At 46.3% G+C, this 72,089-nt stretch overlaps 1 protein-coding gene across 4 annotated transcripts; it reads right to left on the reverse strand.

Moving 5' to 3' along the window:
* Positions 1-2,311: 2,311 nt before the first annotated feature.
* Positions 2,312-57,190, reverse strand: LOC147109409 (trafficking protein particle complex subunit 6B). Of its 4 annotated transcripts, none has more exons than XM_086003314.1 (6): positions 56,991-57,188; positions 45,108-45,175; positions 38,265-38,382; positions 35,709-35,792; positions 3,139-3,232; positions 2,312-2,602 (listed from the first exon to the last, which is right to left on the reverse strand). In XM_086003314.1, the coding sequence occupies exons 1-6, from the start codon at positions 57,084-57,086 to the stop codon at positions 2,571-2,573; spliced, it is 492 nt and encodes a 163-aa protein (XP_085859440.1). In that variant the 5' UTR covers positions 57,087-57,188; the 3' UTR covers positions 2,312-2,570. The 4 variants fall into 4 exon arrangements, 2 of the variants coding, with proteins under 2 accessions (XP_085859440.1, XP_085859441.1); XR_015080267.1 differs by lacking the exon at positions 2,312-2,602 and adding an exon at positions 31,502-31,624 and having other exon boundaries at positions 3,149-3,232; positions 56,991-57,190; XR_015080268.1 differs by lacking the exons at positions 2,312-2,602; positions 3,139-3,232 and adding exons at positions 30,121-30,511; positions 31,502-31,624 and having other exon boundaries at positions 56,991-57,190.
* Between the last annotated feature and the right edge of the window lie 14,899 nt (positions 57,191-72,089).

The raw sequence follows: 72,089 nt of genomic DNA on the forward strand, positions 1-72,089 counted from the left end.
ATCGGAGGGTTGGAGGACGTTAGAGATTGGGAGGGGCGAGACCACGGAGGGATTTGAAAATGAGAATGATAATTTTAAGAGGTGTTGCTTAACTGGGAGCCAATGTAGGTCTTGAACACCTTTCTTAAAACCTCTCACCCATCCTAATATCATCTCCTTTGGCTTGGTGTCAATTTTTGTCCGATTACACTATTACTTTGTATGGCTGATGTAGATTTTGATTTTAAAATTCTTATGTTCAAATCCCACCATGGCCTCACCCCCTCCCTATCTCCGACTTCCTCCAAGAACTGTGTTCCTCCAACTCTGGCCTCTTGCGCATTCACCCTATAATTTTACATTTAGCTGGTTAAGCCAGATAATTGTGTCATGAGTAGCAGAGTGTGTTGTGATATCTCCTTCATATGTATGAATCGGGCATTGAGTCGTTATATGTTCCATAGTCTATTCTAGGTGATTACAGTCACACACTGGAGAGTTTTTAATTCTCCATTTGTGCATCAAGTATCCACATCTGCCATGGTTTGTGCGGATGCGGTTTAGGGTTGCCCACAAGCTTCACGGAAGACATTAAATGCACTATAGCTGCAAGTTGTTCTTGAAACAAATTTCTCTCCACAGCTGCTACCCGACCTGTGCATTTCCAGTTTTGTATATTGTGGAGTTAGAAGTTAGTTTCAAAACAAAATGTCACTTCAGTCAAACTTCTTGACCACATGTCCATCATAAAGTGTAGGTCTATATACATGTAGTTGGTACAGGTACAACCACTCAGTCTGAATAGAATTATTTAAATTTCTTTAACAATGCAGTTCCTCTTTCCTCGCAAGCATTTTTTTCCCCCTCTTAGAAGAGCTTGTAAGTACAAGTTAGAGAGTTTGGGACATGGGCTTAATATCAGGTGTACTGGACTAGAACCAGAGTAGTTTAATATTTGTATGTTGGAAAAACAGTACTATATTTTCATTATTGGTTCTTTTGGTTTATTAGACCCAGTCAAAATATTACAATAAATCTGACAAGTTATAGAATCTACCAGTCAGCAGAGGTTGGTATGGTGTATACATAAATTATATAAACTAAACATGCTAGTTACTGAATGAAGAAAAATTAGAAACAGGTTACATTTTAAATCACAATCCTGTATATCAAATCTATTTGCACAATGCTGGTCCAAGGAACAATTACAATGGATTGCAGTGTCACTTTTTTTTATAAACTGCCCAATAGATCTCAATTTTTCGTGGAATCACTTGTTCTGGTCAATTTCAATCTTTTCTTTGACAAACATACATACACACTTCAATCATACAAACATTCTATTCCTGTTAGATTTCAGTGCTTGATATGCTCTCGCTAAATGAAAAATACAATGACAGTTACTGGCATAACACACCATTTAGTCAAGAGAGAACATTAAACTGGAACCACAATGTCACTTGCTCACACCAATGGTCACTTTAGCTGACAAAGTGGGGAAAAATCCAGTTGGTTTGGTTGGGCAAATGAGCCTGACTCGAGAATAAAAAGTATACAACTCTAACCTTCAATTTAGTTTTCAAACATGGTTTTATATGTTAACTATCAATTTTTTTAAATATAATAGTGTCCGTTACCCCACTCCAAGACTAGTTTCAAATGGTTACATCTGCAGATTTTGCCTATGTAGAGCCTGAGTTGCTTCCTTCCAGCATTAATGGGCTGGGTCCACACAGTAAAACTTGTCATATTTCTCTTCCCATTCCAGGAAAAAGAATATTTGAAGAGTTCTAGAAGAGATAAATCCTGTGGCTTAAATTTTACAGGCTGAAGCTGCATATAGGAAAAAAAATATTCAAGTCCAACCCTTAGTTTTCTTTATGCATAATCAGAAGTCACAATCTTTTCTTACCTACACAGCTCTTAAAATTAGGTGAACACAAAAAACAAGCCCACCTTCTACTTTTTTGTTTAAGTACATAGGCTTTCTTACTTTGTCTTCACTGTTAGAATTTGAATAAACAAATGTGCAAGAGTTGTTACATCAACAGGCTATCCCTCCATGTCTTAAGTCACAAAAATAAAAAATATTTTGAATATATGCAACAAATTCATTTAATTGACTAAGGGTCTTCCCCTGAAACAACTTGTCCCCCTTTGGGATGCTGGCAGATCAGTTTCCAGCATTTTATTCTAATTATGAATTTCAGCACTTGTAGATTTTTTTTTTACCTCCAATGGATAAAGTTGTTTGAAATCATAAGGAAAAAAAGTTAAATAAGTCAGTTGAACAGAAATGAGCTCAACTTAAAAACACTTACAATACACAACCAGGAGTTCAAAATTCTATTTATTAACTAAAGTGAATTTTAATTCTGCCAGATGGCATTATAATCATTGCAGTGGTAGAAGTGCATCATGAAAGTCACATTTTAAAATTAATTCCAAAATTTAAACAGCTAAAAAAAACAAATACTTATGTAAACAAAATACATTATAATGCTGTTTTACAGAATATAATGAAATAACACTTTTAGTTTTAAATAATTAAATTTTTCAAAGATAATACGGCGTGCTTCTGAAGATATCTTCTACATCTTTTGTATCATTACTTGGAATTTGCCTGCAAAAAGAAAAACAGTAAGATAACTACTTCCTTTGGGATATAAAAGCACCTGCAATTATTTGCATATATTTTTTTAATAGTTTGATCGCTACATATGAATTTAACTCATGCAGTTGTACTGAATTTGAACATTGTATTGGGTCAAACAGCAGTTTTCTTAAACATGTTGTTCATTAGCTTTTAAAAGGAATAAATACAAGGCAGTTTGGTCGCTGCAGAAGCAACAGTAGACTTTCAGCCCTCAGCATTGCAAGTAGATACCCAGTTCTCATTGTATACATTTTGCCAGAATTCTGCTTGACCACAGGGAAGGAATAAGACTACAACACAGTACTTTAACTGGGAGGTGATGAAAGAGGGAAGAGAGAAAATCTGATATAATTAACCGCATAGAAAATGTTCTTGACAACTGATGTGGCAAAATCCCTTAGCTCCAAACAGCCTGCTACAGAAAACAGCAACATTGGAACCATAAAAACTTAAATCCAGCATTTAATGCTACCGAAACACTTCAAAAACACCACACAACTTACATGCAGGCATTGCAGTAACTTCTACTGTCACAATACTTTTAATTCCCAAGTTCGATAAGGCACCTCTAACTAGTCCACAAGTAAATGCCAAATACTGAAATAAAAGAAAAGGATTTTGTTAACCTTCTGCCATATTTAAAGAGCATTGTAACTTAAACCCATAATAAATATGGTTTGCCAAATAAGTTTCCACTTTACACTAAATCCACATCCAAGTTCTGCAAGAGCTCAAATCAAGGATGATTGAGAAGGCAAGATGTAAATGAGAAATAAAGCTGTTGCATTTAATGTCATTTTCAAACATCAGGCAGTTGTTACATAACTTTAGCTTAGCTTGGCTGGTAGCACTCTCACCTGAGTCAGAAGGATGCGGATGAAAGTCCCACTTCAGAACTTGAGCTCATAATTTGGGCTATCAGTACAGTAGTGAGGGGCCACTGCATTGTTGGAGGTGCTGCCCTTCAGATAAGACAAAGGCCCAGAAATTCGGGTCGGAGGCTTCCTGCGGGTGCAAGCCTCCGACCTGCACTTACCTAGCGCGCCAGCCGTTGTGCTGTGGGCCCATGTGGGATTCCGATCCTGGGCCTCCTCCAACTGCCGGCGCGCAGTGCTTGCGTATCCCAGGGGCGCAGTTAGTTCGAAGCGTCCCCTGGGATCACGTGGGCCATGGAGAGCCAATGGTAGCAGGGAATCTGTATTCATAGATTTGACAGGAAGACCTGTCAAAACTATGAAGACAATTCACCCCCAAAACACAACAAACTTCAAATAATTTTTTTTTATTTTTAAAATAACTATAAATTACATAAAATAACCTTTAAACAATTTAAATTTGAAAAAATTAATTAGTTTCTAATGGGGCTAAAAATAAGCTTACCTTTCTTTAAAGTATTTAAAAATAATAAACTTGTGGAAAAAATATGTTTTAATTTTACTTAATTCACCACTTACCTTGTTAAAAGCAGGCGTTGTGACTGCTTTTTAAAAGTAACTCCTGGAGACTTACCCTCCTGGAGAAAGTTGCAAAAAAAACGGATGTTCCAGGCGAACGCGCTGCCTCTCCGGCGCACGCGTTCGACCTGTGAACCCCTTCCTTTAAGGGAACGGAAGTTCCGGTTTCCCGCGCATGCGCAGTGCATGCACAAAACCGGCACTTTCGTTGGGCCTACGCGTGAGTACCCAGCGCGTACTCACCTGTGGGGACCCGAAGTTCTGGCCCAATAAGCCAATGTTATGTTTGCCTGTTCCAAGACCTTACAGATCTCATGGCATTCTTCAAAGAAGTGCTCGGAGTTCTCGCAGTCTCCCAACAACAACCCCACCGACACCAAAAGAGTAGTCATTCAGTTCAATGTTTGTGGACATTTGCTGCGTACAAAATGGCTGTCATGTCCGTTTACCGCAACAGTACTTCAAGGTAATTAATTGTACGTGAAGTGTTTTGGGAGAATGCAGAGAAGCGATAAATGCAATTTAAGTTTTTCAATGCATCAGCAAAATGTTCAATTCCTCACCACAGATCTAGTACGTTACAATCATACATCACAGTAACTTACCAAGGTGATTACAAAGATCCGTTTTTTCTCAATAGATATTTTTTAACTCCATCAACCCTGGATTATCATAGAATCATAAAATGATACAGCACCGAAAGAGGCCATTTAGCCCATCTGCCTGCTCTTTGGTAAAGCTATCTAACTAGTCTCACTGCCCCGCTCTTTCCCCATAGCCCTGGAAACTTTTTCCCTTCAAGTATTTATCGAATTCCGTTTTGAAAGTTATTACTGAATCGGTTTCCATCACCTTTCAGGCAGTACATTCCAGATCATAACTTGCTGCGTAAAAAAAAAGTTCCCTCCCGTCGCCTCTGGTACTTTAGCCAATCACCTTAAATCTGTGTCCTCTGGTTACCAACCCATACGCCAGTGGAAACAATTTCTCCTTATTTCCTCTATCTAAACCCTTCATGATTTTGAACACCTCTACCAAATCTCTTAACCTTCTCTGCTCCAAGGAGAACAATCCTAGCTTCTCTAGTCTCTCCACGTAACTGAAGTCCCGCATCTCTGGTACCATTCTAGTAAATCTCTGCATCCCCTTTGCCTTAACATCCTTCCTAAAGTGTGGTGCGCAGAATTGAACACAATATTCCAGTTGAGGCCTAACCAGTGTTTTATAAAGGTTTAGCATAAATTCATTGCTTCTGTACTCTATGCCTCTATTAATAAAGCCAAGGATCCCATATCTTTTATCAGCCTTCTCAACTTGTCCTGCCACCTTCAAAGATTGGTGTACATACACCCTGCCAAGGTCTCTCGCTTCCTGCACACACTTTACAAATGTGTCATTTCGTTTATATAAAAGCAAAATACTGCAGATGCTGGAAATCTGAAATAAAGAGAAAATATTGGAAATACTCAGCAGGTCGGGCAGCATCTGTTGAGAGAAACAAGAGTTAATGTTTCAGGTCGATGACCTTTCATCAGAACTGGAAAAGGTTAGGGTGTCGCAGAGGGAATGGTCGTTTCGGAATGCTGAAAGAGAAGGGGAGGGGAAGATGTGTTTGGTGGTGGCATTGCGCTGGAGGTGGCGGAAATGGCGGAGGATGACTTGTTGAAATGTTGAGGCCGGTGGGATGGAAGGTGAGGACAAGGGGAACGCTATCGTGGTTCTGGGAAGGTGGGGGAAGGGATGAGGGCATAAATACAGGAAATGGGACGGACACGGTTGAGAGCCTCGGTGGAGGGGAATGCTTGGTTGAGGAAAAAGGAAGACATATCGGAAGCACTGGTATGGGAGGTGGCATCGTCAGAACAAATGCGACAGACAGAAACTGGGAGAATGGAATAGAGTCCTTACAGGAATCAGGGTGAAAGGAAGTGTAATCAAGATAGCTGTGGGAGTCAGTGGGCTTATAGTAGATATTGGTCGATAGTCTATCTCCAGAAATGGAGATAGAGAAGTCGAGGAAGAAAAAGAGTCTGAGATAGACCATGTGAAGGCAAGGGAGGGGTGGAAATTGGAAGCAAAGTTGATAAACATTTAGTTCATATTGCCTCTCCTCATTCTTCCTATCAAAATATATCACTTCACACTTCTCTGCATTACATTTCATCTGCCGTGTGTCTGCCCATTTCACCAATCTGTCTATGTCCTCCTGAAGTCTGTTACTATCCTCCTCATTGTTTACTAGATTTGAGGGGTTTGGGTCATCTGGAAACTTTTGAAATGATGCCCGGTATACCAAAGTCCAGGCCATTAATATATATCAAAAAAGAGCAGTGGTCCTTAAACTGAGCCCTGGGGACCACCACTGCATTATTCCCTCCAGTCTGAACAACAGTTCACCACTACTCTCTGCTTTCTGTCCCTTAGCCAACTTCGTATCCACACTGCCACTGTCCTTTTAATCCCATGGGCTTTAATTTTGCTAACAAGTCTATTATGTGGTACTTTGTCAAACGCCTTTTGAAAATCCATATACACATTAACCACACTACCTACATCAACCCTCTCCATTAAAGAACTCATTAGGCAAACATGATTTGCCTTAAAAAAATTGTGCTGACTTAGCCCATAGTTTTCCAAATGCCAATTAATTCTGTCCTGAATTATTGTCTGTAAAATTTCCCCACCACAGGTGTTAAGCTGACTGGCCTGTAGTTGCTGGGTTTATCCCTCTTCCCCCTTTTTAAACAGGGGTGTTATATTTGCAATCCTCCAGTCCTGTGGTACCACTCCCATATGCAAGGAGGATTGAAAGATTGTGGCCACAATTTCATCTCTTACTTCCCTCCAATAACCTAAGATGCATCCCATCTGGACTGGGTGACTTTTCTACTTTGAGGACTGCCAACCTTTTAAGTACCTCCTCTTTATCTATTTTTATCCTATCCAATATCGCCACTACCTCCTCATTTACTGCTACATTGGCAAAATTCTCTTCTATAGTGAAGACAAATGCAAAGTACTCATTTAGTACCTCAGCCTTGCCCTCTACCTCCACAAAAATCTCTCTTTTTGGTCCCACCCTTCCTTTGATTATTTATACATTTACAAAAGACTTTTGGGTTCCCTTTTGTTAGCTGCTAATCTATTCTCATACTCTCTCTTTGCCCCTTTTTAGATCTCCTCTGCACTCTCTGTATTCAGTTTGGTTCTGTATTAATGAACCTTACATTTGTCATAAGCCTTTTTCTGTCACTTTTTAATCTCTATACCTTTTGTCATCCAGGGAGATCTAGCTTTGGATGCCTTTCCTTTCCCCCTTGTGGGAATGTGTCTATTCTGTTCCCAAACCATCTCCTCTTTGAAGGCCTTTGTTCAATTACTGTTTTACCTACCAATTCATTGAAGTTAGCTGGAAGTATTTTTATGCTGTACTGTTCCTTGTCCTTTTCCATAACTATTCTAATTCTGATGGTATTATGATCACTGTTCCCTAAATGAAACATGCTCCACTTCAGTCCCCAGAACTAGATCCAGCAGTGCTTCCTTCCTCATTGGGCTGGAAACACACTGAACAAGAGAGTTCTCTTGTACACATTTCAGGAATCCCGCCCCCCCCTTTGTCCAATACACTGTTACTATCACAGTCTATATTAGGATAATTGAAGTCCCCCATTATCACTACTCTGTAGTTCTTGTATCTTTCTGTAACTTTGTTCCTCTATCTCCTTCCCACTATTGGGTGGCCTACAGTATACACCCAGTCAAGTAATAGCTTCTCTATTGTTCCTTAATTCCAACCAAATAGGTTCTGTCTTTGACCTCTCAATTATATCATCCCTCTCCAGTGCTATAATAGTTTCTTCAATTAACACTGCCACCCACCCCCCTCCTTTTTTTCCCTTCCCCATCTTCTCTGAATACCTTGTAGCCAGGAATATTAAGTTCCAAATCCTCCCTTTCTTTGACAGGTCTCTGTTATTGCCGCTATATCATAGTAGTCCCATTGTGCCTGCAGCTCGCCAACCTTATTTACCACGCTACTTGCATTTGCACACATGCACGCCAAACCCATCTTAGACTGCCTCACATTTGCCCTCCGTCTGATCCCTCCTTTACTCTAGTGCTATTTGTCTCTCCCAGTCCTCTGTGCACCTTGTTTCTCCTCTCTAATGTTTCATACTGGTGTCCACACCCCTGCCAAATTAGTTTAAACCCTCCCCCACAGCATCAGTTAACCTTTCCATGAGGAGATTGGTCCCAGCTCTGTTGAGGTGCAACCCCTCCACCATGAACAGGTCTAATGCCCCAGAACTAGTCCCAATGCCCCAGGAATCTGAAGTCCTCCCTCCTGCACCATTTCTCCAGCCACACGTTAACCTACCTTACTGTTCCTATACTAACTCACATGTTGCACAGGGAGTAATCCAGAGAATACTACCCTCGAGCTCCTGCTCTTTAATTTCCTCCTGAGCTCCTGAAACTCTGACTGCAGGACGTCAACCCTTTTCCTTCCTAGGTCATTGGTTCCCACATGGACCACGACTTCTGGTTGTGCCCCTTCCTCCCACAAAATGTTCTGCGCCCTCTGTGATATCCTTTACCCTGGCACCAGGGAGGCAGCACACCATGCAGAACACAAGTCGGCAGTTGCAGAAACGCCCGTCTATCCTCCTGACTATCAAATTTCTTATGACCACTGTATTTCTACACTTCGCTGTGCCCCATGGTGCCATAGATGTGCTCTGAACTGCACTCCCTGCCTCCCACGTGCACTGCGATGACTCTAGCCGCTCAGAAAACCGGAGCTGGAGTTCGAGCAACTGGAGGCACTTCCTGCACATGTGGTTATCCAGGACATATGAAGCGTCCTGGAGTTCCCACATGGCACAGGAACTGCAGGCAACGGGTCTCCTCTCAGCTGTCCCATCATTTTACTTAAAAGTCTATCTACTTAGGTTATACATACGTTTTTAAGTTTAGTATCACCTTACTCCTATTTATTATTCAATTATTTATGTATACCAGATTTTTTATTGAATGCAATTCGGATCCCTTTAATGTTGGCATCCTCTACTTAGTTCATTTTAATTTTATCTCTTAGCACCTCCTTCTCCCTCTGCACCAAATTCCTATCGCCACCACCACCGTTCAACAAGCCACTCTGTTTAGCAGATTCACCTAACTCTGTGCATCAGCAGATATCCCTGAAATGTATACCTTTTAGAAACACACTAGTTACAACTAGTCAGTCAACTGCCAGCCACAATAATGAACACCTAGTCATTGACTCGCTTACAGCTGATTGGCTGTTAATTGCCACTGACTTACAGTTTTCAAGCAAGAGAACAAGGTTACATTTCAGATCAATAACACACTAATCAATAATACTTATCAGTGAATTCCCAATCTCACCAAATTCCGTCGCCACTCTGTTTAGCAAGCTGCTCCGTTTAGCAGAGTCACCCAGCTCTGTGTGCACAGCTCAAATTGTAAGTAACATGTGGGTCATCAACTTACAAATAACCATGCTATAATTATTAAATTCTTCACGGTTCAATTGGTCCTATGCTTCTGTACCAGTACTGTAGTGTATGTACCTTTAAGAGAGAACTACTTTTACAGCTCCTGTATACTGTAGTACCGGCAGTGACCACACCTGTATATAAGCCTTGAGCATGCCTCTGTACCCCAGTCTTGAGACTACCCTACTCCAGTAAACACCTGTTGATTGTTAAGTTACAGCATCCGTGTAGTTATTGAAAAACATCATACTCTCAGAATCATGGATCTAACAGTGGCGACGAGTGTCGATTCGAATCTACCTGCAACTCTGCATTTCCCTTCGAGGATTCGCTCCGGGAGGGCGGTGGAAGAGTCGAGGCTAGAAGCACGGGCGTTGACCAGAAGCAACCGCCCAGTCGTCCGGCAGAGAGTGAACATCGCAGGGGAGGCTGTGGAGAGCCGGGCTTGGTTCCGCAGCCAAGACGATCAGCAACAGACTGACGACAGGTACAGCGCAGACCCTTCCTGGACAGCGGCGGCTGGAGCCGACCGACGGCAGAGAAAAAGCCAAGCAGCGTCGACGGGGTAAGATAGAGGGTGAAGCGCACAGGGCGCAGCCAGGGGTTGAAAACCGAGCGGCGTCGAGGAAAAACAAAATGGAGAGAGGGTAAAGCAGCAGCCGGGTTCAGGACCGAGCGGCGGAAACGGGAAAGGCACACAGAAAAAAAAAAACGCGCAGAGCACAAGGGCTGAACAGTGTCCGCGGGGAGAAGGGAGAGCGCGGGAGACGCCATTGAGCCGCAGAGAAGGAAGAGCGCGGGAGACGCCATTTTTAGAAGCCGCAGCGGAGAAGGGCGGCGAGCGCGGGAAGAAAGGAAAGCGCGGGAGACGCCATTTTGTGCCAGCGGAGAAGAAGGGAGAGCGCGGGAGACGCCATTTTTGACAGTTAAATCACACCCAGGGATGCCGAAGAGTGGCAGTATCTCTACGTTCGACAATGAAGTCGAAGATTGGGCGACATATGTGGAACGTATTGAGGTGTACTGCAGGGCGAATGAAGTGCCAGATGCTAGGAAAGCACTGGTTTTGTTAAATTCCATGGGTGCAAAAACTTATGGGTTACTGCGAAACCTAATAACCCCAGAGAAGCCCGTGAATAAGAATTTCGAAAGCATAGTAGAAATCCTACAGGACCACTTAAACCCCACACCGCTGCTGATAGCAGAACGATTTAAGTTCCATAAAAGGAACCAACACAAAGACGAAAGCAATGCGGAGTACTTAACGGAACTGCGCAAGCTATCGAAACACTGCCAGTTTGGAGTGGGACTAGCAGATACGTTAAGGGACAAGGTTGTGTGTGGGCTGCAAGTGAAGGAACCCAGAAACAGCTTCTATCACAAAAGGATCTTACGCTGGACAAGGCTTTCAGTATGGCAGTATCACACGAAGCAGCCACAAGGGGCGCTGCAGAGATACAACGGAGACCGCAAGAATATGGCACCAATGAAATGTCCTATGGAGCAGGGAAGTGTTATCGCTGCGGCAGAACAACACACGACCAGGAGGATTGTTGGTTCAAGGACCAAGTGTGCAGACAGTGTGGAAAAGCAGGACACATAGCAAGAGTCTGCAGGTCTGGGAAGAAAACCAACAGCAAGAAATCTCCACAGGAGAAGTACAAAAAGGTACAGAAGGTGATGGACAGTAGTTCAGATGAACAGAAAAGTGATACAGACTCCGGAAGCAAGGAGCTGGGTTGTCTGAAACTACATAAAGTAGCCAAAATGGAGGATCACCAGACTATCTGGGTTACACTCAAGATAGCAGGAGTCCAAGTGAAAATGGAATTGGACACAGGATCAGCCCTAACAGTCATAAACCAAAGGGACTACAAGCGGCTATTTTCACATATACCCTTGAAAGCTACAGAGATTGTCTTGAAGACGTACACGGGGCAAAAAGTCTACCCCAAAGGAAAATTAAGGGTGAAAGTGATATACAAAGGCCAGGAAATACCTAAAATGGACTTATATGTATTGCCAGATGGAGGACCACCACTGCTAGGACGTGAATGGATCCGGAAGATACAATTAGATTGGCATTCCATACAGACACTGAAGGTTGAGGCCAAAAAGGATGACGACATCACACCTGGACAACTGTCAAAAATGCTAACTGACGCAAAAGAAGTGTTCCAGGAGGGACTCGGAACACAAAGGCATAACAGCAATGATTAAAATAGAGGAAAATGCAAGCCCAAAGTTTCTTACGGCCAGACCGGTGCCTTATGCGATCAGACCAGCCGTCGAAGCAGAGCTGGAAGGGTTGGAACGTTCAGGAGTACGGTCCAAAGTAGACTGGAGCGAGTGGGCTACACCCATCATTCCTGTAATGAAGAGGTCATTAAGTAATACGTGTGGTAAACCACTGTTTGTATTCCACTGTGTACATGTCTGTACATGCCTCGGCTGACTCCTCCCACGAGTCCAGGTATAAAGGTGACTGCTCCACAGTCCCTCTGTATTCTGGACTGGTCGACCACTCGAGGCACACCTTCATTCTCTTGTTAATAAAAGCCTGTTAGTTACTCGCTTAACCTCAGTCTTTTGAGTAATTGGTAGCGCATCAATTTTATTAACAAGATTTTTTATAATGGAGAAGATCCTCACACCAGCATGCCTGGACTTAGACCATCGGGAGGCGGACGCATCCACCAAGTTTGCTCACTGGCTTAAGTGCTTTGAAAAATTCCTGATCGCCTCCGCTGCAACGGTCAAATCGGATGAGGACAAACTGGATGTCCTGATCTCCAAAGTGAACCACCGAGCGTACTCGGTCATCCAGGACGCGACCTCGTACACGGCTGCTCTCAAGCTCCTCAAGGACCAGTACACGCGCCCAGTGAACAAGGTGTACGCCAGGCACCTCCTGGGGAGTCGTAAACAACAACCTGGGGAATCGACCGAGGAATACCTTCAGGCACTGTCTGTGCTTGGCCGGGCCTGTGGTTGTAAGGATGTAAAGGCCGCCGTGTACACAGAGGAACTTATCCGGGACGCTTTTGTGGCGGGCCACAGGTCCAATTACACCCGACAGCGACTGTTGGAGCAGAGTGACCTCGACCTCAACAAGGCCTCTGAACTCGCACTATCATTGGATGCAGCCTACCGGGGCATGGATGCCTACTCCTCTGCACCGTGGACGCCGCGGGGAATGACAGCCTGGGACACGGTAGGACCGTCTCATAGCGCCGTGCCACCCCAGCAACGGCCCAACTACCGCAGCAGTGTCCCAAGGCCAGAAATGCTACTTCTGTGGCCAGGCCAAACGCCCCAGAGCGCGCTGCCCGGCGAAAAATGCGATCTGCTCGGGCTGCGGGAAGAAGGGACACTACGCCAGCGTCTGCAGGGCCAAAGCCACCCCGAACCCCAGCAGCGCCGCGTGTGGGCCGTGCGGGCCGCCATCTTGGGCCTCCCCAGCCATGTGCGAACCACCAGAACAGCAGCCATTTTGGACGCCTCCAGCCACATGGGGATCATGGACGCCGCCATCTTGGCCCCCAACACCGCCTCATCTGATACCCGCAACGACACACCGACCCCTACGCTGGCCTCCGTTACGCTGGACCAAGCGAAACCGCACCAACTGGCCCAGTCCACAATGGACATTAAGGTAAATGGTCACGAAACAATCTGCCTTTTTGACTCTGGGAGCACGGAGAGCTTCATCCACCCCGACACGGTGCGGCGTTGCTCTCTCCCAGTCCTGCCTGCGCACCAGCGGATTTCTATGGCCTCCGAGTCCCAGTCGGTGGACATTGGCGGCTACTGCGTGGTGACACTCTTAGTAGACGGGACTGTGTACGATAATTTTAAACTTCTGGTCCTGCCCCACCTCTGCGCTGCCATCCTACTGGGGTTAGATTTTCAGTGCCACCTTAAAAAAGTGTTACGATGGCGTACGGTGGACCCCTCCCCCCACTCACAGTCCGCAGCCAGCAGCTTCCAAATTGCCCGCCGCGCACCAGGTGCAACCTCTCCACACTCAGAGTCACACCCCCCCAGTTTGCTAACCTCACCCCCGACTGTAAGCCCATCGCCACAAAGAGCAGGCGATACAGTGCCGGGGACAGGGTTTTCATTAAAACCGAAGTGGAGCGGCTCCTGAAGGAGGGGATTATTGAGGGCAGCACCAGCCCCTGGTGAGCCCAGGTTGTGGTTGTTAAGACCGGCGAGAAGCAGCGCCTGGTCATCGACTACAGCCAGACAATAAATCACTACACCCTGCTGGACGCTTACCCACTCCCCCGCATAGCTGATATGGTCAACCAGATCGCGCAGTACCGCGTCTTCTCGACCATTGACCTGAAATCAGCGTACCACCAGCTCCCTATCCGCCCTGAGGACCGCCAGTATACTGCCTTTGAGGCAAACGGCCGCCTCTATCACCTCCTTAGGGTTCCCTTTGGCGTCACCAACAGGGTCTCTGTCTTCCAAAGGGAGATGGACCGGATGGTCGATCAAAATGCGTTGCAGGCCACTTTCCCATATCTGGACAATGTGACCATCTGCGGCCATGACTTGCAGGACCATGACGGAAACCTCGAAAAATTCCTCTGCACCGCCCAACTCCTGAACCTGACGTATAACAAGGAGAAGTGCATATTCCGCACAACCCGCCTCGCCATCCTTGGCTGTGTTGTGGAACACGGAGTCATCGGTCCCGACCCCGACCGGCTGCGTCCCCTTATGGAACTCCCACTGCCCCACTGTCTCAAGGCCCTGAAGAGGTGCCTAGGGTTTTTCTCCTATTACGCCCAGTGGGTCCCCTACTATGCGGACAAGGCCCGTCCGCTGATCAAGTCCACCTCTTTTCCCTTGACGGCAGAGGCCCGCTTAGCCTTCCACCGTATCAAGGAAGACATTGCCAAAGCCACCATGCACGCAGTGGACGAATCCATCCCCTTCCAGGTGGAAAGCGACACGTCCGACTTTGCCCTGGCCGCTACCCTTAATCAGGCAGGGAGACCCGTGGCCTTCTTTTCACGAACCCTCCAGGGCCCGGAGACCAGACACTCCGCTGTTGAGAAGGAGGCCCAGGCTATTGTGGAGGCTGTGCGTTATTGGAGGCACTACCTGGCCGGAAAATGATTTACCCTGCTCACTGACCAGCGTTCAGTTGCTTTTATGTTTAACAACAAGCAGAGGGGCAAAATCAAAAACGACAAGATCTTGAGGTGGAGAATCGAACTTTCCACCTACAATTACGAGATCTTGCACCAGCCCGGGAAGCTCAATGAACCCCCGGATGCTCTATCGCGTGGCACCTGCGCCAGCGCGCAGATCGATAGACTGCGGGCCCTCCACAATGACCTCTGCCACCCGGGGGTCACCAGGTTCTTCCACTTCATCAAGGCCCGCAACCTGCCTTACTCCATTGAGGTCAGGACCATGACCAGGAACTGCCAAGTCTGCGCTGAGTGCAAACCGCACTTTTATAGACCAGACAGGGCTCACCTGATAAAAGCCACTCGCCCCTTCGAGCGCCTGAGTGTTGATTTTAAAGGGCCTCTCCCCTCCTCCGACCGTAATGTGTACTTCCTCAACATTATTGATGAGTACTCCCGTTTCCCGTTCGCCATCCCCTGCCCGGACATGACCAGTGCCACGGTCATTAAATGTCTAAACGGCCTCTTCACCCTGTTCGGTTTCCCCAGCTATATCCATAGCGACCGGGGCTCATCGTTTATGAGCGACGAACTCCGCCAGTACCTGCTCGCTAGGGGTATTGCCACAAGCAGGACCACTAGTTACAACCCCCGGGGGAACGGACAGGTGGAAAGAGAGAATGCGACAGTTTGGAAGGCCGCCCTGCTAGCCTTAAAGTCTAAGGGCCTTCCGACCTCCCGCTGGCAGGATGTGCTACCCGATGCGCTCCACTCTATTCGGTCACTGCTCTGCACTGCCACTAACGCCACCCCTCATGAGAAAATCTTTGTCTTCCCAAGGAAGTCCACATCGGGGACATCGCTACCGCCATGGCTGACGTCCCCAGGGCCGGTCCTACTGAGAAGACACGCGAGGACCCATAAAACGGACCCCCTGGTCGAGAGGGTCGACCTCCTCCACGCCAACCCCCAGTACGCTTATATTGCGTACCCGGACGGGCGGGAGGACACAATCTCCATACGAGACCTTGCACCCGCGGGGGCCCCAGTAACCCACTACCACCCCCCCCCCCCCACGATGCAATATCCAACCCCAGCAGACGGCACGCCTGGGCCCCGCGACCCGCTCGACACCCACGAGGACTACACACCAGTGCCCCAGCCTACGCGGGACTCGACGCCGGAAGCTTCACTACCCCTGCCGTCACCACGTCGATCACAGCGGCAGACAAGACCTCCGGAGAGACTCCAATACACAAACTTTTAATACACTTCACCCTGCCGGACTCATTTTTAAACAAGGGGTGAATGTGGTAAACCACTGCTTGTATTCCACTGTGTACATGTCTGTACATGCCTCGGCTGACTCCTCCCACGAGTCCAGGTATAAAAAGGTGACTGCTCCACAGTCCCTCTGTATTCTGGACTGGTCGACCACTCGAGGCACACCTTCATTCTCTTGTTAATAAAAGCCTGTTAGTTACTCGCTTAACCTCCGTCTTTTGAGTAATTGATAGCGCATCAATACGCCTGGGGAACCAAAGAAGGTCCGCATCTGTGGGGATTTTAAGGTGACAGTGAACCCAGTCCTTCACACGGTACAATATCCGCTTCCACGAATTGAGGATATTTTCGCCTCGCTATCTGGAGGTAAACGCTTCACCAAAATTGATCTAGCCCAGGCGTACTTGCAAATGGAGGTAGAAGAAGCTTCGAAACAATACCTCACGATCAACACTCATAAAGGTCTCTACCAATACAACCGGCTGGTGTTCAGGGTAGTATCGGCTCCGGCTATTTGGCAAAGGGTGAGGGATCAAGTCCTGCAAGGGATTCCAGGGACCCAGTGTTATTTGGACGACATCCTGGTCACGGGCGAAAATGACAGTGATCACCTCGCCAACTTGGAGAAGGTGCTCACCACATTAAAGGAATATGGGCTACGAGCTAATCGCCACAAGTGCGAGTTTTTCCAGAAGCAGATCTCGTATTGTGGCCACGTTATCGATGAAGAGGGGTTACATAAGTCCCCTGAAAAGATTGAGGCAGTAGTCAAGGCTCCAGCACCGGAAAATGTGTCACAACTGAGGTTGTTCCTCGGGCTGGTAAACTACTACCATAAGTTCTTACCAAATTTGTCTACGGTATTACACCCACTGAACACCCTACTGCAAACAGGGGTACCATGGAAGTGGAATGATGAACGTAAACGAGCTTTCCAGAAGTGCAAAGAATTGATCACATCAAAAGAGGTATTGGCCCATTTCAGCACTACCAATTCGTTTGGTATGTGATGCATCACCCTATGGTATTGGAGCGGTGCTGTCGCACAAATTCCCAGACGGGTTGGAGAGGCCAGTAGCCTTTGCGTCTCGGTCACTAACCTCAGCCGAGCGCAACTATGCCCAGACAGGGAGGCCCTCAGCCTAGTATGGGGAGTAAAAAAATGCAACCACTATCTGCATGGGCAGAAGTTCACCTTGCTGACTGACCACCAACCACTTGTCTCCATCTTTAATCCTAAGAAGGGCGTTCCAGTGATGACTGCACAACGGTTACAAAGATGGTCCCTGTTTCTAGGGGCGAATCAATATGAAATAGAACATAAAGGCACGAAACAGCATGGAAACGCTGATGGGCTATCACGCCTGCCACTGCCTACTGTGGAGGAAGCACCAGCAGTGGACCCTATCGAGATATTTTATTCGTCAATAATTGAACGATTGCCAGTAACGAACGCGGATATAGAGGAGACCCGCAATGATCCGACGCTGTCTCGGGTATATGATTTGACGGTGAGGGGATGGCCAACACATGGCGACTCACTGTTGCCAGCATTCTCATCCAGAAGAGAACAGCTGTCAGTATGCCAGGGGACAGTAATGTGTGGATCCAGAGTGGTGATTCCACCCAAGTTAAGGGAGAGAGTGCTAAATGAGCTTCATGAAGGTCATCTGGGAGGAGTGAAAATGAAAAGTCTTGCTAGGGCTTGTGTGTGGTGGCCGGGAATCGATCAACAAAGCGAGAACCTAACCAAGAGCTGCTCAGGATGCCAGAAGGTCCAAAATGCACCACCACATGCCCCTCTACACCCATGGGAGTGGCCCTCCTCTCCATGGCAACGGGTGCATATTGATTTTGCTGGTCCATTCATGGACTCAATGTTCTTAATAGCAGTGGATGCTCATTCGAAATGGCCTGAGGTGATAAAAATGTCCTCAACCGCTACAGAGAAAACGATTGCAGTCCTACGGACCATATTTGCCAGGAACGGCTTGCCAGAACAGATTTGCTCTGATAATGGACCAGTTTGTGTCCGAAGAGTTTCGGAAATTTATGAGAAGGAATGGGGTAAGGCATTACACATCCGCCCCGTATCATCCAGCCACAAATGGATTGGCTGAGAGGTTCGTACAAACCTTTAAGAAGGCGATAAAGGCCATGTGAGATGATGAAATTCCACTACAGCATAAGGTAGACAATTTCTTATTAGCCTACAGAAATGCGACACATGCAGTTACCAACCAGACCCCGGCCATGATGTTCTTTAACCGAAGGTTGAGATCTTGTCTGGATTTGCTCAGACCAAATGTGTGAAGAAATGTTGAGGATAAACAATTCCAGCACATCAATGAGAAGCCAACAAGGAGCTTCAACGTAGGACAACCAGTCTTGGCCCGTGACTACCGAACAGAGAAATGGCAACCCGGAATGATCTGCACAAGGCAGGGGCCATTAATGTACACAGTGGATGTCGGGGAGAACATTGTGAGACGCCACGTCAATCAGATCTTAGCATCGCAGGAACGAGTCAACCCCATGTCTCGCGTACCTGGGGATGAACCCGACATACTGGTAGCCTCTACCTCAACCAGTAGCAGTGGAAACCGATGAACTAACCGACGAAAAGGGGCCAGAATCGCCTCCGCACCAAGAACAAGAACCTCAGGAAAGGCGCTATCCCGAAAGGATCAGGAAGCCGCCCCAAAGACTTAAATCTATAAATGGACTATTGTTGTTTAATGTACATGTTAAAGTGTTAATTGTTATTTGAATATTATGGGTACTGCTAATCTAAAAGGGGAGGAATTGTAGTGTATGTACCTTTAAGAGAGAACTACTTTTACAGCTCCTGTATACTGTAGTACCGGCAATGACCACACCTGTATATAAGCCTTGAGCATGCCTCTGTACCCCAGTCTTGAGACTACCCTTCTCCAGTAAACACCTGTTGATTGTTAAGTTACAGCATCCGTGTAGTTATTGAAAAACATCATACTCTCAGAATCACGGATCTAACAAGTACCACTCAATTTATTGTTGCAGTTGGGGAAAATATATGAAGCAGCTTTGAAGTGTTGTTGCAGTAACTCGGGAATCAAACTTGGTGTACGTTTTTTGCAGAGGAAATTAGCTATACTACTGCAATTAATTATTTTATACTCTAAAGCAGCTGCAACTAAAATGTTATAGATTTTTGTATATTTAGAAAAAGAACACAATCTTTATTGCCTATTTAACAGTGTGTTTTCATTGGATTGGCTCCGTAGCAAGAACTTTAACAAAGATAAACTACTGTAGCATCCAAGATTGCATACATTGCAAATATCATTGATTTGCATTCATGTGAAGTGTTCTAGGCACTGTAGAAAATCATAAAGTAAGAATGAAAGTCATTCAAAACTTCAACCCACTCCAAGGTTTGCGAAGTTTGTTTTCAGTTATTTTCTATCTCGGTACAAAGTCTGCATCCCTCGACTCCCTATAGAATTAGGAACGGACTGCTTCAGCAGGTCTGCATTAAATGCCAGACTATTTTTGAAGTTAACCAATTCTGTTGTAGTTGGACTTGAAATTATGTTTAACTCAACATTGAGTTCTTCACCATTTCTCTTCTGATTCTGAACAAATTTTTCAAACATTACTCTTTTTGATTGTGTTAAGTCTTTTCATAAACAAACTTATAATACTTCAAATGTGGTTGTTAAAAATAGAGCAAAACCCTAAAATGTATAAGTTCAGCATCACCAATCACTCCCATCCCTTACAATCCAGAGAGCACTTTTATAGGGGATAAAACTGGGATTATAAAATAGAACCCTTTTTGTTGCATATCCCAGCTACTGTAATCTCATGTGCTCTTCTTTCATTACAGAAGGCAGACTGAAAAGCACACTAGTGAGACAAGACTGGACTGCAAACTAAAACTGGTTTACTTTACACAAAATACATGAAAGAAGAGAATACATCATTCCCCTATGCTCCACATGCCATAAAAAAATACAACTCTAATGGCACTATAGGTGAATGCTTGCTTGGTTCTATTCTACTGGTTACAAGTTGCACAGGCTCATTCTACCATTCTAATGTCTTTGAGAGAAAGGTAGAGGGACCAGTCCCTTCAGAGTGAGAGGTCAGACAGGCAGGTGGTTGGCTCACTCAGCCATGGATCAGTTACCACTCGGATTTAAATGCCTCCTCTTTGATGTGGGAGCCCAAGATGCCCAATTGCCTGTTTAGTTAAGCTGGGCACAATGAATGAACCAATGCCTGGCTGCCAAGGTATCTTAAAGAAACCATTTCATCATAATGGTGTGAAATGCTTGAGTTTATAATGCAATGTGACAAAATGTGGCATTGCATCAGGAGTTAACTACTTATAATATGAATCAAATCATTATAGGAAACTTTCTTTTATCCGGCACGGACGGGACCGATGTGGTGCCAGTTCATCAAAAATTCCGGATAACCGAACACTATAGTAAAAGATACGGAGCTGAGAGCTCCGTATAAAGCAACAAAGCCTGTTGCAGCTTCAGAACAATCGGCACAAGTTGCAAGCAACAAATGGAGTAAAAAAGTAATAAAAGTTACCTGAACCTACTCCTGCATTTTGCCGGTTAACTGACATTTCCAGTTATTTAGGGGCCGGTTAATTGAAAGTTTCCTGTACAACATTATAAAGAACCCAGCACAAGCAGTACAGGTAAAATCCAAAACACTACAGTGGTTTTATTAATGCTCTAGTCAGTATTGCTTCTTTACACTTGTAGACAATTAATCTATTAATATATCCCAACATTTGCCTTGACACAATTGCTGAGACAATGGGATTCTTTCAAAGCTTACTCCGTTAACCCACGAAGATCTTATTCCTACTGTACCTTGTGTAATATTTCTAGTGACAACTTCATATTTAGTCACTATCTATTGTTTGTCTGCAGTTAGATCTAGCATCCTTTCCCAGAGTTAGTACCCCATTTTCCCACATCTTTGTGTCATCCATAAACTTAAACAAAATGTATTTTCAATTCTTAATTGATTAACTTCATATCAGAACTCAGGTGCTTCTATTTCACCTATTAAGCTTCTGCAAAGGACTTCGTTAAGTGCTTTCTGAAATTGAAGACATTTAAAATCCATCACCTAAACTTTATCCTTTAGCTTGGTTACATCCTCAAAGAATGGTATTAGTGTGATCCGTCTTTCATGCACCCACATTAGTTTGGATCGGTTGCTTTCACTCTCACTAGAGTTTTCTTTATAATGTAGCCAAGAATTTTCTCCATTATAGGCAAAGCAAAGGCACAGCAACACATCAGGGGAAGGACAGAGGTGATGAATGATGCTTGGAAATCTGGATTTACTGGAGCTTGTGAAGAGTGGGCAAGGGGAGCTCAGTGAGGGGAATGTCCAAGAAATCAATTCTAAAAAGTGAAGACGACGTGGATTAGGATTTCAGCAACAGAGTGAGGGGCTGCAGAAGTGCAGTCCTGACAACCAAGCAGATGTGGCATAGAAAGGTTAGTTTAGGGTCTACCAAAATGCCATGATTGTTTACTATCTGATTCAGGCTGAGCCAGAGAGGTTTACAGACCTGAAGCCAGAGGCATACGTCAGTGTTGACGGGAACAAAAGAAGATGGCATCAGTTTTATTAACATTATTAAACTGAAGGAAATTTTTTCTCATCCAAAATCTGATATCTGACAGCTGTTGGATATTATGGTAGTAGCCTAAGCTTGAGTCCACGGTGGCAGTGGTGAGATAAAGGTGATAGTCAGAACATGAGAGAGCTGACCCCATGCTTGCAAATGATGTTATTGAAGGTTTGCAATTAGATGTAGTTGAACCCATCATATTTTTCTATGTACAGTTCTATTCCTAAATATTGAAGTTGAATTACAACAACAAATGAAGCTAGAACATTTGTTTATTCATTCCATATTGTATTTTTTTTGTACGGAGTCAGAAATGCTGCAGTCCATATTAAGATAGCAATTACAATTTTATTAGTCTTTAAATTTAAGTAGCTTGCTATAAATCTGCACCATCTGTAGTGCTGAGGGTCATTGCAAGTTTGTTAAAACATTGAATACTGACCCCTGCAGGCCAGACTGATCTCCAACATACCACTGCATTGCAGTAATAATCTAGGGCTTGGTTGAATTTATCAATCATTTGGATGTTTGAATTTTAAAAACTTCTAGTATCATGCAAGTATTTGATTGTTATGTGCACTTTGTGGTTGTATTACAAGGACACACACTGAACTTGGTGTACAGAAAAATTTGAATAAATTAAACAGAATTTTTTTTTCTTCCCCTTACAAAAATGGATTTCGGAAGCAAGTTATACATTTTTAAACATTTTATTACTGTAAACAAACATTTTGGCTATGGGGATAAGGGGGGAGGGGATGAGGATTTTAAATAGAGTATTGAGAGTTCTTTTTCTCCTCATAAAAATACAGGGTTCATAGAAGTTACAACACGGAAACAGGACATTCGGTCCAGCCCAATCAATCTGTCGGTATTTACCCTCTGTGCGAGCAAATAGTCTAAATCACTTATATCCACCATATTCCCACATCCCATTATCCCCTTTTCCTTCATCTACCTATGCATTCTAATCTTGAATCTTAGAAGTGAATTCCACATTCTCACAACTGTACAGGTTGCTCTCTATTCTAAATCTCATACATTTTATCAACGGCTCCTCATTATAGACCCTTCAACTACTCAAAACAACCTGCTTCTATCTACCCTATCCTATTCTTTCATAATTTTAAACTTGTCACATAATCTGCATTGTTCTAATAAAAAAGCCTCACTTTTCCAAGTCTTTTTGTATTTGGATTTCCTCATACCAGGTAGCATCCAAGTGAAGCTGCATTGTACCCACTCTACTGCCAATACCCTTCCCATGTTGTATAGCCCAACACTGCACGCAGGACTCAAAGTGAGGGGTTATTAAGCTTTTACATAGGCCCATTCCGGTCTTATAAATATCCCTTTGCAGCTTCCTCTCATCTTCTGAGGAATTAACTACACCTCCTATTTTGGCATCTTCTGTAGACACCACTCCCACTAGGCCTATATCCAAATCATTGATATGCACAATGAACAGAACCACTCAAAAGAAACTCCCCTTAACACCTACTCTCTGCTTCCTCCCTTCTAACTAATTTTTAAATCTAGTTTGCTATTCTGACCCCAATTCCTCTCAAAATGCAGACTTTATGGGTATGGTTCAGTGGGTGCCAGCAGCCCTACTATACCTCTCAATTGCACTCCTCAGTTATGAGCCTAAATAACAAACACCGATAAGCTATTGAACTGTGGAGGGCAACAGAACGAGCCTGATTATGTTGTCACCTGGCAGGCACAAAGGCATACTTTACAGCAGGGGTAATTGGCTACTGATCAACAGTGGATACCCCAGAATTTTTCATCTAGCCCAGGGGTGCGGAGGCCAACTGTACTACCCAAATAGCTGCTCTCCCTGGCGGAGGTCAGCTAAAATCAGCACAGATCGAAGATCAAACACAAGACCTTGCAGTCTATATGGCTTAATACTGTGTCATGGATATCAGCAAATAGTTCATTTTTTAAAACTCACTATTATTCCCTTAAATCCATAAAGCTGCCAACTACAAAATGCACACACACCATTCCTTACCCATCAGTACAGCAGATGGTCTGGGTGGAAGTCAACTCTGTACCATGACTGGTCCACACATCTAGGGTGGAATATAGCCAGGTTAATTTATTTCTCTCATTTATTTTCCCCTTCAGATTAAGGTGCTTCATCGCCATGCAGCTGTCCATCTAAGGCAGCCAGGCTGATAGCTGCAGAAAATTCCCCAACTGAGGAATATCAGTCAAAACTGGGATTCAAGCAAGGGATCTTTAAATGAGGCAAATGAGCCATTTGTAAATAAAAGTCAAATGACTAAAAGGGGACCCCAACCAGACACATATAACTCAGTTTTGTTACTTTAGGTAAGTATAAAAGTAAATTAAAGGACATTGGGTTGAGTTACAACTAACAGTAGCTCTGTAAAATATCAGTTATAGTAGTGGTAATTGTATATCAAGTTATATTAAAATAATGGTTGTAATCTGGGTCTGCAAAAGGGGCAAACTGGGAACAATCCATATCTGTTGGTAAAAAGTCACTCATTTTTATGCTCATAATCCTGATGTGTATTGCCAAACTTAGTTGTGTTATGGAGAGGTGTCCAGCAGAGATCAGTCGACTCCACAGAGAGGAAAAGATCTTAAGCAGTCATCCATGGATGGATCTTTTGCACTTCCTCACAACTGATTTTACAGCAACATCCAGAAATGGGTAAAAATAAAGAAGAACTTGCATTTATATAGCATCTTTCACAACTTCAGGGCATCCCAAAGCACTTCACAGCCAATTAAGTATTTTGAGGTGTAGTTACTGTTGTAGCATAGGGAAACACAGCTACCAATGTGCACACAGCAAAGTCCTACAAACAACGGAGAGATAAATGACCAGCTATTCTGTTTTTCAGTGATGTTAGTTGAGGGATAAATAGAAGTCAGGACACCGAAAGAGCACCTTGCTCTTCTTCGAATAGTGCCATGGGATCCACTATATATAGGGCGGACGGGGCCTCGGTTTAACATATCAGAAAGAGGGCACCTCGACAGGACAACATTCTCCCAGTACTGCACTGAAGTGTCAGCCAAGATTATGTGCTCAAGTCTCTGGAGCAGAGCTTTAATCCATGACCTTCTGGCTCAGAGGAGAGAGAGAGAGAGAGAGAGAGAGCGAGAGAGAGCGCTACCACTGAGCCCAGGGAGAGAGAAATTATGAACTATCCTGAAGCAAAATAAAAATGCATGCAAATTTGCTGAAGGCTTCTCATTAAAGCCTTGAATTACTGAAGTGACACTTTAGGTTGCATACAGTGTTTCCTCCATGCACAATGAACTGACAGGTGACAAAAGCAATTACTCACATTTGGGAAAAACCAGCAGAACACTTAATTTACTTCACTAGAAAATTGAAACCCCCAAAAAGTGTTTACAATCACAATTGCAAGCACAGAAAGTTTGTTTATATTCTAAAGTACTCCCAAATCTGGGGTAGAGTTTCTGCTTTGGACGCAATCGGCGCTCAAAAAATGCACTCGTTTTCTGAATTGAAATTTTTGCTCAAGTTTCTGCTCAAACTCATTAGCATATTGAACACAAAATCTTCCATGAACTAGCGCAATCGGGCAGAGTTTTAGAACATTATCTTTTTTATTTTGCGTTAAAAGAATATTCCTCGATATATTTAAGAATGGGAACCTGGTGCAGTTTTATTAGTACAGCTGAAAATGGGTCTATCACAAAAAGAATCATTTTTATTCAGTGTCTAGTCCACCACCTGTGAGCAACCCAGATAAATAACTGGAAAATTATTCTTAAAAACGATGCAGAACCATTTACTAGTTTCATTGGTGTAGTCAGTTTCTCAGTAAATTAAAAACAATTCTAAAAAAGGTGTCCATTAGTGCCCTCGTGCCTAAAAAATCCCAGCTTAATTTTAAAAGCCTCCTCGAAGGCCCGCAAACAGGTGCAATTAGTGGACGCTTGCCATGGTAATTAATTCAATCTGGGGGGTGGCCCCCTAAACTAGTGCAAAAGATCGCGGAAGCTTGATGTGCGCTGGACGTAATTTGCGCTTGAAATACCTTAATCTTTTGCACTGGTTTGGCTTATTTTGGGCGCATTACGCTGGAAATAGTGCAACCCAGTGGAAACTCCACCCCCCAATACGGTTGGCAAAACATTCATTTTAACAGTTCAAATTTATTGAAGTGGAAACCCTGCATTTCCAATACGCAGACGAATCCAGTACACCAAAGTTGGAAAGAAAGACTGCAGAAAATCTTTAATATCGTTAGTCGTCAAATAAAGTTTGTGATGAAATATTCCATTCATCACTGCCTGTGACTGTGGTTGGTTTCAGGTTTCTCCTCACCATTGTATATCATCACTGCCTGTGACTGTGGTTGGTTTCAGGTTTCTCCTCACCATTGTACTGTATATTGGAATGTATGGAATGTGTTGTGTGTAGGGCTCCGCCCATACCTGGCCTCTATGTAAGCCAGCTCAGTCTGGCCTCATATCCAGTACTGCAGAGCTCCAGATGGAAGATACCTCTCTCCACTGCGTGTTATCTTCTAAGTTAATAAAAGCCTTGTTTTGTTCCGCTAACATCGAGTCTCGGGATTATTGAGGCACATCAATTTTATTAACAAATTTTTCAACACAATGGATCAACTCCTGAAACCCGAACGTTTGGATTTGGATCAGTATGCTCCGGACGCATCAGCACGCTTCGGACACTGGTTTATGTGTATGGAATTCTTCCTGGACAATTCCGCAGCCGTCAAAGACGCTACGGACGCTGCGAGTATGAAACTCGGAATTCTGCGGAATTGGGTAAGCCACCGGGTTTACCCCCTCATCCAAGACGCCGACACGTACCTGGCCGCCTGCGACATCTTAAAGGCGCATTACCAGCAGCCTACGAATGAGGTGTATGCTAGGCATCTGCTTGCCACTCGCGCACAGCGACCCGGGGAATCGGTGGAGGAGTTCCTAGGCACCCTGAAAATGCTTGGCAAAGACTGCAAGTGCCGAGATGTAAAAGCTGCAGTGTACACCGACGAGCTTGTTCGCGATGCCTTTATCACAGGCCTCAGCTCCACTTACATCCGGCAGAGACTGCTGGAAAAAACGGGATTGGACCTGAAACAGGCTGCGGACACAGCACGATCCCTGGATGTGGCCCAGAGAAACTCGGATGCCTACTCTTCAGCCCGCGCCGTCCACGCTGCCACGTGTGCACCAAGGGCGCCGCCATCTTGGAAGGCATCTTCCCCGCCCGGCAGCCCGACACCGTCGGGGCCCCGCTCTCCCCCCAGAAGCCCTACGACAGCCGCGACGCGTCGGGGACCCAACTGCTACTTCTGCGGGCAGCCAAAGCACACCAGAAACCTGTGCCCGGCGAAAGGCACCACCTGCTTTAAGTGCGGTAAGAAGGGGCACTTCGGGAAGGTGTGCAGAGGGAACCCCGCCGGAAAACCAAAACCCGCCACCGCCGCGTGTGCGCCGTGGGAGCGGCCATCTTGGACGCCATCTTGCCCGACCTCGTGGGGTCCACCATCTTGTGAGCAGACAGCGTGGACGCCATCTTGTCTCAATCAGGGCCCTACAGTGGCATCGGTCACAGTGGACCAGACCAGGCCCCACCCGCTATCCAAATCAATGGTGGACATCGAGGTAAACGGGTGCGGGGTTAAATGTTTAATTGACAGTGGAAGCACGGAGAGTTTTATCCACCCTGAACTGGCACAACAACTCTCCCTAAAGGTGGTCCCTACTCGGGGTACCATCTCTATGGCTGATAAACCCCAGACATCGACCATTCTGGGTTACTGCACGGTACAATTGTCCGTTAACGGGACTGTATACGATAATTTTAAAGTATTAATCATGAAGAATCTATGCGCGAGCGTGATCTTGGGCCTGGATTTCCAGTGCAACCACCAAAGCATCACGCTCAAGTACGGTGGGTCCCAGCCGCCCCTCACAGTGTGCGGCCTGGCTACCCTGAAGGTAAAGCCGCCTTTGCTATTCGCGAACCTTACCCCTAACTGCCGGCCAATAGCGACCAAAAGCAGGAGGTACAGCTGGGAGGACAGGCGGTTTATCGCGACCGAGGTAGACAGGCTCCTGAAAGAGCGCATTATTGAATGTAGCAATAGCCCGTGGCGCGCCCAAGTGGTGGTGGTAAGGGGTAGCGAGAAGAAACGGATGGTGATCGACTATAGCCAAACGATCAACAGGTACACCCAACTAGACGCCTACCCGCTACCCCACATATCAGAAATGGTGAACCAAATCGCTCAATACCGGGTGTTCTCCACCATCGACCTCAAGTCAGCGTACCACCAGCTCCCTATCAGACCAGAGGACCGCCCATACACCGCCTTCGAGGCGAACGGACGCCTCTACCAATTCCTCAGAGTCCCCTTTGGGGTGACGAATGGGGTCTCGGTCTTCCAGAGGGAGATGGATCGCATGGTCGATGACCACCACTTGCAGGCAACCTTCCCCTACCTCGACAACGTCACCATCTGCGGTCACAACCAGCAGGATCACGACTCGAACCTCGAGAGGTTCCTTAAAACCGCACAAAAACTCAACCTCACCTACAACGAGGACAAGTGCGTTTTCAACACCACGCGCCTCTGCATACTAGGCAGCGTGGTGGAGAATGGGGAAATCGGACCAGACCCCGACCGATTGCGCCCCCTACGGGAGCTGCCCCTGCCCAACACTCCCAAAGCCCTGAAAAGGTGCCTGGGGTTATTTTCTTATTATTCCCAATGGGTCCCCAATTACTCCGACAAAGCCCGCCCCCTCTTGAAAGCATCCTCTTTTCCGCTCTCTGCTGAGGCCCACGCCGCCTTCAAAAGCATTAAGCAGGATATTGAGCGGGCCACGCTACAGGCAGTGGACGAGAACACTCCATTTCAAGTGGAAAAGTGATGCGTCTGACTTTGCCTTGGCGGCCACCCTCAACCAGGCGGGGCGGCCCATAGCTTTCTTCTCGAGGACCCTCCAAGGGCCCGAGATCAGACACTCCTCCGTGGAAAAGGAGGCCCAAGCCATCGTGGAGGCAGTGCGCCACTGGCGCCACTACCTAGCCGGCAAACGCTTCACCCTACTTACCGACCAGCGGTCGGTAGCGTTTATGTTCAATAATAAACAGAGGGGGAAGATCAAAAATGATAAGATTCTTAGGTGGCGGATTGAGCTCGCCAACTTCGAGTATGACATCATCTACCGGCCAGGGGCCCTTAACGAATCCCCAGATGCCCTCTCACGAGGGATGTGTGCCAGCGCCACCGGGGATCGGCTACAGACCCTCCACAACGACCTCTGCCACCCAGGGGTCACGCGGCTGTTCCACTTCATAAAGTCCCACAACTTACCCTACTCGATTGAGGAAGTTCGGTCTCTGACCAGGAACTGCCGCACTTGCGCTGAGTGCAAGCCTCGGTTCTACCACCCTGATAGAGCCCACTTAATCAAAGCTACACGGCCCTTTGAGCGGCTCAGCTTACATTTCAAGGGCCCCCTCCCGTCCGTCGACCGCAATGTTTACTTCCTGAACATTGTGGACGAATACTCCCGGTTCCCATTCGCCTTCCCCTGCCCAGACATGACCAGCGCCACGGTCATTAAATGCCTCAACAGCCTGTTCTGCCTGTTCGGTATGCCGAGCTACATCCACACGGATAGGGGGGCGTCCTTCATGAGTGAAGAGCTACGCCAGTACATGCTGTCCAGGGGTATCGCCACGAGCCGTACCACCAGCTACAACCCCCGGGGTAACGGTCAAGTGGAGCGAGAGAATGGGACAGTATGGAAAGCAGTCACTCTAGCTCTAAGGACCAAGGGCCTCCCTATCTCCCGCTGGCAGGAAGTCCTCTCAGATGTGCTCCATTCGATACGGTCGCTATTGTGTACTGCCACGCCTCATGAACGAATGTTTAGCTTTCCCCGGAAATCCACCTCAGGCGTATCCATGCCGTCATGGCTCTCCACCCCAGGTCCGGTATTCGTGCGAAGGCATGTGAGGGGCCATAAGACGGACCCTCTCGTGGAGCCAGTGCACCTACTCCACGCCAACCCCCAATACGCGTATGTCCGGCACGCCGACGGAAGGGAGGACACCATGTCAATAAAAGACGTCGCCCCAGCCGGTAACGACAACAACCACGGCAATAGCAGCAACAACGACCACAGCAACTCTTACCCACCCACTACTCTTTCATCACCCCCGGAAGAACATCGACCAACGGCACCCCCACCAACTACCCCTTCAACAACCCTGGCGGCACCCCCGGCAGAGACCCAGGAGGCCACCGGGGGCACCCAGCCGACACCCGCGACACCACAACAGCCACGTCGGTCGCAGAGGACTACCAAACCCCCGAACAGACTAAATCTATAGAAGGGGTGAATGTGATGAAATATTCCATTCATCACTGCCTGTGACTGTGGTTGGTTTCAGGTTTCTCCTCACCATTGTATTGTATATCATCACTGCCTGTGACTGTGGTTGGTTTCAGGTTTCTCCTCACCATTGTATTGTATATTGGAATGTATGGAATGTGTTGTGTGTAGGGCTCCGCCCATACCTGGCCTCTATGTAAGCCAGCTCAGTCTGGCCTCATATCCAGTACTGCCAAGCTCCAGATGGAAGATACCTCTCTCCACTGCGTGTTATCTTCTAAGTTAATAAAAGCCTTGTTTTGTTCCGCTAACATCGAGTCTCGGGATTATTGAGGCACATCAAAGTTGTTTTACATTAGGTATCTAGTTGACGGGCAAACAGCAAGTCCTCCTTATATTTTAAGCAGGATGTTCTGGTTATGAAACAGATATAAAAGATAAAATTTATCAACACATTTGCCCAAATTGCTGCTACCATTGGCAAAATATTTACTTTGAAGACAAATTAATGTTACAAATAACATGGTCAGGTTAAATATCTAGATAGTCCAATACAGAATAATTTGCTCTTGGAACTTCTTAGTTATATCATTCAATAAGTCATTGTTGGAAGAACATGAATGTGGAACAAGAGAGAGACCTCTCAAGGCAATCTGATTGGGATACAGATTAAAATATGTAGGGGTACACAGCTTTAAATCCAAGCATTGTATTTAATTAGTCTATCAGCGTGCTGCTCACATCAATTCATTGCATTGGACTGGTTTTCAATCGCACCACTTTAACCCCCCCCCCCGCCCCCGCGCCCCCCCCTAAAGTGTGACAGCATCTAGAATCAGAAAAGAAAAACTTTTCCAAAATGTACACTATTCAGCTTAAGTAGACCTTTATAAATACAAAAAGGCTTATAATAATATGTTTGTATTCAAAGGAATACTGATAAACCCAGAATATTACTTCAAAAGTAAGCCAGGGAAACAACAAATTTAAATTATTAAAAAGTAATTTTAAAACAAATACTATCAGGAACAATTTATTTATTCAAGAAAACGATAACTGCTTGAAGCTGGCATTGTCCTCTTTAAAATATGTAGATTGGATTCCAATGATGTCATCCAGGCCTGATCTGCCATTTTAACCTGAGGCTTGAGCAGGCTTCACTGCTAGGCAAAACTTGCCAGGAACAGCAGTCAAGGCCGGAAGAGGTCCAGCAAAGCAGGTTTTTTTTTTTTTTTAATTCTTTTATTTATTTATTTATTTTTTATAAAGTTTCCTTGTGGGCCAAGAGTAGCAAGAGTGCTCCTCTGGGCCCCACAGGAAAATTTTTGGGCTCATTTGCCCCGGGCTCCCTCCGCCCCCCACCCCCCCCCCCCCGACTGGGATACCCCTCCCACAGCACTTACCTTGTGCTGGGGACCATACCCGATTCCCCAGCGGCAGCCTCCTGCTTCCTGATTTTAACGGCTGGGCAGCCAATTCCCGCCGATTTCCCAGGCATTTTGGTCTAGAAGTCGGCAAGCTGCATGCTAATGAAGCACAACTGTTACAATTGGCAGAGCTGGCCTGCTGCTGCTCCCGAATGGGCACACCCCTCACTTTGCCACTTCCCAGCCTGGAGTTAAAATCAAGCCTATTATCTAATTTCAATATCTTGTACAAGGGGTTTGTGCTGTGAAAATTCTTACAAATATCAACATGCTCTGCCTAAAATTTTCCCTACTAAAGAGGATTTTAGGATGTTTTACGGTTCTAGTATTTTCAAAGTGGTCCATGGAACCAGAGAGGTTTACAGCATAGGAGGCAGCCATTCACCCATCATGTCTGTGCTGGCTTTTTTCTATAGCAATCAAAACTCATCCCATTGCCCCAATCTCTTTCTATTGCTCTGTATATTACTCTTCTTCAACTATTCATCCATTTTCCCTTAAAAAGGTGCAGTAATCTCTGCCATAGAGTTATACAGCACGGATAGAGGCCCTTCGGCCCATCGTGTCCGTGCCAGCCATCAAGCCCTGTCTAATCTAATCCCATTTTCCAGCATTTGGTCCGTAGCCTTGTATGTTATGGCATTTCAAGTGCTCATCCAAATGCTTCTTAAATGTTGTGAGGGTTCCAGCCTCCACAACCCTTTCAGGCAGTGAGTTCCAGACCCCAACCACCCTCTGGGTGAAAAAGTTCTTTCTCAAATCCCCTCTAAACCTCCCGCCCTTTACCTTGAATCTATGCCCCCTAGTTATTGACCCTTCTACTAAGGGAAAAAGCTCCTCAGTATCCATCCTATCTATGCCCCTCATAATTTTGTACACCTCAATCATGTCCCCCCTCAGCCTCCTCTGCTCCAAGGAAAACAAACCCAATCTGCCCAGTCTTTCTTCATAGCTGAAGCGCTCCAGCCCTGGTAACATCCTGGTGAATCTCCTCTGCACCCTCTCCAAAGCAATCACATCCTTCCTGTAGTGTGGCGACCAGAACTGCACACAGTATTCCAGCTGTGGCCTAACCAGTGTTTTATACAGCTCCATCATAACCTCCTTGCTCTTATATTCTATGCCTCGGCTAATGAAGGCAAGTATTCCATATGCCTTTTTTACCACCTTATCCACCTGTTCCACCGCCTTCAGGGATCTGTGTACTTGCACACCCAGATCCCTCTGACCCTCCGTCTTGCCTAGGGTCTTACCATTCATTGTGTATTCCCTTGCCTTGTTAGTCCCCCCCAAAGTGCATCACCTCGCACTTTTCCGGGTTAAATTCCATTTGCCACTGTTCCGCCCATCTGACCAACCCATCTATATCGTCCTGCAGACTGAGGCTACCCTCCTCGCTATTTACCACCCTACCAATTTTTGTATCATCCGCGAACTTACTGATCATACCTTTTACATTCATATCCAAGTCATTAATGTAGACCACAAACAGCAAGGGACCCAGCACCGATCCCTGTGGCACCCCACTGGCCACAGGCTTCCAGTCACAAAAACAACCTTCGACCATCACCCTCTGCCTTCTGCCACTAAGCCAGTTTTGTATCCAATGTGCCAAGGCACCCTGGATTCCATGGGCTCTTACCTTCTTGACCAGTCTCCTGTGCGGGACTTTATCGAAGGCCTTACTGAAATCCATGTATACCACATCCACTGCGTTACCCTCATCCACACACCTAGTCACCCCCTCAAAAAATTCAATCAAATTAGTCAGACATGATCTTCCCTTGACAAAGCCATGTTGACTATCCCTGATTAATCCTTGTCTCTCCAAGTGGAGACTAATTTTGTCCCTCAGAATTTTTTCCAATAATTTTCCTACCACTAATGTTAGGCTCACTGGCCTGTAGTTCCCCGGTTTTTCCCTACTTCCCTTCTTGAATAATGGTACTACATTAGCGGTTCTCCAGTCCTCTGGCACATCCCGTGGCCAGAGAGGTCCTGAATATATGTGTTAGAGCCCCCGCAATCTCTTCCTTTGCCTCACACAGCAGCCTGGGATACATTTCATCCGGGCCTGGGGATTTATCCATTTTTAGGCCTGCTAAAACCGCCAATACCTCCTCCCTCTCGATGTTAATATGTTCGAGCATATCACAGTCCCCCCGCCCTATTTCTATCTCTACATCGTCCTCCTCCATAGTGAAAACAGATGCAAAAAATTCATTTAGAACCCCTCCTACATCTTCCGGCTCCACACACAGATTGCCACTTTTGTCCCTAATGGGCCCTATTTTTTCCCTAGTTATCCTCTTACCCTTAATATACTTATAAAACATCTTAGGATTTTCCTTTATTTTGCTCGCCAGTGTTATTTCATGGCCCCTCCTTGATCTCCTAATTTCTTTTTTAAGTATCCCCCTGCACTTTTTGTACTCCTCTAGGGCTTCCTCCGTCTTTAGCCTTTTGTATCTACCAAAAGCCCTCCTTTTTTTCCTAATCCATTCTCGTATATCCCCTGACATCCAAGGTTCCCTGTGGTTTTTGGAACCACCCTTGACCTTTACGGGAACATGTTGCCATTGTATGATCTCAATCTCCCTTCTGAAAGCCTCCCATTGTTCCGATGCGGATTTTCCTACAAGTAGCTGGTCCCAGTCCATTTTGGCCAGATCCTGCCTTATCCTATTAAAATCGGCCTTCCCCCAATTTAGAACCTTTATTTCCGGCCCATCCCTGTCCTTTTCCATGACCACCTTAAATCTCACCATATTATGGTCACTGTCACCAAAGTGCTCACCTACTAGCACTTCTTCCACTTGGCCGGCCACATTCCCTAGAATTAGGTCCAGTACCGCCCCCTCTCTTGTAGAAAGTCCTACATGCTGGCTCAAAAAGCTCTCCTGGATGCACTTTAAGAATTCTGCACCCTCTAAGCCTTTCACACTCTGACTATCCCAGTTAATATTGGGGAAGTTGAAATCCCCCATTATTTGCACATTTCTCTGAGATTTGCCTACATATCTGTTCCTCTATCTCCCCCTGACTGTTTGGTGGCCTATAGTACACTCCCAGCAAAGTGCTTGCCCCCTTTTTGTTTTTAAGCTCCACCCATATGGCCTCATTAGAGGAACCTGCTAATATATCATCCCTCCTTACTGCAGTAATTGACTCCTTAATTAATATTGTGACACCCCCTCCTCTTTTACCTCCCCCTCTGTCTCGCCTGAAGATTCTGTACCCCGGAATATTGAGCTGCCAGTCTTGCCCCTCCCTCAACCATGTCTCCGTGATAGCAACAATATCATACTCCCATGTGTTTATCAACACCTTCAGTTCATCCACCTTATTTGCAAGACTCCTTGCATTAAAATAGATGCCATCCAGCCTTGCCCTTATATATTTGCCCTGTCTACCAAGCTGACTTGTTTTTTTCTCTATAATTGGCAGCACATCACCCCCTATTTCAGCTCCCCTCTGTATCCCATCCCCCTGCCAAGTTAGTTTAAACCCCCCCCAACAGTGCTAGCAAACCTCCCCGCAAGGATATTTGTCCCGCTCTGGTTCAGGTGCAACCCATCCGACTTGTACAAGTCCCACCTTTCCCAGAAGCAGGCCCAGTGATCCAGGAAACTAAAACCCTCCCTCCTACACCAACTCTTTAGCCACGCATTCATCTGCACTATCTTCCTATTCCTATACTCACTAGCACGTGGCACTGGGAGTAATCCAGAGATTACAACCTTTGAGGTCCTGCCCTTTAATCTGTTACCTAGCTCCCTAAATTCTTGATGCAGGACCTCATCCCCCTTCCTACCTATGTCGTTGGTCCCAATGTAGACCACGACCTCTGCCTGCTCACCCTCCCCCTTAAGAATGCAAATATGGCAAATCATTCCATGCTCCAACAATTCTGCATAAAGAAACTCCTCCTAAATGCTCCCTTCACTCTCAAGAGTTTTAAACTGACCAATCTTCGCCGCCGACTCCTGAACCCAAGAAAATAGTTTTTCCCTATTCACTCTACTATAATTTTAAAAAACCTGTAACATTTCCAACTGATGAGCCCAGATTCAAACTTGTGCTGTGCGATTAAGTACATTATTAAATAGCATTACTCTTTCCAGATTATCAATATGCGTCTCTATAGATCCATTTACTCACTCAAGATAATCAAAATATATACCTTGGGTGCATGTTCCAAGTATTGTTTCCCTGCAGACATCTGAGTCAAGAGGCGGAACTTGTTGTCTTGGAGCACATAAATACCCTGCAAAGTTAATGTGAAGACAGCTGCTCAACAAGTTAAATGGATAATGGCAAGTGACTCGATATGCATATTTCAGTCTAATGTTACTTTCCTATCATAAACTCCAGGACTTAACATTAAACTAGACTGACTCTCCAGAAGAGTACCGAGAGTGCTGCATTGCCAGAAGTGCCATCCTATCGATGAGACATTGAACAGAGACCCTGGTCTTCCTATTCCTATAATTCAGGTAGATACTACAAATTCCACTGGCATTACTCAAAGGAAAGCAGGAAGGTTTCTGTGTCCTAACCAACATTCTTCCTTCGACCACCAAAAACAAAATTAATTGGTCAGTCACCTCATTGTTTGTGATGTCACTGAGCTCAGTGCATGTATAAATTGTTTGTGATCTAGCCGATGATTTTGGCTACACAATAGTTACTGCATTTCAAAGTAATTCAGTAAAGCAGATATATTTGAGAGAAGTGATAAGGTACCATATAAATGCAAGTCTTTCCTTTAAACTCAAACAAATTTACAAAAAGGGCACACATTTTAGATTAATACACAGAACAACTATCCATGAAAAGACATTAGGAACTTCAGTTGAATGATTACCAGTTGCATCTTTAGCACATATTCCATTGCTAAAAGCATGCAACACATTTCTCACTTTGGTGTCCTGGTGCAAAGTGGCTTTGATAGCAACCAAGTTCAATTTGGTCCTTATCAGGTTATACCAAGGGTTCAACATTTAGACTCACTGTGACTCAAATTAGTGAGGAGTTCTTCATTTTTTTTTTTTTTTTTAAACTACAATTAAAAGGCTAGAAGTACAAGAATACCTGCACTATTAATATATGGCATATCGGGTGGGGGGGGGGGAAATCGATTATATTAAAACTCTTACATTTGTGTGCACTTCCGGTCATCTTTTCCCCCACCCTCATTTTAAATTCTTATATCCACATCTATAACTGAAACTGCTGCTATTAATTTATCATGTTGTAATTACATCATCTTACCAGTGGAAATACAGCACTGCCACCACTAGCAAGAAGGTGTAAATACAGCATGACAAATTTATATAGGCAGTTTCCTGTCAAAATATGGACAAATTCCACTAACTTATCGGATTGCAGCCAGAGCATCTCCAGCAATAGCTTCTTTTCCTGTCCCTACACTGTTACCTTCAGAGTACCCCAAGGATCTGTCCTTGGCCCCCTCCTCTTCCTCCTTGGCCCCCTTCCTCCTCATCTGCACGGTGCCCCTTGGCGACAACATCCACAGATAAGGAGTCAGCTGACGACACCCAGTTCTGCATCTCCATTACCTCACATGAAACCTCCACTGCCTCCAAGTGGTCAAGACACATGCCACAGATTCCATCTCTGTCTCAACTGAACTAGCATAAACTCTACCTACTTCCACCTCCCCAACATCACCTGCCTCCACCCAAACATCAGCCTATCTGCTGCTGAAACCCTCACCCATGCCTTTGTCACCTCCAGACTCCAAGTGCAGTCAATTACATCCACATTTTTAGTATGTTATTACAAAGTGTATGTTTTTAAAATTTCCATGTCAATCTAACAATAGTCTCTGCATTTAAACCATAAGACAAAAAGAAAATATCTTTATAAATAGCAATAGGTTTAATTTTTAGTCTATTCATAAATTCTGTACAAGCCAGTGAGTCAGAACTTGGGTTAAAAGGAAACATTTCCACAATACTGGCAAAGGCCCTACCAATATCCACTTTATGGAATGCTCCCACTCTTAGTTTTCTCTCTCCTTGCCAAGATTCAGGTCTAGGAAATGAGAAACAATTGAGGGGACAAGGGACAATAACTACAAATTTATCAGTTAAGGAGAAAGCTGCATTTGTTTATGCAGCACAAAATTAAAGGTCCCAAAACTGGATTAAAGTTTTAATACGCCAAGTGTGTTTTGATTAACCAAGGAACTATCTGTGGTAAGGTAATGCAGCACATTAGTACACCACTTCACCATCAAGAGTAGTAGAACATAGGTTCATGCCTGCAATTCTCCACATGGAGACCTCCTGATTCTGGTCATGCCATCACAGAAAGGACCAAGCGAGGCCCAGTTTTCTTTCTTAAATTGGCAGTTGTGTCATGACAGGGCACTTTCATTTAGGTGCTGATGGTCAGCTAAGAGTGTCACTGGTAGAAACCTAGAACCAAGTTAGAATCATAGAATTTTAAAGCTAACCTTCTGCACTGGAAAAAAAAGTGCCAAGAGGCCAGAAAAGGAAGAAGGAAAGTACAATTTTGAGCTTCTGACAATGGAACTACAACTTCTTACCAAAACAAAATAAAATGGTATGGCAACAGTCTGTGCATTTACACTTGTTACAACATGTTCCATTTCTCAAATGATTTATTTTGCCAGTTTTTATGTCAGTGAAACTCAGGTTTTTAAAAACACAGCTACTTAATTAGTAAGCACTTTAAATAAACAATATACCTGATGATTAGTCCGAAGATTGTCAATCTGTTTTTTAAATACACTGGTCCAGAAGTCTTTACAGATGAACTTCATGACATCCAATTCATCCTTGAATCGTGCAGTATCTTTAGTAAATCTGTGATCAAAACCAGAAAAAATATGAACATCCAACCACTTTAGTGGAACATAATCAATGATCTGGCTTTAAAACATCAGTGGTATTAGAAACATATGTAAACAAACAAATATAATTACAAGTTGCTATGATGTAGGAATAGCATCCTGCAAACACTAATTTCACTGAATGAACAGTTACATTTATAGGTTTTAATCAAAAATATTGGAAGTTTAAAAATGCAGAGTTTCAGGTTACTAGGAACATACAGTATAACTTCACTATAATGAACCCCGTTTATAACAAACCCCCAGTTTTAACGATCTCAACGGCAAGGCCCAATTTTTTCAATGCAAATCAGCCCCATCACAAATGCTTCAGCAGGATCAACCCGGACTGGCCCGAATACAAATCATGGAATTCCAAGCTGAGGCAAACTGAAAGATAACCTATCGTAGTGCGAATCCCAAATGACATATGCATATGACATATCCTGAAAGGACGGCCTGCCATCTACACATAAACCAACAAGGGCGTGAGGAAGCAACTGGCAAGAGGAAACTGCAGCCAGGCAACATATGTAAAGGTGGAGTGTAAGCGATTGCCTTGGTCTCTGAAAACAAAACTTTGATTAATCAATGATCTGGACCATAAAGCAAAATCACAAACCACAATCTGCAAAGAGCACTGTTGCAACTGTGCGGGCCAGAGGAAAAATTAAGTCTGCTGTGGTCGAAGATGAACCGCCTGTTAAGTCTGTGTGTTATATTGAGAATTACTACACAGACCACAAGAGTAACTTTAACAGGTCTTTACTAGTTGAAGGTCAGGGCGGAACTGCCCAATAAATCTTTGAAAAATTTTGGGTTTGCATGTTCTGCAATCTTGATTTTTGCCTTAATTCCTCTCAGTGTTCCCAGTCCCTGTTGGAACACCTCTTTAGCCTCATCCAATATTCTGGACAATCGTTCAGGTTTGACATCTTTTTTCCCAGAATCTACCGTTATTGCGTTTAGGGAGTGCCAGTCCATATTTATTTTCCTGATCCACTCCTGTCCCAGAAGTGGTGGACCTCCCTCAGGTAGTACATATAAGTCCATTCCTTGGTGTTCTTTGCCCTCGTGTACCACCTTGACTTTTATCTTTCCGATGGGGTATACTCTTTGCCCCGTGTATGTCTGCAATACTATCTTCATATCCCGTAGGGGAATATGTTTGAATAACCTTTTGTAATCTTGCTTATTCATGACCGTCAACGCCGATCTGGTGTCCAATTCCATCTTCATTTGGACTCCTGCTATCTGCAGTGTGACCCAGATAGTTTGTCGGTCAGCTTCCTTACTCACATTGTGAATTCTCAGACTACCCAGTTCCTTGCTGTTGGAGTCTGAATCCGAATTCTGTTCATCCGAACTCTTCTCAGCCACCTTATGTACCTTTCTGCACTTTTCCTGCGGTGACTTTTTGTTGCTGGTCTTCTTTCCTGACCGGCATACTTTAGCTATGTGACCAAGCTTGCCACATTTTCTACATTCCTGGTTTTTAAACCAGCATTGGTTCTGATCGTGTGTTGTCTTCCCACAACGATAACATTTCGTTGTACCCGAAGCCATTTGATCTACGCTGAGTACCGCTGCCTTCAGCTGCATTTCCGCAGTGCCTCTCGCTGCGGCTTCGTGCGATGCTGCAATAGAGACAGCCTTATCAAGTGTAAGATCATTCTCTTCAAGCAGCCGCTTTTTGGTTCCTTCTTTCGACAATCCACACACGAATTTGTCTCTCAGTGCCTGTGTCAGGCTTTCCCCAAACTGGCAGTATTTCGCTAGCTTACGCAGTTCAATTAAATACTCCGCATTGCTTTGCTCTTTCAGTTGCGTTCTCGCATAAAATTTAAATCGTTCCGCTAACATCAGCGGTGTGGGGTTCAAATGATTTTTCAGGACAGCCACAATTTTAGCGAAAGTCTGATCCGCCGGTTTAGCTGGTGATAGAAGATGCTTCAAGAGCCCGTATGTCTTCGCACCCATTGAGTTTAGTAAGGTTAGTGCTTTATCTTCATCTGATATTTTATTTGCCTTACAATATATCTCTATGCGTTCTACATACGTGGCCCAATCTTCAACATCGGAATCGAAATCGTTGATGTTACCACGCTTAGGCATCTTCGCAACCTTCTTGAGAAACACAAAGAAATTTTTCTTTTATTTTTTTTTTTCAAAATGGCGGTTTCCCGCGCTTGTCTTCTTCCCCCGCCTACGAAAATGGCGGCTTCCTGCGTTTGCCTTTCTCCCCCACTGGCTGTAATGGCGATTGCCGTATTGCTGCGTTCGCCCTCCCCAGCGGTTTTCGAATCGTGCCTCCCAGCCCCTCTTGCAGTCTGGTCCTTTCCCCCGGCTGCGGCTGAGTTCCCCGCGGTTTTTTTTTTTTTTTTCTCCCGCGCCTTACGCTGACCCGGTAGCTGCCCGGCCTTTTTCACCGGTCGCGGTCGAGCTCTCTCTCGACGCTGTTGCGTCTCCCAGCCTGCTTGCAGCCCGGTCTTTCGCACCGGCTGCGTTTACATTCACCGCAGCTCCCGTGCCTTACGCTGCCCCAGTCTCGGCGCCTCTGGCCCCGACTTCTGTCCGGCTCTTTTCCCCGGCCGTGGTCGAGTTCTCCGCCCTTATATTCTCCGTTTTTCCCTCCCCTACTTCACAGTCAACGTTGCCGACTGGCTGCTCGTCGCTGATCGGCTTACCCACCACCGTGATAGAAGGGATGATCACTGCCTGTTGCTGATGGAAGGCTTCGTGTCAGAATTCTTCCTTTGCTCTGCAGACCCGAGTCTTCTCTCAGCAGAATGATGAGGGCGGATGCCTCCTCTCGACGCCCGTTAAACTGCCTTGGATGTATCTCTGCCGCAGGGTAAGATCGTACTCGTCGCCACTGTTAAGTCTGTGTGTTATATTGAGAATTACTACACAGACCACAAGAGTAACTTTAACAGGTCTTTACTAGTTGAAGGTCAGGGCGGAACTGCCCAATAAATCATTACACAGCACTTATATACCGGTGTGGTCACCACCGGTATTACAGTATACAGCAGCCAAGATAAAGTAGTGCCACTCTTAAAATAGTTCTCTTAAAGGTGGAACGGTTACATACACCACACCGCCGATCCAGAGAACACAAATCCATACTGCGGCTCATTAAGATCCTGATGAAGCAGTCAATTGCTGGTTTAAAACAACCAGAGAGAGTTAACATTCCAGTGTTGGGCAATGTGTCACATGCAAAGGCCAAAATCATAGAATCATAGAAATTTACAGCACAGAAGGAGGACATTCGGCCCATCTGGTCCGTGCCGGCCGACAAAGAGCTATTCAGCCTAATCCCACTTTCCAGCACTTGGTCCGTATCCTTGTAGGTTACAGCACTTCAAGTGTATATCCAAATACTTTTTAAATGTGATGAGGGTTCCTGCCTCTACCACCCTTCCAGGCAGTGAGTTCCAGACTGCCGCGCCCCCCCCCCCCCCACCACCACCCTCTAGGTGAAAAAGTCTCTCCTCAAATCCCCTCTAAACCTCCTACCAATTACTTTAAATCTATGCCCCCTGGTTATCGACCCCTCTGCTAAGGGAAATAGGTCCTTCGTATCCACACTATCTAGGCCCCTCAATTTTATACACCTCAATTAGGTCTCCCCTCAGCCTCCTCTGTTCCAAAGAAAACAACCCCAGCCTATCCAATCTTTCCTCATAGTTAAAATTCCCCAGCCCAGGCAACATCCTCGTAAATCTTCTCTGTACCCTCTCTAGTGCGATCACATCCTTCCTGTAATGTGATGACCAGAACTGCATGCAGTACTCTAGCTGCGGCCTAACTAGTGTTTTATACAGTTCAAGCATAACCTCCCTGCTCTTATATTCTATGTCTCGGCTAATAAAGGAAAGTATCTGTATGCCTTCTTAACCACCTTATCTACCTGTCCTGCTATCTTTAGGGATCTGTGGACATGCACTCCAAGGTCCCTCTGATCTTCTGCACCTCAGTGTCCTACCATTTATTGTGTATTCCCTTGCCTTGTTAGCCCTCCCCAAATGCATTACCTCACACTTCTCCAGATTGAATTCCATTTGCCACTGTTCTGCCCACCTGTCCAGTCCATTGATATCTTCCTGCAGTCTACAGCTTTCTTCTTCATTATCAACCACACGGCCAAATTTTGTATCATCTGCAAACTTCTTAATCATACTTCCTACATTCAAGTCCAAATCATTGATATATACACCACAAAAAGCAAAGGACCCAGTACGGAGCCCTGTGGAACCCCACTGGAAACAGCCTGCCAGTCACAAAAACACCCTTCCACCAGTACCCTTTGTTTCCTGCCTCAGCCAATTTCGGATCCACCTTGACACTTTGCCTTGGATCCCATGGGCTTTTACTTTCGTGACCAGTCTGCCATGCGGGACCTTATTAAAAGCCTTGCTAAAATCCATACAGACTACATCAAACACACTACCCTCATCGACCCTCCTTGTTACCTCCTCAAAAAATTCAATCAAGTTAGTCAGACACGACCTTCCCTTAACAAATCCATGCTGACTGTCCCTGATTAATCCGTGTCTTTCTAAATGAAGATTTATCCTGTCCCTCAGAATTTTTTCCAATAATTTTTCCACCGCCGGAGGTTAGGCTGACTGTTTGCCTCTTCTTCCAGCATTGAAAACTTCAAACGGATTGCTGGACCGCTTTAAGCAGCGACGCATTTTTAAATTTAAGACAGTCATGAGCGAAAAGGGTGGAGTTGACAGAGATGACTTGCGCGTGACTGACGGATGTTTTTCCATCTCTTATACAGAACTACAGCCCAATAGACGTTTATAATGTCAACGAAACTGGCCTTTTTTAATCAGCTCTTTCCCAATAAAACTCTGGCCAATGCAAGTCATCAAAGCCTAATATAGTGAAAACCCTGATACAACGATCTTTTCTGCCAGTCCTGAGGGGGTTCATTATAGTGAAGTTCGACTGTAATTCCATGATCCCATTTGAAAGTCAAGCCTCACAGTGAGCACAGTTTGGAGCCCTCTCTCCAATCTGTACTCCCTTTGAGCACAGCTTTCCTGCTGGGAATTAGCCCTTAAGTTTCTTGTATATATTTAAACTAGCTGAAGTGCCCGGCGGTGCCGAGGCTTTTTCGAGGGCATGTTGTTGTTGGAAGAGAGAGAGAGAGCGACTGGGGGGAAGAGAGCGCGCGACTGGGGGGGAAGAGAGCGACTGGGGGGAAGAAAGAGAGCGACTGGGGGGGAAGAGAGGGAGGGGAGGGGAGGGGGAGGGGGAGGGGGGGAAGGGAGGGAGGGGGGAGAGGGAGGGCGTGGAGGGGGGAAGGAAGGGAGGGAGGGGGGGAAGGGAGGGCAGGGGAGGGGAAGGGAGGGGAGGGGAGGGCGGGGGGGAGGGGGAGGGAGGGCGGGGGAGGGAGGGCAGGGGGTGAGGGAGGGGGGATGGAGGGCGGGGGGGCGGAGGGAGGGGAGGGAGGGCGGGGGGCGCCCCCCCCCCCCCCGAGGGTCGCGACCCCCCCCCCCACCCCAAGAGGTGAAGACCGCCGATTGCGCGCGCGCAGCAGGAGCTGAGACGCGGCGTCTCTCTCGGCCGGCGGGCCCGGTTGCCAGGGCAACCGTGACGCTGACCAAGCCAGAGCGAGAGAGACGCCGCATCTCAGCTGCTCCTGCTGCGCCCCCCCCCCCCCCCCAGGTGAAGACCGCCGATTGCGGCTGTGCGAGACGTCCAGCGGGCCCGGTTGCCAGGGTAACGCTGGACGCTCAGCAAGCCCCGGCAGAGAGAGACGTCTCAGCTCCTGCTGCGCGCGCACCCTAGCGGCGCTGGGCTGAGGCTCGGCCCTCCAGCCTTCGACTGGGGCCGGGAGGTGCCTAGCTCGGGCGTGGGTGCGGAGGAGATGCCGAGGCTTCTAGGCCTACCTGGAAAAAAGGGGAAAGGTAGGAAAATTGAGATTAGATAAGTTAATTACTTTCTAAATCATTTTTTTTTAAAACAATATGTGTTTTAAAAGCAACGTTTTTTTTTAAGACGCAGAAAGCGGGAAAAAGAAAGGAAAAGTTTGGAATCAAGATGGCGGCGACTCACCTCGGTTCAGAACGATAAAGCCCGGCCACACGCGCACCGATTGGCCCGGCGGCACACGCCAGCAACCCAGCGTACGACTGGTCGAGCTCGAGGTCACTCTGTCGCTAATGAGCGGATAATGAGATGCTAATGAGCGGAATGTTGAAGGTTTTTGGGATACCGCGGGCGCAATTTTAGCCCGGCCGAAACGTAAATACGCTTAAAACCGTCTCGGAAGCGTAAGCTTTCTTTGGAGGTAACGCGCGCGTAGGTATGCCCTGTAACTTTCGAGTGCATACCCGCAACGCACACGCGATGACAGACAGAGACAGACAGACAGAAGTACCGATTTATATATATAGATTATGTAAATCTAAGCAGGTGACAATGCCTTTTCATTGGCTGCAAAGCTTCTTTTCTTGTGGGCAGCAGAACAGACATTCAAATACTACACAGAATGAGTTGCTCAACCCTTTAAATATGCACTACAAATGTAAAACCAGTGTTTATTTTCAATTCAAGTTTTTTCCATATAGATGTACTTGCATGCTGTCATTGAATGAAATAAGTAGGATACAGATCACTGCGTTATCATTTACTGTTTTTCTTTAGATCTCTTCAAAAACCGCCATTGCTTACTACCTTTCTATTAGTCCTTGTCCTACTCTGAATCCCATGTTTTCCAGCTTGGTGACACATCTTCCACTTTCCTAAAGGGAGAGAAAATATTAAGAGTCATGTAGCTGTTGTGCACTGCCAAAGCACATGGAGGAATTTACTTACTGGTAGTAGATTCGGTTTCTCACTTCTTACCCGTGCAACCTTAAGATATTTTGTGAAAAATTTCATGCATGAAAGTAACTTGCTGATTGAACATTCTTCTTTCCTTAAAGTGTTGCATGAGAAACATCTTTTTCCCCATATGAAAACTACTTTCATTTTCACTGTAGTGTAATAAGTGACACCTTGGGGGGAATTTTCCCAGCCCTGAGGAGGCGGGACTGCCGGGAAAATGGCAGAAACTGGGAGCGGGTACCGACCCCGCTCCCAACCCGCCTCCGTGCCGGGTCCCCGAATCGCGCAAGGACCCGTTAACAGGTAGTTAACAGGCAGTTTTGAGGCTTTTCCCCATTTTACACCTGCAATTGCGGGCTTCCCGACGGCTGCGAACTTCGCCAGGGTCAGCGAGGTGAGCAGGGGGTCTGTGGGGGTGAGGGGTCGACATATCAGCTGTAGAGGTGAGTGATGAGTGCAAGTGTGGACAGGTAATTATGAGAGGTGAGTGTAAGTGTTGGGAAAAGTTTCCTCACCTTTGCTTCTTTCTGCAGGCTTCAACCTTTTGAGGATCCGGAGGTGCTTCATCTCAACGGCAGAGATGACAGAATGGCTGCTGCATTCTCAGATGCAGCAGCCATCTGCTTTCTGCTGAGGAGAGGTGTCTTGGTGAGCCTTCTGTGCAAGGGCTCACCTTAGAACAGAGATTGTCAGTGTCTGACAGCTTCTCAAAGCTGTCAAACGTTGACAATTCATCGGTCAAAAAAACTGACAGATGAAGCATCTGTCACCGGTTTTCCCTTAATTGACCAGTAAGCCCACAGGGCAGGCTTACCAATGCCAATCAAGGGAAAATAGCATGGGTTGGTCAGACGTCGCTGTGGGCAGGACTGAAACCCGGAAACCAGAAGTCTCGCCTCCAGGACGTCTCCATTGATAAAATCCAGCCCAATGCTTTGAAGTACTAACATGCAGTGCTGTGAAGGAACAGTCATGATTCAGAGAAATACACAATACCATGAACAGATTTCTAATATTAATAAAAGATATACTGGGTTTAAAAGACACAAGTCTCAGCAGACAAGGCTGTGAACAGAATACAGGCTTCTGAGAAAAGATCAGTTGATAACGAAATTGTAAACAAGCTTTGAAATGGGAATTAGTTAAATATACTAAAACAATGAAAGGTTGAAGCAAACCATTGGTGCTTCCGAAAGGTCTAGAGTTTGGAGGTAACACAATGAAAATGCCCAGTTTAAAGTGTGAAGAGCTAACATGTAAAACAGAAATACAAACATTAAAAGAGGCATGTGCCTTTGAAACATGACATCAAGTAAAGAAACCTGCTGGTCAAATAGTTTTATGTTAAACTTGGAAAACAGGAACCATAAGATATGCAACCAATTGAGATAGCTAGAAAACAAGTAAACACACAGTTTAAGTGGTTTTGATTTACATATTGTAAATTTAATACCAACAAGGCGGCTTTGAAAATATGACTTCAGTAGAGACATCAAGCAATTACATTGTGTTTGTATTAAACTTGGAGCAGAACGGGGTCACAATGTCTGCAAAAAAACCAGTAAAGCCAATATTAAGAATTGAATGAAAGCATTTTGTAGGAATGACATCAAACAGAAACCATTGCCGTCATTGTTTTTATGATGGTTTTTGGAACACCTAAAAAGGTAGAGAAATAATTATGCACGCAATAGTTGAATTGATAGTAAGATAGAAAGCATTTGAAAGAGGTATCAATAAAGACAATTTGATGTTCTCTGCTGATGTCAGCTAAGAAGAAACCACTGCCAAAAGGGTATAAAAATAAGACCTTTTTAACAGAAGGTCAGTACACACTGAACGAGCAAAGCATTTCTCAACTCTTCAGAGAAATCTCTAAGTCTTTAACTATGAGTCTCGGGAAGTCAAAGTGATTGATTTTGGTGGATGTTCTGGATTAAGAAATAAGAAATGTAACGAAGTAAAGATTTGAGAATAAGGATCTCTGAGAAAGAAGAAATGTAAGCTACAGGAAACTTTGGTTTATCCGGAGGTTGTATGTCCGGAATACTCGATCTAACGGCAAAAATCAGGAGCCGTTTTAAGTTTTTTTTTAGATCTCGTTCTTTTTTTTCCCCCCAGTCAGCCACTGCAAGGTCTGTAGCTATAGCAACAGCTTCAGCTAGAGACACTTGCAGCTGCAGCTGACTCTTTAGATGCTGTTGCTAAGCAACAGTGATTGTTGTCAGATACGGAGATGAAAACCTCCATATGCTTCAACATTAACTTTGTATGTCCGGCAGTTTTGATAGATCGGCAACACGCCGGTCCCGTCGGTGCCGGATATCACAAAGTTTCCTGTAATTGTATTTTGAATTGTTAATGTTGCGACTGATTCAACAGATGTTAACTGAATGTCGGCTCTTAAATAAAACTATATATTTTTAGAATTGTCTCAGAGTAATTCTGTATAAACTCGCGAACCCACAAATTCTGTACACTCTTTTGTAAGGAGTTGCAGAATTCTGGGGGGTATTCCGGACCCTCATAATATCCGGAAGGTTACAGTCTAGTTCAACTTATTAAAAGTACTATCTGGAGGACGGTAACATCTTCAGTCATTCCTTTCCTTTAGGGAGAGATAGCCTGAACCTTTAGACCCATTTAAGCATCTTATGGAATTCGGCTATCTCTAACTTAAGTTGAAGATGAACGTCATAGAGTCATAGAGTTTTACAGCACAGAAAGAGGCCCTTCGGCCCATCGTGTCTGCGCCGCCCATCCCTCCCTGTCCAGTCTAATCCCATTTTCCAGCATTTGGTCCATAGCCTTGTATGCAATGGCATTTCAAGTGCTCATCCAAATGCTTCTTGAATGTTGTGAGGGTTCCTGCCTCTATCACCCTTTCAGGCAGTGAGTTCCAGCTTCCAACCACCCTCTGGGTGAAAAAGTTCCTCCTCAAATCCCCCCTAAATCTCCTGCCCCTTACCCTGAATCTGTGCCCCCTTGTTATTGACCCCCCTACTAAGGGGAAAAGTTCCTCTTTATCTACCCTATCTATGCCCCTCATCATTTTGTACACCTCAATCAGGTCCCCCCTCAGCCTTCTTTGCTCCAAGGAAAACAACCCCAGCCTGTCCAGTCTCTCTTCATAGCTGAGGCGCTCCATCCCAGGTAACATCCTGGTGAATCTTCTCTGCACCCTCTCCAAAGCAATCACATCCTTCCTATAGTGAGGCGACCAGAACTGCACACAGTACTCCAGCTGTGGCCTCACCAGCGTTTTGTACAGCTCCATCATAACCTCCCTGCTCTTATATTCTATGCCTCTGCTAATGAAGGCAAGTATCCCATAAGCCTTTTTAACCACCTTATCTACCTGTTCCGCTGCCTTCAGGGAATTATGTACATGTACACCAAGGTCCCTCTGACCCTCTGTACTTCCTAGGGTCCTACCACTCATTGTGTATTCCCTTGCCTTATTTGTCCGTCCAAAATGCATCACCTCGCACTTTTCCGGGTTAAATTCCATTTGCCACTTTTCCGCCCATCTGACCAACCCGTTAATATTGTCCTGCAGCCTGAGGCTTTCCTCCTCGCAATTTACCACCCCACCAATTTTCGTGTCATCCGCGAACTTACTGATCATACCCTTTACATTCTCATCCAAATCATTAATGTAGATCACAAACAGCAAGGGACCCAGCACCGATCCCTGAGGTACCCCACTGGACACAGGCTTCCAGTCACAAAAGCAACCTTCGACCATCACCCTCTGCCTCCTGCCACTCAGCCAGTTTAGGATCCAACGCGCCAAGGCCCCCTGGATCCCATGGGCTCTTACCTTCTTGACCAGTCTCCTATGCGGGACCTTGTCAAAAGCTTTACTGAAGTCCATGTAAACCACATCCACAGCATTTCCCTCATCCACACACCTAGTCACCCCCTCGAAAAATTCAATCAGATTGGTCAGACATGATTTACCCTTGACAAAGCCATGCTGACTATCCCCGATTAATCCTTGCCTCTCCAAGTGGAGACTAATTTTGTCCCTCAGAATTTTTTCCAATAATTTCCCTACCACAGATGTTAGGCTCACTGGCCTGTAATTCCCTGGTTTATCCCTGCTACCCTTCTTGAATAATGGTACTACATTAGCTGTTCTCCAGTCCTCTGGTACATCCCCTGTGGCCAGAGAGGTTCTGAAAATTTGTGTCAGAGCCCCTGCAATCTCCTCCTTTGCCTCACACAACAGCCTGGGATACATCTCGTCCGGGCCTGGGGATTTATCCACTTTTTGGCCTGCTAAAACCGCTAGTACCTCCTCCCTCTCGATGCTAATATGTTCAAGTATGTCACAGTCCCCTTGCCCGACTTCTATATCTACATCGTCTTTCTCCATAGTGAACACTGAGGCAAAAAATTCATTTAAAACCCCACCTACTTCATCTGGCTCTACACACAGCTTGCCACTTTGGTCCCTAATGGGCCCTACCCTTTCCCTGGTTATCCTCTTGCCCTTAATATACTTATAAAACATCTTAGGATTTTCCTTTATTTTGCTCGCCAGTGTTATTTCATGGCCCCTCCTCGCCCTCCTAATTTCCTTTTTAAGTATGCCCCTGCACCTCCTATACTCCTCTAGGGCTTCCACCGTCTTTTGTCTTTTGTAACTGCCAAAAGCCCCCCTTTTTTTCCTAATGCATTTTTGTATATCCTTTGTCATCCAAGGTTCCCTTTGCTTGTTGGTCCCACCCTTGACCTTTACAGGAACATGTTGGTGTTGTACTCTCTCTATTTCCCTTCTGAAAGCCTCCCACTGTTTTGACGTGGATTTTCCTATAAGTAGCTGCTCCCAGTCCACTTTTGCCAGATCCTGTCTTATCTTATTAAAATCGGCCTTCCCCCAATTTAGAACCCTGATTTCCGGGCCGTCTTTGTCTTTTTCCATGACCACCTTAAATCTCACCGAATTGTGGTCACTATCGCCAAAATGCTCTCCTACAGACACTTCCACCACCTGCCCGGCTACATTCCCTAGAATTAGGTCCAGTACCACCCCCTCTCTTGTAGGACTTTCTGCATGTTGGCTCAAAAAGCTTTCCTGGATGCACTTTAAGAATTCTGCTCCCTCCAAGCCTTTCACACTCTGACTATCCCAATTTATATTGGGGAAGTTGAAATCCCCCACTATTACTACCCTATTATTTTCACACTTTTCTGATATCTGCCCGCATATCTGTTCCTCTATCTCCCCCTGACTGTTTGGGGGCCTATAGTACACTCCCAGCAAGGTGCTTGACCCCTTTTTGTTTTTAAGTTCTACCCATATGGCCTCATTAGAGGAACCCGCTAATATATCATCCCTCCTTACAGCAGTAATAGACTCCTTAATTAATATTGCAACACCCCCTCCCCTTTTACACCCCCCTCTGTCTCGCCTGAAGATTCTATACCCCGGAATATTTAGCTGCCAGTCCTGACCCTCCCTCAACCATGTCTCCGTGATAGCAACAATATCGTACTCCCATGTGTTCAACACGTCTGGGGAGTACGCCTGATCTGGGATAGCCCAAAAGGGCTAGGACTGTAATTATCCCTTCAGTGCTATTCCAGTGGTGAAGTATTAATTTGCTTCAATTAGCAAGTTCAATTTCAATCCCCATATCTCCAAGTTCCTTATCTCAAAAGGCCCACTTATACTGCAGCTACCAGTTGGAGATCTGTACCTGAAGTAGCAGTTCCAGTCAAGCAGTACCTCATTTAACTGCCTGGCTCCAATCAGAATTATCCTGCCTTCTGAGCACTCATCCTTACTAATAGACATTCAAAGCTTCCACCCGACTTTTAAAATTTAAACTTTTGGAGTGTGAGTGGAAACATCTGCACCCACCACATTGAAATCAACCCAGAGAAAGTTTAAAAGTGTTCATGAGGTCCAAGTGCCTCCGAGTACTTATTTAACCAACTTTGATATCACACCAGAGTGGAGTTATAATCTCAAACCACTTCCCTCTGAAGTAGAATGCTAATGTTGCAGTATAAAGAGACTCTTAAATTTGTTGTTGTGGGGACATGCCAAGGGAAAATCATGTACCTTCTCATGGAACAAACCAGAAAAAAAAAAAATCAGGAAACACATTAGCAGAATCATTACCAAACTATCCCTGCATGCTTCCCATGAGTAGTTTGGATACCTAACTTCTTGGCACAAGATGTGTGGTCTGGAAGGCAAGGATCCTGGACATTACAAGAGGTTATCAATTAGGGACACACCAATCTGGATTACTGCAATAGATTCTTTACACTTTCATTCATTCCAGCTTGCAGATGGACTCAACGGCATATCTATCTTTCAGGTAAGAGATCAAGACACTTGTATTTCTCCATAAAACCTGATAATCCTGCTCTGTAATCAGTAATCAGACAGGGGAGGCAGTTTCATTTCTCCCAGTCCTTTCCACACAGCACTGCAACTATTCATTTAAATGAGGTTGTTTCTAAAATATCTTTTCTGTTCTCTCCCAAATTGTAATACACCAGTATAACCTGGCAGCAGACTAACAGTATTCACCCAATGCAGGTACTTCAAAGATATCCAAGAAGCGTACAATACTAATCAAGCTCAAACTCTTTCACCCCCCCCAAAGGTTTTCATTTAAGCTAATAGAATTAGATTAATGAGCCATCTATCCTTAGCTATCCAACTAAAAATAAAGTTCAAGCATCTGATTTAGAGATTTACAGAAAATCAAGTATTTGATGCCAACAGGAAAGCAGAAATACATGATATTGTCTAGTGTTCAAATTTCCTCCAAGAACTGTACACTTAACTTATTAGCTAGACAAGTTGTATAATATGTACTATGCGCTCTAAGAGTCCAAAATTATGGAAAGCATTATTTAAATTGAGTACTATTGTTGCATCTGTAGCATGCATTAACACTGAAAGAATGACCTTTTCCACAGCCCACATTCTATGCATTTCCAGAAGCAGAGGTATTTTTCTTGGCTATATGGCCTACCAGAGAAAGACAGATTGTCTTTACTTTGCACATTGCACTAAAAACCTCTGCAAACCTATAGTGAAACCGGAATTATCCATGCTCCAATTTTTCGCCTTTCTGATTATCGTATGCAAGACTTCACCTCACTGCACAGCCTGCCAACACTCCTGCTGTTCTCCTAAATCAACCCCTCAACCCAGAAAAGATTAAATTCAGTTGAAGTTTTTTGAATTGTAGTTAATTTCATTCCCATGCCAAATGCACAAGACCAAATACCTCTGTTATCTGACGAGATGCAGGGGGAGAATCACTACCATTCGAGTGGATAGTGGTCATCCCACTATCAATTAAGGACACACCCACATGGATTACTGCAATAGGTTCTTTACACTTTCACTCATTCCATTTTACAGATGGACTCAACAGCATACCTATCTTTCAGGTAGGAGATCAAGACATTGTATCACAGATCACTATATTTCTAATCAATTGAAACCACAAGAAAGGAGAATTTACCTAAATTTAAATAAGTGAATTGAAACATTGAGAAAAGGCTTGTATTATAAACTGCAGTGGCATTCTTTTACAGCAAAATCTCGACAGCCACAACAAAACATCACCAACAGGAGCTAAATGATTCAGTATTACTGACAGGTTAGTGAAAATTAAAGCACAGAAAAGTTCGGTGACAGTACACTTAACATTACTAAATCTCCAACACTAATTCAAAAAGATTCGACGGGTGAAGAATATGCCACATTCTTGACTACTTTAGATTGAGATCTTGGCTGGGTGATTTAAATCTTATTCCCCAAAAAAACTGATTAAACTACAATTTTTTTAAATATCTGGTCATTTTAATGCCTTTTAAAACTATGTAGTCAAGAAAATCAGTCAGTATACACAGATCAAACATTTTCCAGCTGGTGTCACTGTTTTTTAGTGACCTGTAAATTGCATTTCACTGCTAATAAACTAAAATAAGGAAAGATTAGTGTTCAGATTTGTACTTTTAGAGGTAATAGCTTCTTTACCCTAACAATATTATTTCAGTTACCTGGTTAAGTCACTTTAACGTTGGAATACGAAAACCAGTTTTCACTATAATTAAGCTGACTCAGTGTGGATCTACTGTACAGTCTGTCCATTTTGCTTATTGACTACATAAAAAATAAAAAGCTCTTCATTCTTTCCTCAGGTGGCATGCCAACTGAAGTCAAGAGTAGGGCTTGCCACCTACTCCCAGGCTTCTACCATTGCCACTCTGAGCTGGTCACAAGAAGTTACACAATGAGTCTTACTCTGTATTTTCCTCCCCTGTGGTGGATCTAGTCTCTGGCACCTTTGTACAAAGATTGAGCTGTGGTTGGTGGCTCAGTGACATAGGAGAAATCATGCAAGAGAATTACTACATTCATGATTTTAAACCACTAATGCAGATTTACAATGGAGAAGAATTCATACTACTAAAAAGTCCATACTAGGGATGTTCAACACACAATATTGTGTAGCGTCTATTAAAATGCCCTCCATTTTTACCTGGACTTTTTCCACAGTAAATACCAAAAGCTGAACATCGCCAATACAGTCGTCTTCTTCTCATCATACTTTCATAAATTTACTTTTAGTTGTTTTGGTTTGGTTCCGTGTCTTACAACACAATACTTAACTGGTAGACCATAGTTTCAAGCCAAGAACGTGAACAAATTTCCTACAATTCTTATTTTATCACAATAGCCTATTGACAACTTCAGTTCTTCTGCCATCCGAACATTAACAAATTTATTTAAGACTATTTTTATCCTTTTTTTTTGTTTGCTTTTTTTCCACTCTTCCTGTATTACATACAACTTCCAGCCTGACACAAGGGTAGGGAACTTCCTTAATAACAGAAAATGCTGGAAAAACTCAGCAGGCCAGGCAACATCCGTGGAGAGAAATTAAAAGTCGACGTTTCGGGTTGAAACCCTTTTTCAAAACTGGAAAGGAAATAAAATAGATCAAAGGCAGGGCTGCGATAGAACAAAAGAGAAGTAAAGAGACATTAAGAGGTATTCAAAACCAGACGAGATGGTAATAGGACAGTGGAGACAAAGACGGCTCAGATTAGGTGTGAAGTGTACTGGCAGGATGAGAAACAGCTGCCATGTGGGAAAGAGAGGGAAGAAAAGGGGGGGGGGGGAAGGGAAGACCCAAAACAAAGGGGTGAAAAAGAAATATATAAGTAAAAATGTAATAGGTGCCGAGGTTATGATCTGAAACCTGTATGTCAGGGGTTACCCTTAAATTCTTCAATACAGTATTTACCAGTTGAAAGTAGGGTAGGTATCCAGCTGGACCATTGACATTTCCCAATAGAGAAGGAATAACGGGATCAAGTCACGGCTGTGCAACTAACATACATGTCCTGATAGCTTGGGCAGGAACTTCCTTCCTGCCCAAGCTATCAGGACATGTATGTTAGTTGCACAGCCGTGACTTGATCGCGTTATTCCTTCTCTATTGGGAAATGTCAATGGTCCAGCTGGATACCCACCCCACTTCCAACTGTTAAATTCTGCAATACAGTATTTACGGGTAACCCCTGACATACAGGGTTTTTTTGTTGAGTCTTTTTGCATTTGTAAACATACAATTTAGTGATGTAACTTGTGTCAAAGTGCACCCTCATGTCAGATAAATACCATCATACCATAATCAAAAAGACACATTGTTGTTCTGGTTACTTCCCTAATGACATTGACTGTATCCTCTTGGTGAGGAAGTGGTACCATTACTTCTTTCTTTTTTTTAAAAAAAGTTACAATGAATAATGAGGAACTTGAACAGTTTTCCACATATATTCAGTTTTTAAAAAAAAAAAAGGAAAAGTATTCTTCTTTATGCAGTAGTGAGTGCATGGCACAAACAGGCTTGAATAAATTACAAAGAAATCATTCACACATCATCCTTAGCCCCACGCAAAGTAGTTCCTGCTTCACAGCGACAATAACAGTGGTATATAAACAGGGTGGCTGGCAGATCGATTCAGTGCCAGCAGTTTTCAGACCCAACTGCAGATCTCAAACTGCAGTGTAAATGTGGTCTGCTGCAGTTCCGATCCCAAAGGGCACATTTTAAGCAGGGCCAAGAAGAAAAAAAAACAATAATGCAACAAAAGAATCCTGTATTGTTCGTCCCTCTTGGAGATAGCGTAATAACTCGAAACCAAAAAAATAACTGAAATGTTTCCTACCAGTGCATCATAACCACAGGAATCCCTAAGAGAAGAGATTGTTTTTTGAAGGTGCCAATTTGAGTGGTGCCTTCAAACTCAGAGAACTCAGGAGCATTTCACTCCAAGTTTCACTGATGGAGTATGAATGCACCAGGTCACACAGGTTACTGAAATCACAAGTTTAGTTAAGGATCTGGGTTAGTTAAGCAAAAACAAATGACAAGAGCTGCATGTACAAAGGCATCATTTCAGCACAATGCAAACTGTGCCAATGAAGCTGAGCACTATGCAATCATCAGCAAACATTCCCACTTCTGATCTTATGATGGATAAAGGTCATTGATGAAGCAGCTGAAGGTGGTTGAGCCTAAGACACTGCCCTGAGGAGCTCCTGCAGTGATGTCCTGGGATTGTGTTGATTGGCCTCCAACAACCACAACCATCTTCCTTTTTGCCAGATATGGCTCCAGCCAGTGGAGAGTTTTCCTCCCGATTCCCATTGACTTCAATTTTACTGGGGTTCCTTGGTGTCACACACGATCAAATGTTGCCTTGATGTCAAGGACAGTCATTCATATTATTTGTATTTACTTAAATATCTACCACCATGGAGTACAAAACTTAGCAGTTTTTCTGCATAAATTTATCAGACATAGGACATCTTAGTGCAACTTCCAGGTTTTGGTCCAACAGTAGTGAGCAGTACTTTGGCTTCCTCAGAACAACTCACAAAGAGATGCACTAAGCCCACCCTTTGACATGCCCTGTTGGAGCTGCTCGTTAATGGCTGGGCTTGCTTTCTACTGCAAGAGCTGACCACAATGACAGCTCCCCTCTACACACGATGTTGCTAGTGTTTCTCTGGGGCTGAAGTCCAGCATTTCCACATGTGTTACACGCTATTTTAGGGTTATGGAGCCAAGGCAGGTAGATTGAGTTAAGATACAGATCAGCCATGATCTAACTGAATCATTGGCTCGAGGGGCTGAATGGCCTACTCCTGTTCCTATGTTCCTTAGCAAGTAACCAATAAACAGTAACCAAAAAAGTAAAGCGCACACAACAATCAAATTACACTTGCATGCTCTGCTTTTTATCTTACTATTTCACCTACAGACACACAAAAAGGTTAAAGTACACATGCATACGTTGTGCGAATGAGTATTGAGATCATATGCCCAACGACGGTGTCTATTACTCATTTATTATTTACTAATCGAAGTGGAATTCGCCACATTTGGATTCCCAATTAGCCACATGTGGCTAGTAGCTAACGTATTGGACAACGCTGCTTTATCAAAATCCTTCACATAATGTGGGTACATCTGGTCTCTGCCGAATAGTCTGGATAATAATGGAGAATCTGGGGGGGGGGGGGGGGGGACTGTTTTTTGAATTAACTCGACATATAAATATATACAAAAACTAGCGTAAATCGCCCTAATTCTGATATTGTGGCACCCAAGCCGAAAGCTTTGTTTTTAAGCTGCAGCCTGGCCCGGTCCTGTCTCCCACCCGCTTCCTCACCATCTCTCCTTGCTCGGCCGATTTATAAACGTAAGAAACGATCTCCGTGTGCAGGAGCTGGAAAAGAGCCTCGTCTGCCATCTCCTGCTTGTTCATCCTTCAAACCGACTGGCTCCAACTGACAGCTTACAGCCCGCCGCCCGTTACCATCCCAACACAGCCGCCCGGGGGACGTCACTTCCCCTCACCCTTAAAGGCACAGTCCAGTCAAGGGGAACGTCACTTCCCTTCACCCTTAAAGGCACAGTCCATCCAAGGGGACCGTCACTTCCTTTCATCCTTAAAGGCACAGTTCGCCCAAGAGACGAGGAGCAGCGAGCAGTTGCACGATGACTTTTCAATTGGCTGGTTCTGCGCAATTTATTCACTTTCCGAGAAAAAAAATAAGTGTCTTCCATACTCAAATTCTACAACTACTAAAATGACAATTCATCCTATACACTTAGTAAATTACAGAATTACAGTGGAAAAGAAAGAACTTGCATTTATCTCCTTCTTAGGCAGTTCCTCAGAATCGAGGATGACTTGCTTCCACATTAAAAATGAGTTCTCAGGTGACTGATGAGTCCAATGCAGGACCTACAGTCTCTGTCACAGGTGGGGCAGACGGCGGGTGGGTGGGGTGCTTGGGTTGACGTGCGCTCCTTGCACTTGGCTTCTGCTTGCTCCCGGCGAAAAGATTCCAGGTGTTCGGCGCCTTCCCGAATGCTTCTCCTCCACTTTGTACGGTCTTAGGCCAGGGATTCCCAGGTGTCGGTGGGAATGTTGCACTTTTTCAAGAAGGCTTTGAGGGTGCCCTTGAAGCATTTCCCCTGCCCACCTGGGGCTCTCTTGCCGTGTCGGAGCTCCAAGTAGAGCGCTTGTTTTGGGAGTCTCGTATCGGGCATGCGGACGGTGTGACCCGTCCATCGGAGCTGATCGAGCGTGGTCAAAGCGTCAATGCTGGGGATGTTGGCCTGAGCAAGAACACTAACATTGGTGCGCCTATCCTGCCAATGGATTTGCAGGATCTTGCAGGGGCAGCGTTGATGGTACCTCTCCAGTGCTTTGAGGTGCCTGCTGTACATGTCTCTGAGGCATACAGGAGGGCGGGTATCACTAATGCTCTGTAGACCATGAGCTTGGTGCTGGGTTTGAGGTCCTGGTCCTCAAACACTCTCTTCCTCAGGCGACCGAAGGCTGCACTGGCACACTGAAGGTGGTGTTGGACTTCGTTATCGACGTCTGCCCTTGTTGACAGTAGGCTCCCGAAGTATGGAAAGTGGTCCACGTTGTCCAAGGCCTTGTCATGGATTTTGATAATTCAATTGGCTGGTTCTGCACAATTTATTCACTTTCCGAGAATAAGTGTCTTCCATACTCAAATTCTACAACTACTAAAATGGCAATTCATCCTATACACTTCGTAAATGACAGAATTACAGTGGAAAAGAAAGAACTTGCATTTCTGTTGCGCTTCTCACAACCTCAGGACATTTCTAAACACTTCACAGCCAATGAAGTATTTTTGAAATGTAGTCACTGTGGCAATGTAGGCAAACGCAGTCGCCAATTTGCACACAGTAAGGTCCCTCAAACAGCAATGAAATAAGGGTCCAGCTAATCTGTTTTAGTGATGTTGGCTGAGGGATAAATGTTGGCCAGGACACCAGGAAAACTCTCCTGCTCTTCTTTAAATTGGATCTTTTACACCAATCTGAGAGGGCAGACATGGCCTCAGTTTAAATTTTCATCCAAAGGATAGTGCCTCCAACAGTACTGCATTCCCTCAGCACTGCACTGACATGTCAACCTAGACATTGTGCTCAAGTTTCTGGAGTGGGGCTTGAACCCACAACCTCTTAAACTCAGAGGCAAGAGCGCTATTACTGAGCCAAGCCAGACACTTAATGGAACTTCCATTAACTGCACTCCAATTTTCTACCTTCCCAAGTATTCACATGAGCTTGCACAACAAATCCTTGCATGAGACATCACCTCATAGCACAACCACTAACACAATTTCCTTCAGCCAAATAAAGATTACATTCAATTTATGTTATTTGTATTGTCCTTGTCTTCATTCTGGTCCCTACAGTATTCCTGTACCAAATGTGTAAGATTGAAATTTGTGGACTTAAGATTAACTGCCAATTTATTTTAACCAACAGGGATTGCCTTCCATTATGACAAATAATAGAGGTTCTGCTGTTTTTAAATTATTAGACTTATGATTGTAAATTAATATGTAACATGATGAGCATTGTGAAAATTGCAGCCTGACTAGAAATCAGTGAACCTGAATAATAATTAGTGTGGTTTCAACCTGACTAATTACCAACTTAAGTAGGAAGCATGTTGCATATTGGTAATTGTGCAATGGTACTCGAGAGGAAGAAAAAAGCAACAGAAAAAACATACGATAACATTTCAACAATCTCTATTTTAACTATAGACTTTATCCAGACTACAATTTGGAATCTTATAGACTTATAAATACTGGACTAAATTTATGATATAAATATAATTTATGGCTTCCATTATTTAAATGAATATGTGTGTAGATGTCTTAATAGTAGAAATCTAAATGGTCCTCTTATTTGTTTTTCTTCCTTTTACTCTTTGTCCCAGTTAGTTGATTTTGGACCTGTATTTTAAATGAGGTAATATTGTTTTCTCATTAGCTACCTAGGCTTTGGTTGTAACTAAAGTGGTAAAACATTAAATCACATTAATTTGCACATAACCCTTTGAGAACTAAGGAAATATTTTCACTACAAAAGTAAAATGCTACTTGGCTTCTCCTGTGAACACAGTAACTATCGTTATTTCATACATTTACATTTATGAGTCAATACATTTATATAATATTTATTTAAAATTAAAATCTATATATTACATTTATATTTACAATGTATATACATTTACAATTGCATATATTTATATACAATTCAATGTATTTGCAATTTCACATATTTTAGCACAAAATTAGATATTTTAAATAATTAAATAAAATTAATTTCATACATTTATGCTTACACATTGTTACATATAGTTGTACAATTACATGTAGTTCTAATTTATATATTAAGTATATCTTTCATTTATATACATAATATTTTACATTGTATGTCGTACATTGTACATGTTTCTCATATCTCTTGCAGATCAGACATACAGATTTATTTACTTATGTAATTGTGGTCCATGAAGATACACATTTATTTATGGAACTACAAAATGTTACATGCATAGATTTATTTATTTAAATATATAAACACAGTACATATGGGTGCTGAACAGCATACTACTTATTTAAGTGCTTAGTACTTACTAGGTTTATTAGTTTACTTTAATTTGAAACACATTTCAAACAGTATTTGGTTTTTTTATTAGTAAATTGTGCAAAATAACAATAAAAGACATTAAAGTATTCCGCTATGAAAGACATCAATAAAGGTGGTTGGAAAATGGTGAATAGTTTGCTTACCTTTCAAATTTCAGGATGTTTGGAAAAGAAACGGGGACACTGAAATGTACCACTTGATGGCGACATTTGACATATAACACCTAAACCAGTTGTGCATCAGAGATGCTTAAGTCTGTGCAGTATTAGGTCCTGCTCTCCTCTGCCAATCCTAGAATGGAAAAGCTCAGCACCGACTTCTCTTCTCCTCTCCCAACTGTCTTCTTAAACTTCTCTCCCCTGCCCCCCCCCCCCTTTCCTCTAAGGATGCCACCTCGCCCTCCTGTCCCTCTCTGCTGCAGCAGCTGGTGCTGCTCTGCCTGGCCTCATGTCCCCCTCCCATTCCTTGTCCAGACCAAGGGGGACCCCTAGCAAGATGCCTATGACCAAGCACCCCTTTTCCCCTGGTGACCCTTATAAGGTGTCCAATAAGGTGGAGTAGCACAGCACTTACTCTTTTTAGCACGTACCACCAACGCTGCCTCCGCAAGATCCTGCAAATCCACTGGCAGGATAGGCGCACCAACGTCAGTATTCTCGCTCAGGCCAACATCCCCAGCATTGAAGCTTTGACCACGCTCAATCAGCTCCGATGGACGGGTCACATTGTCCGCATGCCCGATACGAGACTCCCAAAACAAGTGCTCCACTCAGAGCTCCGGCACGGTAAGAGAGCAGGTGGGCAGAGGAAACGCTTCAAGGACACCCTCAAAACCTCCTTGAAAAAGTGTAACATCCCCACCGACACCTGGGAATCCCTGGCCCAGGGCCGCACAAAGTGGAGGAGAAGCATCCAGGAAGGCGCCGAACACCTCGAGTCTCTTCGCCGGGAGCAAACGGAAGCCAAGCGCAGGCAGTGCAAGGAGCACACATCAACCCAAGCACCCCACCCACCCGCCCCTTCAACCACTGTCTGCCCCACCTGTGACAGAGACTATAGGTCCCGCATTGGACTCATCAGTCACCTGAGAACTCATTTTTAATGTGGAAGCAAGTCATCCTCGGTTCCAAGGGACTGCCTAAGAAGAAGAGATAACACCTAAGTCAAATTGTACCATAATTGCTTGTGTTGCACTTTCACTTGAAAATTGTAAATATTTTATTAACAAGACATAGGAATTATTGGTGCATATCTGAGTTCAATGTATGGAAGGATCCTTCGAGTAGCAATGACAAAATGAGGTTTTTTTTAAATCTGACTTGTTATTTCTTCCTTATTTATGGGTTTTTCTATGCTGTAAGTCTTTCAATTTATAACAAAGCAACTACGTCTCTTAAAAACCAAGTGATGCATATTTGTAAAGTACAGTTTTGATTAGTATACAAATCTGCACATCCACACTTATAAATTTATATGTAAAATTATTCATTATATTTTGAGTTTATTTTACAATGACATTTTAATTATATTATTGCTCTCTATTTCTCCTCTCTTGTCCTCAAGCTGCTGGTTCATTTTCGTGTATATTTTCATGGTTGCTGGCAGTCCTGCAATACCTCATTTAAATGATCATCCTTGAGATTGAAGGCCATACAGATGCTCATATACCTTTTGGTAGAGTGGAATGGTCTTTCCTGCAAAGGGTGGTATAGGCCATGGGACCAAGGAAACTATTATCCAGTAGACCTCCTTGTTATATTGTACAATTCTCTGATCCCAGCCACCGCTGTTTATATCGGACCTGAATAACCTTCCTATGGTACTCCTTGCATTAGTTCTTATATGACTCTCACCACATTATTCCTCTCTTAGTTCATATTATTGTTGACATCCCTGCTAATTTGTTTAATCTTGCCTCAGGTGCTTGACTGGTACAAGGTTGCACTTAGTTTCCTATTGTTTCAATGCTGCTATTCTGCTATAAATAGTGTAATGTGGACCTCTTTCTTGTGCTTTTGTTTTTTTAATTTGTTGTAGCTATTACTATGTAATTCAAAAATAAAGAAAAGGTTAAAAAGAGTCTATATGACCAAGACAAAATGTAGTTTAAAGAACAAGCAAGGCCAGTATCAAATGCAATTCTGATGCAGTTTGACAATAACAACTAACGTATCAAAACAACCGAAGGAGCCTTGCAAGATCAGGAGAAATTTGGACACTGAGCACAAACTGGGGAAGAATTCGGATGTGACCAAAGGCAAGGTCAAAGAGGAAGTTATCAAGGAGGCTTTGGAAAGAAGGGGGAGGTGAAGCAAGGCCGCGTTGGAAGAGAATGAGAGTATAGAACCACAATGGCTAAAGTATTGTTGATTTGAGGGGATGGGGGCAGGGGGAAGTAGCCCAGACTCAGAAGAATGGAAGGCAAAAGGAGAAATGTAGGGCTAGATGAAGTTGCAGAGATAGGATGGTGTGAGGCCATAGAGGGATTTGTTAAAAAGGACAAGGTAACGCATTGGAGGTTGGTGAGCTCGTGGAGGGTGTTGTGTATGTGCCTTTAAGAGAAGAACTGATTCTATACTGCAGTACCGGCAGTGACCACCCCTGTATATAAAGCCATAGCAGGCTTCTGTATTTCAGTCTTAAGTGGCCCTCTGTTCAGTAAACACAGCATTGCTGGCTGTGCAGCTGCAAGCACGAGCAGAGGGAGCAGCCAGACTTGAAGAGTGGTCTAAAGTGGTGGTCCCCTGACCAGGCAGAGGAGGAGAACGCTGGACCACCACCACCTCCACCTCCACCATCACCATATCAACTGAGGTGCCTGGAGGGAGAGGACAGAGGAGGAGAAGGAGAAGGGAGGCCAGCAACAACACCAACCAGGGGAGAGGCCTTTCCCATTACTGCCTCCCCAAATTGGCCTCCACTTCAGGAGAAGGAGAGAGGGGAGAGAAACCAGTATCAACCAACACCAACTGTTCGGAAGGAGGGAGGAATATCACCTTTCAAAATATCTACAGGTGGGTGTTATTTGGGGCACTCTCCCAAAGACTTTGTATTTTAGGTGGGGGGAGAAAAGAAGAAAACAAGGCCGGAACATCAAGGGGTGGCTGTGTGTGTGTGTGTGGTTCTTGTTAAAAACTAGGCCACACACACCACTAATAAGCATCCCTTCTATTGCCTGACCTGGGCCAGCTGAAGCTGCCTAGGTTAAGTGGTTAATTCCATTAATTACATCATTAAGACCTGGTGCAGGACTGAGCCTGGGCATCTCCAGCTTCCCAGGTGAAGACATCTTCTCCCCCTGCCAGAAGAACACCACCATCAAAGACTTTTAAATCCCATCGGAGAGTGCACCCCTACCAACACCCACCCACCATCCTGAGTGGCAACACTGTCCTTGCCACCTCCCTACCCCCCTCTCTCTCTCTCTCTCTCTCTCTTTGTCTTTCTCTGCCTTTCTCTCTGAGGCACCTCATTTCATCTTTTAATTGCCTATTGAGCAGAGGGGAGAAGGCCCCTCTCCCAATTTGAACCAATAAGGGGAGAGGTGTGTCTTCATTTTAAACAGCTCCCTCTGCTCAATAGAGGACCAAAAAATACCTGAGGCCATTAACACCTTCAGGCCTGTGACTTGGGGTGAGTGTAGCCCTTATAAAAACACCCCATAATGGCGACTGCATCTTCGCCGGTGGCGGGGCCAGCTAGGACTTATGCGGGAGCGGCAGCCACAGCCACAGCTGCTTCTGCTGCCCCGTCACCCTTTAAACTTATAACAAAAAAGCTTGGGGTGAAGAGCTACACTCACCCCACTATGACCATTGAGGCTTGCGTTAAAGCCATGGCTGGGGTTGTCGGCCCCTCAACCATCGTCGCGGCCTCAAAAATGTATGGGAAGGCTGTGTTCTTCCTGGGGTCGGAGCGGGCGGTGTCCCTGGCTGTCGCCAAGGGGCTCACCGTGGGCGGGACCTTCCTGCCGGTGGATCCCCTCGAGGCCACCGTGCAGAGGATCGTCCTTTCCAACGTCCCACCCTATGTTCCTCGTGAGCTCCTCCTTCCCCATTTACGTCAACTTGGGGAGGTGAGGTCGGGGATTACACCCATCCCGCTCGGCTTCCGGGAAGCCAGCCTTCGCCACGTCTTCTCCTACCGGCGCCAGCTGTTTATCTAGCTGGCGCGGGAGGAGGACACCGACGGGGCTTTCGTCGTCCTCCACAAGGGGACCGCCTATCGCATCTTCTGGACGCCTGCAAGGAGGTGGGGCACATCAGAAAAAACTGCCCCACCTCCAAGGCCGCCAGATCGTCTGGCGTGGCCGAGGCTGGCGCCGCCACCGCTCCTCCCCCCGGTTCCGTCCACGCGTCGGGAGCCACTGATGCGCGGTCGGAGGCCGATGCCATCAGGGCCTCCGGCGGGGGGGAGGGAGCGCGTCCGGGCAGAAAGAAGGCGCGGCGAAAATCGAAACACCTCAGGGCGGGTCCCCCCATGGATGGCCAGCCCCTAAACTTAGAGCCCCTGACACCCGCGCTCCTCGCGGGGTTGGTCGGGTCAGACGCGAGCGGGAGGGGCCTCGTGCCCGAGCCTGTGGCCGCAACCGCCGTGGCGGAAACGCCATTACCTGCGGCCAGGCTCGGGCCCGAGGAGCCCGACAAACCTGCTCCGCCCGAGGGAGCTGAGGAGGAGGCCTTTGCAGACATGGAGGTCTCCCTCGCTCCCTCCATGCTAAAAAGAAGGCGCGACCCCCTGGAAGAGGAGGAGGACCAGGAGGAGGAAGGTCCCTCCGAGCAGGGGGAGTCGTCGCCCGCCGCGGGTACTGCGCCCCCCCCCTCCACTGTCACCATCACCAGCGATCGGCAGGGGTCGCCTGTCCCTCGGGAGGCTGAGGCAGATGTGTCTGTCCAGCACGTGCCTCCCGGGGACGGAGACGAGACCCTGCCCGTGGGGGGGGTCGCGGAACAACCCGCGGCGGAAATAGATGTTCTATCGGTGCCGTTACCCCTCGCCGGGTCGGGCGGCCTGGGGTCTGGGTCGGGCGAGCTCGAGGATAATGAGCTCGCCCAATGCGACCCGGACATCTCTCAGGGGCTGCTCGACCTGGTAGAGGTTTTTATTCAAAACACCCCATCTGCTGGGTCGGAGGTTGGTGGCGGGGAGGGGGATGGCCCCCTGGCTGCGTCTCTGGTGCCGGACGTACTGGAGGAGCTGGGAATTGTTCTCTCCCCGGTTTCTCCAGTCGTTCCAGCGTCTGGGGCGGAGGGGAGCTCTGAACCGCCACCGTCTTCTGGCCTAGCACCCCTAGAGGAGCCCAGGGAGAAATCCTCTGCCGCTGATCCTGGGGGTGGGATCTGGGCGGAGGCGGGGCTGGCTGGTGCGGCCGAGCCATTCGCTGCGCACTGCGCGGTGGACGGGTCGGCCGCTGGTGACGACCCCCTGGAGGAGGATGGGGACTCGGTGATGGGCACGGAGGACGAGTCGGACTCCGGCGCCGACGAGGCGGTGGACGACCTCGTGCCCCCTGCCGAGTCTCCCCTCATTCCTGTAAAGGAACGCCGGGATTTTATGGCCACGTGCCTGGGTCAGCGCAGGAAGGTCCGGCTGGCCCTCGACAGGTGGTCGGAGCTGGCGCTGCTCATCGTATCCGTCCACGCCGCCGTTAAGATCATGGGCGCGGACGAGGGTGTGAACCCGCTTGAGCTGCGTCGGCTCAGAACGTTTCTCACTCGGCTGCTGAGGAAGTGGCGGCTGACTAGCGGCTGCGCTTCCTCCCCCCGTTAGGTGTAGGTAGAGGTTGCACTATGCTTCTGACATGAAGATAACCATAGCCAGCCTCAATATCAACGGCAGCAGGGAGGCGCGCCGCAGATTCAATAACTTCTCGGTCCTTCGGGACTGGAAGTATGCGGTGTGCTTCCTGCAAGAATCCCACACCGTTCCGGGAGACGAAGCCACGTGGCTCCTGGAGTGGCAAGGAGGGGTCAGCATGAGTCACCTCTCCAACAATTCCAGCAGGGTGGCTATCTTGCTGGCCCCGCATTTTCAGCCGGAGATCTTAGGGGTCAAGGAGCACGTGCCGGGCCGCTTGCTCCAGGTCACTGTTCACCTGGGGGGCGTGCCGCTTCATCTAGTGAACGTGTACGCCCCTCAGACCGGTGCGCAGCAAGTGCGCTTTTTCGAAGAAGTCTCTGCTCTTTTGGGCTCCGTCGAAGTGGGCGAGTGCGTCATCCTCGGGGGGGATTTTAACTGCACCCTCGAGGCGAGGGACCGTCCGGGTCCCCCGCGATGCCCGCCGGCGATGGAGAAGTTGAGGGACCTGGTTTGGTCCGTCGACTTGGTGGACGTCTGGCGAAATCTTCATCCCGACTCCAGCGCCTTCACTAGCGTGAGGTCTGGAGGAGGAGGGTCCAGAATCGACCGCCTCTACATTTCCCGGGCGTACGTCTCCTGCGTTCCGGTGGCTTCCATGCGGCCGGTGCCGTGCACGGACCACCACCTGGTGTGGGCGGAGCTCGTTCCGCTGCGCGCACGGGGGGGGGTCCGCGTACTGGCACTTTAACAACCTGCTGCTGGAGGACGCACGGTTCTGGGATTCGTTTCGTCGATTCTGGGCCGACTGGAGAAGGAAGCAGGGGGGCTTCCCCTCCTTGAGGCTAAGGTGGGATGTGGGCAAGGCTCACATCCGTCTCTTCTGTCAGGAGTACGCGAAGGGGTCGACCAAGAGGCGGGAGGCCCAGGTCGGGTGGTTGGAGAAGGAGGTGCTCGACTTGGAGTCCCGTCTCGTTCAGGTCGTCAAGGACCCGGCCCTGCGGAAGGTGTACGAAGAGAAGAGGGGCGCGCTGAAGGACCTGCAGCTCGTCGGGTCCCGAGGCGCATACGTGAGGTCGCGGATCCAGCTCCTGCGGGACCTGGACCGCGGCTCCCCCTTCTTCTACTCGCTGGAAAAAAGACGGGGGGTCCGTAAGCAGCTCTTGGGGCTGCTGGCCGACGACGGATCTCTGGTCTCGGATCCGGAGGGAATCAGCGCAGAGACCCGCGCCTACTATGGGGCTTTGTTCTCTCCAGATCCGTCCAGCGAGGATGTGCGCAGAGTTTTGTGGGAGGACCTGCCGAAGGTCAGCCCGGAGGGCGCCAAAAAATTGGACGCTCCGCTAAGCCTGGCGGAGCTGACCGGCGCCCTCCGCCAGCCCTCTGGGGGAAAGTCCCCGGGGCTGGACGGGCTGACCGTGGAGTTCCACAGGACATTCTGGGACGTCTTGGGGGGCGACTACGCGCGGGTCCTGGGGGAAAGTTTGGCGACCGGGGAGATGCCCCTCTCTTGGCGCAGGGCGGTCATTGTCCTGCTGCCTAAGAAGGGCGATCTCCGCCTCCTTAAGAACTGGCGGCCGGTCTCCCTCCTCAGCACGGACTATAAAATCTTTGCCAGGGCCATATCTACTCGCCTTGGCACCGTGTTGGCCCACATGATCCACCCCGACCAGTCCTACACGGTCCCGGGCCGGACCATCCACGATAACATCCATCTGGTCCGGGACCTGGTCCACCACTTCCAGCAGGCTGGTCTGTCGGTCGCCTTCCTTTCCCTGGATCAGGAGAAGGCGTTCGACAGGGTGGATCATGAGTATCTCTTCGGAACTCTGCGCGCATTCGGGTTCGGGACGCATTTCGTCGCCCGGATCTGACTTCTGTACGCCGCCGCGGAGTGTCTGATTAAAGTTAATGGGCCCTTGACGGCGCCCCTTCACTTCGGGAGGGGGGTGCGTCAGGGATGCCACATGTCCAGTCAGTTATACGCCGTTTGCGTGGAGCCATTCCTGCGCCTCTTGCGGAAGAGGTTGACGGGACTGGCTCTGCAAGGGCAGGGCATGGAGGTGGTCCTCTCGGCTTACGCTGATGACATGCTCCTCACGGTCACGGATCCCGCTGACTTGCGGAGGATGCGGGAATGCCAGCAGATTTACTCGGACGCATCCTCCGCCAAGATCAACTGGGAGAAATGTTCCGGACTCCTGGTGGGTCACTGGCGGGTGGACTCCCTGCCGGAGGAGTTCAGGCCTTTCGCCTGGAGCACCACGCACCTCCTCTATTTGGGAGTCTACCTTAGCCCTGCCGAGGACGCCTGGCCGGCGAACTGGCTAGAGCTGGAGGCCAAAGTCACCGCTCGCCTAGGACGCTGGACAGGACTGCTCCGAGTGTTGTCCTACAGGGGTCGATTGCTAGTCATAAACCAGCTGGTGGCCGCCATGTTGTGGTACCGGTTGGTCACTTTGATCCCTCCCCCTGCGTTTGTCGCCAAGATGCAGAAGAAGCTCATCGACTTCTTCTGGGACAAAAGGAAGCACTGGGTCTCTGCCGCGGTTCTGTGTCTCCCGCTAAGGGAGGGCGGTCAGGCGCTGGTGTGCCTTCGCACCCAGGCTGCGACTTTCCATCTTCAGACGCTGCAGAGATACCTGTACGTCGAGAATCCTCCGAGATGGTGTGCGCTGGCGACGTTTTTCTTCCGCCAGCTGCACGGCCTCAATTACGACATGCAGCTCCTGTTCGCGAAAGTGGGCTGCAGGCGTGCCGGCCTGCGGGAGCTGCCTGTCTTCTACCAGGAACTACTATGGGTTTGGAACTACGTCGCTTCCAGGCGGAGCTCTCCCCTGTCAGGAGCGGCGGCTCTCGTTCGGGAGCCGCTGCTCAGGAATCCGCACCTCCACGAACGCAGGTTCGGGCGGCTGGCGGAGGGTAGGGCTGTGACTGGCAAGGTGACCAGAGTCGGGGACCTGCTCGATGGCGGAGGAGCGGGCTGGATGGCGCCGGAGGAGCTGGCGCGGCGCCTGTCCTGGGCCAACGTCCGGTTCGCGGTCGAAGCCATCGAATCGGTGAAAGCGGCACTGGGCCCCGACTCCACTAGGTGTATCGAGGCGGCTCAAGCACGTGGGGTGATCCCGTCCGAGCTTACCCCTGTTCGGACGTAATTCCTCATCGGTGCCCGGCCCCGAAACTCCCCTCGGGAACCGGCGCCTCACAACTTGAGCCGTCTCGAGGAAATACCCTCCGTCCCTTTTCATTCCGCGCGGAGGAGTTTCCTGTACGGGCTGCTCCTGCACACTCTCCACTTTGCCATCTTCATCTACCATCCGGACACGCCTTGGCGTGGCGTCTTGCCGACTGGCGGTGGCGGAGGTCCCCAATGGAGGGCTCTCTATGCGGGAGTCCTCCCTTGTTCCATCGGGGACTTGGCCTGGAGGGTGTTGCATGGAGCGGTCCCGTGCAATAAGGTTTTAAGTAGGTTCACGGACTCCCAGGCCGCCTGCATTTTTTGCGGCCTGGAGGAGTCCGTGTTTCACATTTATATGGAGTGTGAGGTTGCAGCCCCTCTTTCACTACTTGAAGGGGCTGCTCCTTGATTTTTGGTTGCACTTCAGTCCCACGCTCTTGATCTATGGTCACCCGATGCGGAGGGGAGCGGACAGGTTGGAGGACCTCCTTGTGGGCCTGCTCCTGGGCCTGGCTAAAAGAGCCATCAATTGGTCCAGGCAGCGGGCGGTCGAGGGGGTCGTCCAGCCGGATTACCTGCCTCTCTTCCGCGGCCATGTTCGCACCCGGGTGGCCCTGGAGATGGAGCACGCGGTGTCCACCGGTGCGCTTGAGTATTTCCGCGACCGGTGGGCGCCGCGGGGACTGGAGTGCATCATCAACCCGGATAACCGAATTTTAATTTGATTTGTTAAGTTTTAGTTGAACTTTTGTTTACAGTCAATTTGGTTTTTTTTTGGTACGAACAAAAAGAGTACCCTCTGTTCAAGTAAATACCTGTTTTATTGTCCTCCTGCAGTCTGAGTATTATTTATACTCGGACATTACACTGGCGACGGGCAGGTTCGAACTCACCTGCAGTACTGCATCACCTCACAGGGATCTTTTCCCTGAAGAGAAGCTTCTTGGAGGTCGAAGTCAGAATGGCGGGCGTCGACCGCGGGCAACCGCCCAGGGATCCATCGGAGAGTTGCAGGGGAGGCTGTGGAGAGCTGGGCCTGGCTCCCCAGTCGAGGTGTGCCAGCAAGTCGTGCTGGTAGCAGGTAGTGCGCTGACCCTTCCGGACTGCGGCGGGCTCGGGCTCGATCGAGCAGCTCTGCGAAGGGGCCGTGCAGCGTTGTCGGGAGGAAGAGAGAGAGAGAGGGTGGAGCAAACAGGGCGCGGTCGGTGCTCAAGAATAGGGCAGCGTGGAGAGGATAGAACATGGGGAAGGAAAAGTGATACGCGCCGAAGCCGCGGGTCGCCGCCATTACCCTGTAGAACGCTAGGAGCAGCATGGCAGCAAGGGGAAGAAAGAAAAGCGTGGGAGGCGCCATTTTATTACATTGGGGAAGAAGGAAAAGCGCGGGAGGCACCATTTTATTCCATTGGGGAAGAAGAAAAAGCGCGGGAGGCGCCATTTTAAATCACCCAAGATGCCGAAGAGTGGCAGTATCACTGCTTTCGACAACGAGGTAGAAGACTGGACCACGTATGTGGAAAGAATTGAAGTGTACTGCGAGGCAAATGAGGTGGCCGATGGAAAGAAAGCGTCGGTATTATTAAATTTGATGGGCGCGAGAATGTACGGCCTATTGCGGAATTTAATTACCCCAGCTAAACCAATGGAGAAAAGTTTTGAGGAGATTGTTAATATCTTACAGGAACACCTAAACCCTACACCGCTGCTGATAGCAGAAAGATTCAAGTTCCATAAAAGAAACCAGCACAAAGATGAGAACAATGCTGACTATCTTACGGAACTACGCAAGTTATCGAAGCACTGCCAGTTCGGAGCAGGACTGGCAGACACCTTGCGGGATAAGTTTGTATGCGGGCTCCAGAGTGAAGGAACCCAGAAACGACTACTTTCGGAAAAGGACCTGACGCTAGAACAGGCTTTCAGCGTGGCAGTATCCTACAAAGCAGCAGCACGGGGAGCTGCGGAAATACAACAGAAACCACAGGAATACAGCGCTAACGAAATGGCGTATGGAGCAGAAAAGTGCTATCGCTGCGGCAGAACAACCCATGACCAGAAGGACTGCTGGGTTAAGGACAAAGTATGCAGGCAATGTGGGAAAATGGGACACATAGCAAGAGTCTGCAGGTCGGGAAAGAAAACCAACACTACAAGAACTACTAAGGAAAAGTACAAGAAAGTAAAGAAATTGACAGACAGTAGTTCGGAAGATCAGGAGAGTGATGAGGACTCCGGGAGCAGGAGACTAAGTTGTCTAAAGTTACACAACATGATTGCAAAGGAGGATCACCGAACCATTTGGGTCACCCTCATGATAGCAGGGTCCCCAGTAAAGATGGAATTGGACACAGGATCAGCCCTAACTGTCATGAATCGACGAGACTATGAGCGGCTATTCTCACACATACCCTTGAAGGACACGTCCATTGTATTGAAGACATACACGGGGCAAAAAGTCTACCCCAGAGGAAAAATAAGGGTGCCAGTTGAATACAACGGCAAGGAAACACAGAAACTATCTATATATACTACCAGATGGAGGACCACCATTATTGGGACGTGAATGGATCCGAAAAATACAATTGGATTGGCATTCCATTCAGGCGCTAACTGTGACTGATAAAAAGGATGATGACGTCACACCTGGATGACTGTCAAAAATTCTAACTGACGCGAAAGAAGTGTTCCAACAAGGACTTGGGACTCTAAAAGGAGTAACGGCAACGATAAAAATCGAAGATAACGCAAACCCAAAATTTTTTAAGGCCACACCAGTACCTTACGTGATCCGCCCAGCCG

The sequence above is a fragment of the Somniosus microcephalus genome, chromosome 12 (genome assembly GCF_052327205.1).
Source record: "Somniosus microcephalus isolate GS21.2 chromosome 12, FLI_Smic_1.0, whole genome shotgun sequence".
Classification (NCBI taxonomy): domain Eukaryota; kingdom Metazoa; phylum Chordata; class Chondrichthyes; order Squaliformes; family Somniosidae; genus Somniosus; species Somniosus microcephalus.

Bases quoted from the DNA above. Each gene is read 5' to 3' on its own strand.
- LOC147109409 (XM_086003314.1), bottom strand. From the start codon at position 57,086: ATGAACAAGCAGGAGATGGCAGACGAGGCTCTTTTCCAGCTCCTGCAC. The intron at 45,176-56,990 runs GTGAGGAAGCGG...CTCTCCCTTTAG, and splicing joins CGGCCGAGCAAGGAGAGATG to GAAAGTGGAAGATGTGTCAC. The intron at 3,233-35,708 runs GTATATATTTTG...CTTTTATTTCAG, and splicing joins ACTTGGAACATGCACCCAAG to TATTTGGCATTTACTTGTGG.